General features: G+C 38.9%; 2 protein-coding genes across 3 annotated transcripts; both read left to right on the forward strand.

The window, feature by feature from the left end:
* The first annotated feature begins 5,530 nt into the window (after nucleotides 1–5,530).
* Nucleotides 5,531–53,441, forward strand: LOC149065321 (GTP-binding protein Di-Ras2-like). 2 transcript variants are annotated; one of them, XM_089254158.1, is made up of 4 exons: nucleotides 5,531–5,727; nucleotides 36,515–36,777; nucleotides 50,704–50,889; nucleotides 52,636–53,441. In XM_089254158.1, exons 2-4 carry the CDS (start codon nucleotides 36,640–36,642, stop codon nucleotides 52,906–52,908), a joined length of 597 nt encoding a protein of 198 aa, XP_089110284.1. In that variant the 5' UTR covers nucleotides 5,531–5,727; nucleotides 36,515–36,639; the 3' UTR covers nucleotides 52,909–53,441. The 2 variants fall into 2 exon arrangements, with proteins under 2 accessions (XP_089110284.1, XP_089110285.1); XM_089254159.1 differs by lacking the exon at nucleotides 5,531–5,727 and adding an exon at nucleotides 36,387–36,407 and having other exon boundaries at nucleotides 52,636–53,428.
* Nucleotides 9,826–13,465, forward strand: LOC149065322 (uncharacterized). Its single transcript, XM_089254138.1, has 2 exons — nucleotides 9,826–11,198; nucleotides 13,324–13,465. The coding sequence occupies exons 1-2, from the start codon at nucleotides 9,826–9,828 to the stop codon at nucleotides 13,463–13,465; spliced, it is 1,515 nt and encodes a 504-aa protein (XP_089110264.1).
* Nucleotides 53,442–61,838: the final 8,397 nt, after the last annotated feature.

Genomic DNA, 61,838 nt, shown 5'->3' on the forward strand with positions numbered 1-61,838 from the left:
AATTCAAGTAGTACGTAAGCAGATTTTCAGCCATTTTTGACCCCCCCCCCCCTGTCAACAGAAGTCAGCAAAACACTGACCCCCTTCCCCCCTGTCAGCAAAACTTCGTCAGCAGCTTAGAATATTTCATATCTTTAAAAAGGGGTGGTTGATGACGTAAGCAACCTTCAAACCCCCCTTCCCCCTTGTCATCTAAAGTCAGCAAATCCGAAACCCCCTCCAAGATGCTGATGTAATACTTGAATGACCCCAAGGAAACAAAATGACGATACATTTTCCAACGCATGAAATTAATACGATTTTTGTTCACTAGACGATCAGAAAACCAAATTTCTGATTACGTTTTTTCTCAGATATGTGATTTACTTTTTCTCAGATACCTATAATGCTTTCTTGTTTGCATCATTACTCTTATTGCTACGAAGCCATATTTAAGGGCTTTCAATTTTTTTCCCCGTCTTACCCGAAATGTTTTGCGATTGGTTCAGCGTGAAATTCTGACTTAGCATTGCACCTGCTACTATTACATCATTGCCCCGTGTTTTGTAGAGGAACGTCAGATTGAGACTGAGAAATCAGAATTAACCATTGAGGCACTTCAGACATCCACAATCTATTGCTTTAAACCAGTGATTCCCAAAGTAGGCGTTAATGCCCCCTAGGGGACGATGGAATGTTCGGGGGGAACGGTAGAATCTACGGGTATAACATAGGATCCTATGGGTTAGATTGCTTTGGTGGCGATGAGAGAAAAAAATTTCTGAAAAAGGGGGCGATGGGACAAAAAGATTGGGAAACTATGCTTTAAACCATTAGGATCTATATACTGCCCGTACAAAATCTTAAATTCTCTCGAAACAATAAGAGTCTAAATACTGTCACTTTTAAAATTCAAATAATCTCAAAACTTCTGATTTCTAAATGTGATGATAATAATCTTAAGTTGAAATATTATTGAAACATTTATTGCATATATTCTGACAAAGCTTGAATCAGAAACCAAACATTTAATGTCTAAATACTGCAAATGCGAAAATTTAAGTACTTTTAAACATTCAATGACTAATTACTGTCAACATTGAATTAAAATACTTTTATATATAAAGCTTTTAGAGTATACTACCAACAGTTAATTTAAAAACGAAACATTTTTAGTAATTAAATAATGTTAATACCTAAATTAGGACACTCTTGAAACATCTGGTGTCTAAATACTGCCAATATTTAGATTTTAATTCTAAGTATTCGGTGTCTAAATACTGTTATATAATACTTGAATTAAAATGCAGTACTCTCAAAACATTTAGTGTCGAAATGCTGTCAATATTTGTGATTTAATGCACTTTTGAAATATTTAGTATCTAAATACTGCCAATGCTTGAGTTAAACTGCTCTTGAAACATGCAGTTTACAAATACTGTAAACACTTAAAAATTAAAATTATCTTGACACATTTAATACTTGGAAACTGCCAATATTTTAATGAAAATCATGGACGGGAATACGGGGGCGGGGGGGGGCATGGGGAGTATTGCCCCCCCCCCCAGCATCAGAGGTGGAGTCGACTGATCTAATGTATATGTCTATACATGAATTGACACACACATCATCATCATCATCATGCCCCCCCCCCAGACTCTCAAATCTATCTCCACATATGATGCTATAAAATATAAAAATTTAATATATTTGAATATTGTTAAATTTGAAAATTCATCGCAAATTCTTCCAAACATATAAAATTATCAATAAATACCACAGAATAAATTACATGCTCATTTCATCATCCAGTATATACATAATCCATCTCATCAAATATTTGGCTTTTATGGCTATGAATGCGGCCCTTTATGGGATATTTCATGAGAAACGAGCCCAGACGTCATCTGATGAGTGATGGAGATTCATACAAAAGGGTCTCCATTTTTCCGGTGCGTAAGAAAGAAATGCATAATCAGCATGTAAAGTATTTAAATGTCTCATTGAAGCAAAAAAATATTATTAATGATACTAATGACCCAGATTTACATAAAAATCATTATAAAGATTTTTTTTTCGTATGCAAAGGACAGAACAATGTTTCATTACAATGTACTGGCAACGTAACAGAGAAGGATGCATTACTCCATGTTATTGTCGCTTAGACATTGAAGGAAAAGAAAAGAACATTAGGCACAGGGAATGTCTAAAACAATAACATCTACGGATGTATCGTGTCCTTCGGTGGAATAAATGATCACTGGAAATGCCTTTGTGTCGGATTATATTCTAGGCGCCATTATTTTAGACGTGGATTTTGTTTTGCTGTTTCCTGTTTCGTACTTTGTGGGTGGCGTTGATGGATTAGGGACATTTGGATCCGTCATTGTCTTTGAATCTGCAGATATTAGCATTTCTTTCCTTTCCTGTGATTCCTTGATACAATTCTCAGACCACGCGTCCATTATAACCATTACGCATGCTTTCTCATACTATTGTTAGTTTCATTATTTCTATTGCGTTTTCTGTACTATTATTACGTATTATTAAATACTAACGCTTAGAAATTCTAAGTTTTTATATTTAGCACATTATCAGCCAATCAGAACCAGACTACTGTGACGTTATAGAAACATCACCGTATGTGTAAAGTATACCTCCTGTTGTTACGTTTGGCGACTTATCGCCAAACACCAGCGTCTATTAACGATTTCGCTTTTATTTTGTCATTACGTCTCGTTTGCTCACACGATAATATTACAATGATATAATTTAACAATAATATAATATAACGATCATAATAATAATGACATATATAATAATAATTATATTGACATGCAATAAATACAGTGGCTTGCCGAAACGAGTTCTATGCTTGGTTTCCTAATGAATCTATTATCATTATGAACCAATAACAAAGGAATGGGTCGGCACTCTATGAATCAATAAATAATAGCAGGGCCGTTATTATTGTGAACTTGATGCAACTGAACCAATTTGGATTGAATCAGAAAAAAATGAAAACATTTTTAGTGACTCAATAAACGATAACTTATTATACGATGATGGTGGCCCCCACATTCCCCTGTATCGCCAAGTTTGCTGTTTTGGAACTCCCATTCCCGTGTATCTGACAACTGGTGTTGAATTATAATATAATAAATCATATTTATCCTGTGCAACGATTAAAAGAAATATAAAATGTAATAAGAAATTAAATTTTTCAAACGAAGATGTTTGGGAAAAAAAAATTGGATGGGTTCGAAGGGACTCGAACTCACAACCTTCATTGGAAGCGTCCCGTGAACTTCCCACTGTATCAATCCTGGTTGCCGAACTAAAGTTGAATTTAGTATATCCATTACTAAATGTCGCCAGGAAATATTGTGGCGCCAAATGGATCAAAAGTTGCGGTAGCCTCGCGGTCTACTGTGACGTTTCTATGACGTCACAGTTGCTTGACTCTGATTGGCTGGTAATGTGAAGAATGTCAGAATTTCTAAGCGCTACATTATTACAGCCCGTATACGGTAATTTTTACGTTATGCACAATGATGTGCAAACATGTTTTAGCGCAGAAAACACACTCTGCTTTCAAATAACAACCATTAAAATACACATTGAATCATGTTTTTTCCCCCTTTATCATTCACAATAATCCCGCGAGGCACGAAATGCACTTACATTCGAAAAGTAATAATAAGGAATAAAATAATAATGAATAAAAATAACCAGAAATAAAATAGTCACAGAAGGGAAAACACTTCGCATACGGAGTCAAGTTCAATATCGGAAGCAAATTTTGCGTAGGAGGCTCATAAAAGTTCTCATATGGCAGACATTTTGAATAGATTTTTTTTAAAATCGTGTTGTGCAAACTCGTAAAAATATTATCCAAAATAACATTCTTCGTTAAACACCTCTAAAGGTTTTATTCACGGATTGCTTGTATGCAAAAATGCAGCACTAAAGTGGATGTATTTTTGATTCTGAGCATCATATAATCCAAACAAGGCCTGTCTTGCAAATCACAAGGAAATGGGGCTTATCATGAAAAATAAAAAATCGATATTTTCTTCCAAAATGAGATTTTGAATGCAGTCAGGTGCCTTAAACGGCGACTTGCAAATCGGTGATTCTCCCATAGGAAAATCTTCCGCAAACACGGAATGTATCACCGCGGAGAGGGGGAAAGGGGTTGAAGTTTTTCGCCACTGGTCCCACGGACCACCACAATTTATCTCACAGATCAGCGGAACACCAATGATTTCCAACGTGTCACAATGCAAACCCTTAAAGCAGTCTTTCCCAACCGTTGTGCCCCGGCATTCTAGGGTGTCGTGATATGGGCGAAGGAGTTCCGCGAGATGTTATGCAGATAAATCAAAAAGATATTTAAGATCCACTTAAGGTCTTAAGTCGAATTAATTACTCTCATACATGGTAGACGTATCGCCATCTGGTCGCAGTTTTTGCCAATGTGGCCTGAGTTACGTCTGGTTATCATTTGATCATTTTTGTCGCATCACGGTCATTTTTTGCACACGAGGGCTAATTAGACCGGAACCTCAAATTTATTGAGGATTGCAAACGGCAGGCTTGTTTTTTTTTATACTCATCGAGAGGTTGGTGCACTAACCCCTCGATAGGGGACTCCCTGCGGTAACAATTTTTTCTGTGGTCATGTCCCAGTTTCTGTTGCACCCCTGCGTCAGGATAGTTTTTTTTGACAAGGACGACCCGGGTATCGAACTCGCGACACCTCTAAACATCCTTTGGTACTTTAGGCGAGTATCTTATCGACCTGGGCTACCGCGCGCCCGAGTTACGACTGGCTAGCCATGTGTGTCCCCGATCAGAGCACACGAGTTCTGAGGAGAGAGGATTCATTTTCTTTCTAGTTTAATGGTCTCGGGCGTTCACTCGGCAAGTGAGAGCACGTGGGTTCGATTTCCCGCAAGGTTAATTTTCTTCCTCGGGTTTATCTTCGTTCAGCCAGCTGTCGAAACTTTCGTAGTGATAGCGGAGAGTGACATCGCACACACACACACACACACACACACACACCTTCGGATAAGCCGAAAGACCTCTTTTGTCAACACTTGTCAAAATTGCAAGATGCAATAGACACGTACTTTCCATTTCTTTCCACTTAGAATTTCGACTGGGTTGTCTCACTATTTGGTTTCTCAGACAGTGCGGAGTGAATAGATTTCACTGCTTGCGAACGATATGGATTTATTTATCTTTGCGTGAATCCACACTCAAAGGTAAGTTCAGAAAGAGTGAATCAGGGGGGGGGGGCTGCTGTTTTGCTTGGACTGAGAGGAGCATTTTTAGTATCACGTGTTTCTACTCCACTTTCATTCATATCTTTCCACAATTGAACAAAAAAAAAAATCAATTCTCAACCAGTGAAGACTGGAGATAAACGGCCAATTTGGCGATCATACTATAAAAGTCGATTCTCCGTTGTTGTTTTTTGATGGAGACTCTATTGATTTGACTCCGCATACATAATTGAAACAGAGGCGCTGGGATCGTTACTCAAGACCTCTTGCGTGTACTTCTTCGTTGAGTGTACCCAAAGTTTGGAAACTTTCGCGGAAGGCAGTGGCGTAAACTCTTGTCTTCTCTCCTTAAGAAGAATTTTTTTTTTTCTTAAATCTCTTGAGAGAAGTAGCGCTTATAGTTCGTTTTTGGATTTCTTATCAGACGCTACTCAGGCAAGGAAATCTTAAGAGAAAGGTAAGAAGACGTTTGTTATAACAATCATAAGCCATTTTTCTGGTTCAAGGTTTCATGTATAGCTTTATGAATGAACTTATCGCCAAACCTGTATATCAATATTTTCCAAGTCGTTAATATTTATTAGAAGCATCATTTGATTGGCAAATTGAAACAAATTACAAGATCAGAATTCAAATATTGTAGTTAATAGTCGGAAACTACAACTAGCTCTATAAATATGTCATGAAATAGACGAGTTTAAATTAGTCCTCTTGGTTATGTAATGTCCGAGCCAGTTTCTCTCTTAGTATTGTTTGTAGTATTATTGGACCTTTAACCAGGGAACCATCGGCATTGGTTTCGAAGCTACATCATTTTCCCTGGTAATCAATATTTAATAAACGTGGAAGTCCTTTTACCTTTAAGATATAATCTACTGAAAACAGCGTAACAACTAAATAGTATTGTTATAAAGACGTCTTACTTTGCAGTATTAGGATTTATTGCTTTTTATAATGCAGTCAATGAACATCTTGTAACAGCTTTTATGTTGATTATTACAATAATCTATAACCATTTAAGTATAATGGATTATTTGACAGGTGTCTTTCTGTTTTTTCTGAATTTCATCACTAGAGACCCTGCAACTAACTTCACATGGCCAGGCTGACTCCATCTGATAATGCATTAGCATACATTGCAATGTGCTTTCCCACAATATGGCATAAGTCTTTCAATCCACATATATATACGGGACGTCCAGCAACCTAGTCCCCCCTCCCCCGTTTTTCAATTTTTCCCCCACTCATTTCAGTTGCGGGAATTGCTTTGTTCCCGTAGAAGTCAATTTGTATTCGCACTATAGAACGGGAACAGAATCTAATTTTTTCATCATATTTGCTACAAGTCATTTGATCATTTTTGTCGCACCACGGTCACGAGGGCTAATTAGACCGGGACCTACAATTTATTGCCGGTTCCGAACGCGCAGGCTTGTTTTTTATACTCGTCGAGGGGTTGGTGCTCTAACCCCTCGATGGGGGACTCCCTGCGGTAGCAATTTTTTCTGCGGTCACGTCGCCGTTTGTGTTGTACCTTTGCGTCAGGAAAGTTTTCTGACAAGGACGAACCGGGTATCGAACCATCACCACCTAGAGATAGAAGGCCTCTGCAGTGTTTGCCATAAACGTCATTCAGACTACCTAGCAAGTTTGCCACATTCTGAAACACAGCATCCTATTTCGTTTCTTCTTATTTTGGCGTAGAATATACCTGATTGACTCACCGAATAGTGTTTGGATGTGGGGCATAACAATCGCCAATTCTGAACCTGATCATTTCTTTTCCTCGCAACGATGATACTGGCACGAGCAGGGAATTTTTTTCCCCTGAATATTCAGAGGGAAAATGGACTACTTACTTGACGTCACAAGCAGAGTGCGAATGCCTTCTATCTCTAGGTGGTGATGATCGAACTCGCGACACCTCTAAACATCCTGTGCTACTTTAGGCTAGTATCTCATCGACCTGGGCTACCGCGCCCTTCGCTATAAGTGACATAAATGCATTCTTGAGAGCAATTTTCAACATTACCGGGTCTGTAGTGTGAAATTCTTGATCAGTACGTTGGGGATAATCTGCTCTTTGAGGAGATTTCTCTTCTCTATCACATAAAAAATTTTCATGTTACTGCCGTTTTTTAGATTTCATTTCGTGAGCCGTAATAGTTTCTTTTTTCAAGATTTCAATGACTCATAGAAACGCAGGGTACGTTTTTTACGAAAACCAAGAATGTACCTATGAATCGTTTTTTTACAGTCTTGACCAGACCAGAAAAATTTTACGCTGACATTACTATTGTTATGGAATAGATATAAGTCTACATACATTCAAGAACACTGGTAAATTAAGTAGTAGGCGTATTCTCTCAGTGATTGTCTACAGGTGATTCGAATAGGGTTTTAAGCGGATGGATCAAAGGTCGCGATAGCAAAAGTTTGAGATGATTATGCCATCACTATCCATCGATTGTTCCGCGAAATGGAAGCATGGTTAACCCTGATGTATTGGCCCCATGCTACATACGGCGCAAGACCATCACTAATGCTAAAACTTAGAACTCCAGAAAAGGAAAAAGTAGAGGGATTTTATATATATATATATATATCCCCTTTGGTATATATGCAAAATTTGGTGACAATCGATCTAAAATTGTAGATTTGTATAGAGAACATACACACACACAGACACGCAGATATATCTATATATATAAAATTGATTTTCTGTCTGTCTGTCTGTCTGTCTGTGTGTATGTATGTTCTCTATACAAATCTACAATTTTAGATGGATCGTCGCAAAATTTTGCATATATACCAAATGGGACCCGACTTAAACGATAGGCTACTTTAAATTTTTGTCAGAGCAGGGTAAGTGCCCCAAATGGGCAAAAAAAAGTAGGGCAACAATGGTTTTCGGGCCTCAACAATCATTTTCCGAACGTTTACTTTGGTTACCGAGGTTCCCTAGCAATGCGTTTCAGACGTGTATATGCCTTTACAACGGTTTGTCACTTCTTTAATCCTGTTAGTATATGTATAATAGTTTATGCCTTTATAATGGTTTGCCACTTTTTTCAATCCTTCCAGTAATGAGGCTTTTTAGATAGACGTCATAATCATCACCAATATAGCTTTGAGGGTCAGGAAAAGGGTGATCCTCATAGAAATCAGTGTTAAAATTGCCGATTTTAATGTAGAAAAGTTAAGTTTCAATAGTCAAGTCAAGTCAACTCATGTGTTGACATTTTGTTCTTGAGCGCTATAATTTTAATTAATTTATATACTTTTTGCTGTTGTTATTGTGGTTTCACGTTCGTTTTTTTTTTGAGTTTGGAAGTAAATTGTGATATACTTCGAACTAATACGGTCTTTTTTATTGCACGAACATATGATACTGGGAGCAAATTGTTCTGTTTTTATTTAAGCCTAGCTTGCAATTGCAGCGTAAAGTAGTGTTTAATATACAAATACTGGAATAGTTAGGGTTAAGATCGAGATGACAGACGAGTGCCCTTTGTCGCCTATTGGAAGCAAGGTCTTCAATGGTGAGTTCTACAAGCATTTGGATGAAATGACCCTCCTGTTCACAAGAGTCTGTGATGGGAAAAGGGCAGAGGCAGCCGAGAGAGACCGGTTTCTCGTGCTGAGGAATGAAATGATGAAGCTGTATGATGAAGTCCATGTCGTAGGAAATGAACGTTCTTTGTCGGAGGTTGCTATCACTGAGCCGCCGCCTAGTATCCATGAAACTGCTAATATTTCAGAGATTATTGAGATAAACTTTCAGAAGTTTGAGGAACGTTTTAGTAGACTAGAGAGCATTGCCCAGATCATTCCCGGAATGCAGTCAGAGATAGCTAACTTGTCAAATGCTATGCGCTCAAACGTGAACTCATCTGGAGCAAACAATTGTGAATCATTGCCAGAGCCTGTTGCTACCGCTTCGTATGCCCAAATATTGACTGATACTTTGAGGGGAAAGGAAAATTTGTCAAATAATAGCACGTTTCGGGCAGTCCACCCTCGCTTGAAAGTGGATGATATTAATCAAGTACCACCTGACCGTTTACAGCGATCCAACGTCGCAACTGGGACTGATCGGCGTAATGAATTCAGAGTGGGAATGTCTACGACGTCGCAGGTGCGTGTAGTGCCGACGGTTCGCAGACGTCGGTTGCTGGTGAACAGATTTGCTCCAGAGACATCTATCTCGGACGTGCGTCGCATACTGCAAGACACGCAACTCGAGTACGACTGCGTTAAGCTGAATACAAGGAACTCAAACAACTATGCATCTTTTGTACTAACCACTGTCGACAGTAATTGGGATTCATTGAGTGATCCATTCCACTGGCCATCTGGTATACACATCAGAGAGTTTTTTGGTATTCCCAGATATCTTCTGGAGGATCCGGCTGGAGATTGTACTATAACGGAAGCATTGCCCGGTCAGAGGGACACCTCTAATCAACAATGACTGTACGGACTAGAGTCATTGTCAATTACTTCAACAAATGAACACGCATCCGATTCTGAATCAAGAGTTACAGGTATATTCATGAACCCCAGAAGTATTGTGAATAAAATTGACGATTTGCGTTGCTGCATTCAGTCATACGAGGTCGACATTCTGTGTATAGCCGAGACTTGGTTACATCAGTCAGTTTCGTCTTCCTTGATATGTCTACCAGGATACGATATTTTCCGATACGACAGAGAAACTACTGCGGGAGGAGGCGTATGCATTATTATTCGAAGCAGCCTGAAACCTAAGCTGGTGAACGTGCATAATGGAAATCAAGATGTTGAGATAATATCGGTGGATATAAAAAGCGGAAATAGGAAGTGCAGGCTTATTACGGCGTACGTTCCACCAAATAAAGCATGTAATTTAGATCATTGGTGTGAGTTTTGGAGAGAACTAAGGCATTACTGCTCTGCGCGCTTTCCGGTGATTTTGGTCGGGGACTTCAACATGCGGGGAATCGATTGGATAAACGGGAGATTCTCGTCTGAATTGGAGTCACAGTTCATGTCAATATCAGCAGAACTAGGCCTTGTTCAGTTGGTCGATTTTCCCACGAAAGGGGAAAACTTCTTAGATCTTCTGTTTGCTACCGATCCTTCGGTGGTCTACGACGTATATGCACTTCCACCCTTCTGCAACAGCGATAATCCACCGCACTTGCCGATACACTTCTCATTGCATATTACAACAGGATTAGATTGCCGATCAACACTAAACTATCACAATGCAGATTATCCACGATTATCAGCTATTGCAAAAGATCTGCAGAACCAAGTACTGGCTAGAACTATCTCAGCTGCGGATGCTTTGCCAGCTCTATTTCTGCGGTCCCGTGAACATGTTCCCCGTCAAATGAGATTTAGAAAAAAAGATAAGGTTTTACGAATGCTAAACAATAGGAAATTGCATGCTTGGCGTCAATATAGATCAATACCTAGTCAAACCACTAAAGAACAATACAAGGTCATGGCTAGGAACTATGCAAATTACGTCCAAGAGAAAGAGAGTTTACATCTCCTCAACCTCTGTAAAAATCGTGATCGGAACTTTTTCCACCGAGATGTCCGCAGTAGACTTCGTGTATCCCGGGACATACCAACGCTAACTGTGAATGGCACCACGATAACGGAAGATTATGAGAAAGCAAACGTTTTTGCGGACATATTTTCTGGTTCATATAATTTCAGTTGTTCCGGTTACGACTATCGTTATCAAGGCCTTATGAAGGATCATCCCTTCTTTCGTGACATGTTCAGCACTCAGACGATAAAAGCCATTATTGCTACTCTTCCTGGTCGATCATCTCCGGGTCCTGACGGAATACCCAGTTGTTTCTACAAACGTCTTTCAGACCCGATATCTTCTCTGCTTAGCTCCATCTTCACATCCTTCTATGACTACGGGTCTATCCCATGCTCTTGGAAATCTGCAGTTATTAGTCCAATTTATAAGAATAAAGGCTCCAGGGCAGATCCGAATAATTATCGCCCGATATCGTTAACCGATATATCCTGCAAAATTTTCGAGAGATGCATCGTCAATCAGTTACTTCCGTTTGCCGACGATATGGGCTTAATCCCCTCAGTTCAGTTTGGCTTCATTCCTGGCCGCTCCTTACCAGTGCAACAGTTGATTTGTCATGATATATGGGAGAGTGCTATAGACTCTGGACAAGAGATTGATGTAATTTACGTCGATTTCCAAAAGGCATTTGATAAAGTAGACAGATTGCTACTACTGAGGAAGCTAGCTTGCATGGGGGTTCCGGATAAAGTTGTGAGGATAATTCAAGAACTGCTGTCAGACAGAGTTCATCAGGTTCGCGTAGCCAGCGTGATGTCTAGAGAATGTCAGGTGCCAAGCGGAGTTGTCCAGGGATCGGTGTTAGGCCCGATCTTATTTACTTTGTACACTTACGATATTACTCAGGCTGTGTCACCCATCTCTCTATTGCAATTCGCTGATGACGTGAAGTTATTCTCTCCAGTGGAAAACACTAGGGGCTTAAGAATTGCATGCCAACAACTTTTCCAGTGGAGTTGTCAGTATAAGCTACCTATTTCATCATCAAAAAGTGGATCAATGCATTTAGGTAGACGCACCGATCCTGAATATTACCAACTAGGTAATGAAACGTTACAGCAATTGGATACATGCGTGGATTTAGGTATTGCAATGAGCCGCATTCTGGATTTCACTGATCATTATCATGGCATAGTCTGCAAAGCTAATAGAATTTCATATATGTTACGTACGGCATACCGTAAGTGTGATGCGCATACGTTGTCATATGCTTTCTGTGTGTACGTTCGCCCGACCCTGGAGTTCTGTTCGCAAGTATGGAGCCCTTACAAAATCAAGGACATACAGCTCCTCGAAAAGCCACAGAGGTCGTTTACTAAACGAATACCTGGCATGAGCGGTCTATCTTATTGCCAGAGACTTCAATTTCTGGGTTTACACTCACTGGAATGGCGTAGAATCGCTGCAGATCTGAAGATGTGCTACAAACTAGTCCACCAAAATGTTTATCTACCATCGAGAGAGCCTTTCTTTGAGATCATAGACAGGCGAGTTAACCTACGTAGGCATCGCTTCCAAATAAGAATACCAACGGCTAGAAGGGATTGCTTTTTCCACGCATATAGATGCCGTGTGGCAAGAATATGGAACAGTCTTCCATCAGAACTTGTATGTGCCTCCTACGCAAGATTTGCTTCCACTATTGGGGATTTCGACCTGGCTCCGTATGCGAAGTGCTTCCCGTACTGACTATTATTATTTATTTTTTTTTTCTTCCAGTATAAGTGCATTTCATGCCTTCTGGGGTTATTGTAAATAAATAAATAAATAAATGCGGAAATTTGGTGGGATTTTCCGCCCCCATCAATAATTTTAAAAATTGTATTGAATTCTCGATTTTTGAAATATTCAGTTCGCTTAGAGATATACGAAGCCCAGGAGATTAAATACGAAGTAATTAGCCAAACCTATACTTTTGAGTTGGATATTCGAGCAATATCATTGGTTTCATTTATATCTTCTCAAGTATGAAAATTAATGTCTCCATATTGTCTCTTTTGATATTTATTTGCATGAATTCATGTGGGTTAGGATATTTTAAAATTAGTTATGAGCCCGTGAAAAGTGCATCGAAAAAATTCCACAGCTTTAACTAAGGATTTTTGGAAGCTGGAACAGACAGATGGATAACTTGAAGTTCAGGGGGGGGGGGATCGAAATACCTAGCGCCCCTTAAAAAAAGAAAAATATATATTCATTTCTACGTTTCTGTGTAAATCTATATTTGTTTATTTCATGAATCGCGCAGGTCGCCATATTGGTTAACTTGGACACGGTTTGTTATGTCCCTCAAGAAAAAGAGAGGGAGATATCACGTGATCCAAAAAAGCCTCATTGAAGAAAACCCGGGCAGCGCCGGGTATTATAGCTAGTATACATATATATAACTAAGAGTCCAGTTTTTTTTTTTGGCAAATATCAATTTATGTTCCTCTTGATGCCTAGTATCACCTCTTTGAGTTTGTCGCCACTTCAAGGCAACACCCCTGAGTATGCGCTTGTGTCACCAATAAGCCATTCTGAATCTAAAGAAAACATTTTCAACCATCACCTGTTGGCGGCAGGAACGCTCGAGCAATTTCAGTAATTTCGCTTCTACCATTAAATATCCTAAATCCTAAATATGACATAGTGGCCTGTGGGTTCCGACTGAAATTGGCAATCAGTGCATACCCCTGAGTCATTTCTTAGCCATCCTGGACTAGTAGTGCTATTTTCGCCATGGTTGTATATGTTTTATTTTTAAACTACTTAGAGTTTAATATTACCCATATTGGGTTATTATCTAGGGGGAAAAGAAAGCTTAAGTAGGCTGGAGGAGAAATAGAAAGCAGAAAGTGTCACTCAACAGGGCAGTGACAGAATGTCACTTCATCAGCCTGTTAGGACGTCATTAAGTTATAATTAATGCTATTCTTTTAACATTAATCATTCATCATAATGCATATATTACCTACTCTCATTTTTATGTTCAGCGTCAACTATAGATCATATTAATAAATGCGATTATATGTTATTAAATGCAGTTAATTATGATTATTTGATTAAATATATATTATCTACAAATTTGATATTTTGCAGTTGGTCTAATTATTTACACTATATATAGGTGCTTATATACACTTTTCACAATCCCGGTACCTCCGGTCTTTTCATAACCAGAAAGTTTTTGGGTCTGGAAAAAGCTGATATCTGATCTTTTGGGTAAGTGGATATTTCCCTAAGATGTTGGTATTCTGACTCTTCAAGAGTTTGGAAGAGATTATTAGTCAGCTTTTGAGCAAAGGCGTGTATGGTTGGCATTCCTATATCGTTTCTTATACTTCTATTCCTGATGAACCAATTGGCTCCCAGCATAGCTCTTATTGTTTTGTTTTGATATTGTTCTAATTTAACCATGTGTTGATTGCTCGAGTAGAGCCACACTGGTGCAGCATATAAAAGTATGGATCTGATAGCCATTTTGTATACATTTAATTTGTTCTTGATTGTCAATGTTGATCTGCTTGCAAGTATGCGTTTTAAAGTGTGTTTTGCTACGTCTGCTCTTCGTATTACATAATTGCGTTGTTGCACAAATGTCAATCGTTTGTCAATTATTATTCCCAGGTATTTAGTACTTATAACAGGTTCAATGAATTTCCCCCCAACCACTATTCCGGCATCTGGGGGTAGATCTAGTTTTCCTGTGATCCACATAAATACTGTCTTGTCTGCATTAAGTTTAACTCTGCTGTTTTCGCACCATGTTTCGACTTGATCAATTAATTCTTGTAAATTACTTAATGCCTTCTGTGGTTTTCTATCTGTACAAATTATCATTGAATCGTCTGCGTACAGCGCAGTAATACCCTTAATTGCCACTGGAAAATCATTCATGTGATAATTGTGGAGACAAGGTCCTATAACACTGCCTTGCACTATAGATGATCTAATTCGTCTAGTTGTAGATATTGTGTCATTGATTTTAACATAAAAAGTTCTTGCTGCAAGATAATGACGTACAATTTTAATTATGCTAAAGGGTAGGGCCATTCTAATCATTTTATAGAGCAACCCCTCATGCCACACTTTGTCAAATGACTTACTTAAATCCAACAGTGCAACTGCAGCTGTATCATGATAAATTCTAGCTTCTTGGAGTGTTTCTATAACTCTTAATAATTGTGTGGTTGTAGAATGACCGTCTCTAAATCCATGTTGTTCGGGCCCACCGGATCGCTCAAGTGTTCTGGACCTGTGTCACGGGTCACTTAAGTGACCGTGATGATGTCGTGACCGTGACTGCGAATGTGCACAGACCTACTTGAGTGATCTCAGAATGGGCCATGTGCCGCTTATACGCTCTAGAATTGTGCCACGGATCACTTAAGTGATCTTTAAATGTGCCGCTTAGTTCATTTTTACAAAACTAGGAGCGAGAGGCGGGCCACATTTGGTATTTTTTGAGTCCTTACCCTTCAAATAGCATGGAAATTAAAAGAATTTGATTATAATAACACATAAAGGTATTTTCTTAAGAAATTTGAATTTTTTTCAAAAAATTTATTTTGCATTAAATAAAATAAGTTTTTGATCGTTGGATCCCATGCACCCCGTACGTCCCTGATCCCTCCAATATGCATTCGGGGGAGTAGAGGCGACAAAATTTTGCTGACAAGGGAGGGGGAATGTCAAAATGACTAAAAATTTGCTGCCGTAATACTTTAACGTAAGATGGAAATTTACATGACGGAAATTCAGTTCCTGCACAATGCTTGTGAAGTATGCTTTGGTGATATAACTATCGATATCACCAAAGTATGATATAACTATATTTGTTTATAGTGACGGACTCGCGATGCGAGGATCCGGGTTCGAACCCCACAGTGGTGGTCGGCTGAAGTTGGTTTTCTGTGGTTCCCAACTTCAAGGTGCAAATGCGAGCCGATCTCCCCGTTAAAAAGTCTCGCCACAGAGAGCAACAGTCCTACAACGATAAATCATTCAATCATAACACTTCACTCATAGTTAGAAAAACTGGTGGCAGATGGCAGCACTACACATAACAAGCGAAATTAAAGCATTAAAGCGAAGCATTAAAGAGAAACAAAAAAATTTCACGTCAGGTTTCCCTACACGTACACGCACATTCCCGCATGTACCGATTCGTTGGGGGTTCCGCGAGGGGGAAGGGTGTAGGCGGGGTGCATGTGTGGTGTAGCAGTAGTAGGTAGGGCCTCCAAAAAATGGCTCGGGGATCCATGATGTTCTTAAGTCAGCCACCTCGTTGAGCAATTTGCCTTTTGTGGCGTTGTATTTGTATGTGTATATTTGTATTTGTATATAAGCAAAACAAAAAAGTAAATAATTAAATAAAAATCTTGAACAGTTCAAACTTCTGTGACGGACAGTGCCGTCTTAATGCATGGGATCGCCCTGGCACGGCCCGGGTGGCCTCAAAAGAATGGGACCTCACAAAAATAAGAACTGATTTAAATTTTCAAGAATTTTCCAGGCAGAGCCGCACAGATATCACTCGGCCCGAGGGCCCATGATGCTCTAGAGACTGCTTTGGATGATGGAGCTGATATTGAAATTAATTTGACTCCCTAAGAAAATCCCAACGCAATCAAATCATCAAGTTTAAGAAGGGAAATAAAAACAAAAAAGTAGCAAAATTAACTTTTGCACTCTAAAGGGCCGTTCAAGTATTACGTCATCATCGATGGGGGGGGGGGAGAGGTGGTTTCCGATCTGCTGACTCTTGATGACAAGGGGGGGGGAGGGGAGGGTTTGGATATTGCTTACGTAATCAACCACCCTTTATGAAAATATGCGTAGGATTCAGAGGGGCAATGAATGAATGAACGCCAGGGTCTCTGCCACCGGACTTATCCCGTTGCCGAGATCTCTTCCAGCCCAGCTTCGTGGCAGAGTCTGGAACAAAGTGAGTGTGCACACCTAACAGTCTGAGTGTGTAGCTAGTGTTGTGTATGATATTTCAGTGCTGCCATCTATACTTCAAATTGTGAGTGAAGTGTAATGATTGAATATTTGTAACGTTGTAGGCCTATTGCTGTCTGTGGCGAGACTTTTTAACGGGGAGATCGGCTCGCATTCGCGCCTTGAAGTTGGGAACCCCAGGGATTCAGAGGGGCAGAGTTGATGACGAAATTTTGCTGACAAGGGGGGCGAGGGGGTCAAAAATGGCTAAAAATTTGCTTACGTAATACTTGAACGGCCCCTAAAGTATCTTCAGGCTTCGCTCCACACATGTGTTGTGAAAGAGAACTAAAAGCAAATCCTAGAAGCAGAATATAGTAACAACATTTTCGTTGGTTATTGAATAAAATCCCTATCACTTACACGGTTTTCCCCCGATTTCTCAAAAGCTTGATTTTTTAAAATTATTCTCTTAAACCTGATGATTAATAATAATTAGTAATTAAAGTTTTATTATTCCATCAGTGAAATAGGGAAGTGTTAAATATGTTTTCGTAACCAAATAATAACGAATTACCATCAAAAATTTAATGGGGGTCGACTTCCAATTAAATCCTCCAATTTTCAATGGTTAGACAGGGATACATTATTTTCGTATTTTTCGAAGGAAAATAGCGCCATTTTATTTTACGTTCAATAATGATTATTTTAAAAATTGCGTTCAATGAAAGGAAAATGTCCTTCTTAAATGATCAATTAACGAATACCTATATGCATTCTCGTGCGTTGAAAAGAATTTCCTTAAGGACTTGGAGGTTGAAGAAAACTTTTCTCCGGCATAAGTGACGCCATTAAAGGAAAAAACTACGTTCCCAGGTAAAAATAAAACTGGAATTGCGCTTCTGGAATTCGAAATATGCTATTTTGTAACTTGAGAGGAGAAAAGGAGGAAAAACTGGGAGGAGAGAGACAAAAATATCTTTTTTCACTCTATTTTTCTCTTCCTGCTTTCTTATTTCCCATTTCTACCACAATATTTTTTATTGCTCCCTAGAAAATTCGTGGAGGAGTTTCTAAAAACGTCGACGTGCAAAAAATATAAAACGAAACAATTTATTGCTATTTTTAAACGATAGAATGGCAAGTCAGGAGTGCGTAAAATCTCTTTTTAACGGAAGTTGTTGTTCCTTTAAATATTGATTATAATAAAAGAAGAGATTTTGACATCAAAATAAATACGTGAGTGGTACGTTTATCTCAAAACAAATTTAAACAAAATAAATTCATAAATTTAGTTCAATGTGGATTCAGTCCGGGGAAATTTACAGTCGAATCCCGTTATAACGAACGAACTTCAAAAGACCGGAGAAATCATTTCGTTATAACGAAATTTCGTTACAAAGGAATTCGAAGTTTTTGCATTGTTCTTATGCAAACGTATCCGGGGGATTAGAAAAGTGATCGTTAAAACGAGATTTTCGCTATAACGCTATTCGACTGTATATTCTATGGTAACTTTTCGTAGTGACCTGTGATGCAGTCGAATCCCGTTTCAACGAATACTGTTATAGCGAAAATCTCGTTGTAGCGAACACTTTTCTAATCCCCCAAATAAGTTTGCGTAGGAGAAATGCAAATACACTCATGTCCATAAATTAAGGATAATTCAGAATCACACGGAAATCGAAATCTAAAGTAAAAATTTCACCTGTAGAATTATCACACACATCTGCAAGAATGATATGCAAATTTCAGGAAGCCACCAGATAATGCCGATAGTACGTCACAATGACGAGAGTGTAAGAGGGGGGTATATAAGGAATGGTGGCAAAGAAGTAAAATTGTTCACAAGAGTTCTGTAAGGCGCTCAGTGCCATAAGCGAATAGTTATGACACAGAGGACGCATGTGGAGGATTTTTTACGTGGTAGAATTATCGGACGCCTGGAATGTGGGCGTAATCAGGTGGAAGTATCCGAGGAACTTGGAATTGCCCAAAGTGTCATCTCTAGGCTTTGGCAACGATTCCAAGATAACGGAAATGTCAGTAGACGTTACAGTACAGGTCGCCCCCGAGTTACAACGCCGAATGAAGACCGGTATTTGGCAGTAACTGCCAAAAGAAGCAGACGGAGCACAGCATCCGACCTGTCTCGTCAGTTATCTGCAGCCACGGGTACCACAGTTTCAACGCAAACCGTGTGCAAACGTTTGGGAGATATTGGTCTATATGCTCGCAGGCCTGTCAGATGTATTCCGCTCACGGCAACTCACTGTCGGCAGCGATTAGCCTGGAGTAGAGAACATGCAATGTGGACATCGTCACAGTGGGCTTGTGTGATGTTTTCCGACGAGTCCAGGTTTAGCTTGCAGTCTGATTCACGTCGGACTTTCATATGGGGAACGCCAGGTACCCGTTACCACCAAGACAACATCGTTGAACGACACCGTTACGGTGGTGCAGCATTGCTCGTTTGGGGTGGAATTATACTGGGTTCCAGAACAGATCTGCATGTTCAAACCGGAACCATGAAAGCCCAAATTTATCGGGACATCATTCTGGAACAACATGTACGTTTGTTTAGGGGTGCCATGGACACAGAATTTATGTTTATGGATGACAACGCCCGTCCTCACCGAGCAAACATCGTAAACGAATGCCTTGAATCTGAGGATATAACCCGTATGGAATGGCCAGCATTCTCACCTGACTTGACTCCGAGAGAGCATGCGTGGGACATGCTTGGCCGACGAGTTGCAGCCCGTCAACCACCTCCTACATGTGTACCGGAACTTCGGAGAGCATTGCTTGCTGAGTGGAGTGATCTTCCCCAAGATCAGATCGATAATTTGATACTCAGCATGCCTAGGCGTTGTACGGACTGTATTTCATCGCACGGGAGACGTACAATGTATTAACCTTCATACCAACCATGTAATAGTAAGTTTTTGTAAAGGAGATATTTATTACAATTGCTCCAGGGAGCAAAAATCGTAGTTTTAATGAATGGTATCATCTATACACCATCGTTTTTGTTCTTTATCTTTTGTTTAATAAATGGGCTTTATGAATAAGTAACGTTTGTTTTGTTTCTGAACCTTTATTTGCCGGAGCTGGCATTATCCTCAATTTATGGGCATGAGTGTACTTCGAATTCCTTTATAACGGGATTTGACTGTAATTGGTTAATATTGTCATTGATTTTTCTTTTAGAATCAGACGATACAAGGGATTTCTAGTAGAACTTCTAATCTTTGAAATGCGATGACTTAAATAAATAGATAGATTAATGGGAAAGCCTGGAATTTCCAACATACGCCGTTTTGTGGAATTACCTAATGGATGACACCACAATCCTTTAAACTACGGCGTTGTCTTTTGCAAACATGGGTCAGGTCACATTGGGATGTATTCAAAACGGTCACCTTTCCTAACAATGGTATGGCGAAAGTGTGAAGAGTGAAGTCTGAAGCCACTTTCCTTGAAATGAGTACTTTGTTAAACGCACTGTCGTGTAATTTCAAATGCGGTGGTGTGAGAAATTATTTGCAGATTTTGCCGATATATGGCGCCACGGTTTCGTTAACGCGTCTTTTAAACAGTACGCGAAGTTTTCCTTCGCAAACATGGGTCAAATCACATTACGATGGTTTCGAAACGAGCGCATTGCCTCACAAGGGCATTGCAAAAGTGTAGTTTAAAGCCACTTTGTTGCAATGTACCTACCACTACTACTACTACTACTATTTAACCGCACAATCCACCTCGTGCACATTCCTTTGAGGAATTTCTAACGAATCGGTAAATGTAGGAATGTGTGTTATGAGTGTATGTGTAGCCCTAACGTATTTATGTTGTCTGAGTTGCGCTTGTTTTGCGTTCTACTGGTGCTGTCGTTTGTCTTCAATATTTCGGAGTGAAGATCTTAAATGCTCAATATTTCTTCTCACAGATGAGAGCAGATACAGCGTTTGAGGAATCTTACCTTAAACAATGACCTAATGACCTTCATACAAACCAACTCCCCCAATATGAAATTGACCTGGCGCCAACTATGAGTTAAAATATTACTAATACAATTTCGTCTTTCTATCTGTCACTTTATCCAAGTTATGTCATTTCAAAGTCAGGAAGACTTTTCTGAAACAAACAGAAAGGTAGCTTGTTCGTTATACCAATGCTCTGTAGTTGACTGGATGGCCACTGTGCGGTCGTGTGGGCATCGTGCTGGACTCTCGTGCTGGTCGGCTGAAGTTGGGTTTTCCAGCTTCGAGGCACGAATGTGTGCGTGTGCGTGTGTGTGTGTGTGTGTGTGTGTGTGTGTGTGTGTGTGTGTGTGTGTGTGTGTGTGTGTGTGTGTGAGCTGGTCTCCCATTTGAAAAAGTCTCTCCGACTCTCTTCGAGAGCAGGCAGGCCTACAGCACGATACTGACAAAACATGGAAATTCAAGCATTTCCATTCTTACTTCAGAAAAATAGACTGAGGCAGTAAGTTGGCAAATAATTAGTGAAACGCTTTTGAAGTAGAAGTAGGAAGTAATCGTAGAGCATGGGAGAATAAGTTTCGTGGGTTTAGCTTGATAAAAATTTTGATCATTTAGATTAAACTTTGCATGTTGAAAATCGCAACTGTCATGGCGGTCTGTTTGTCACGTACTTGATAATCAAATAACTGAGCAAAAAAAAGCGGTATTTGGAGTATCGCAAATAGTTTCATTGGATACAGGAATGTTTACCATTTGGTACTAATTTGGTGCAAATCGGATGAGTGGTTGATTTTTTGTATTTTAGAGTAATTCCCTCTGCTCGGAGAATGTTTTTTCCGCTGTTACGGTGACGTCACTAACCTGGGCTTACTAGATAGAATGTGGCGTGAGTTGCGCTGAATATACATGGGAACGGTACACAACAAATATAAATAAACACGAGCAACTTTTGACGTTATATTTTGGATATTAGTAGCAATGAGTTTTATTTTGGTGTTTTTAGTGAGGGCTCACATCAAAAAGAAACACGGTTTTTGTTTTTTGTAGTGGATAGGTACAGATGTATTGGACGAAGTTTGTGAATGCAGATATTTTTTATAGTAGTAGTCAAAATGTTAAGGACCAAACTATTGGTTTAACATAAAATTTAATTGTCAGTTATAGATTGAGAAATCGTGTTAAACGAGGATTAAGCAACTCCAATAGGGTAATTGAGAATATTGAAAGTGATCGACAAAATATTGACCCACTTAAAAGATTGAGTGTTGGAAATACTTTCAGGATATCTCTGTTTTGATAGGACAACATTGCTAAGGTGTGTAATATTACTGAACACAAATACATTCGGGTGACCCCCCCACCCATTCTGAAAACGTCTCCTTCGTAGTGCAATGATATCCAAGATCGCGAGTGAAGGAAATTCGCATCATCAAGATGGAGTGACTGACGTTGAAGAAACGAGTAAGAAGACATATCATTTCTACCGCTACGTACATGCTTTTGGATATACCAATATCAAGTGATTTCCAGTGCACCAGTACACGCGAGTGCTTATTGAATATTTAAAGTAGTGCACAGTGTTAGTGTGCGCAAGCGAGAGAGCAGATTTATAACACAGGAACAAATAAAAAAATGAAGGGTCATAACAGCTTACCTACGAACCCATTGGAAACGCCACGCTCGAGAACTGTGAATCCTTAATGAAAGACTCTATAATGGCGAGAATCGATAAAACAAAAGAGAATGTACACACAAGGAGGGTGACATTTTCAACAACTAAGCTCAGAAATTAGCTCAGGAAAGTGCAGCCCACCTGAATCGGCTTCGTTATCGGCTTGCTCCGAAGTAAGAGAGACCTCTCCGGGGTATGAAATACTTGGACTACTGAACGGGGACAGGTGTGCCGAAAACAAACTGGAAGGAGAAATGCGAAGTGATAAAACCCTATTGAAATGGAAGAGGAACAAGAGAACGACAAACCATTTGGTATAGATCCAGCTAATAATCTGTGGGAATTCCTTACAGAAACAACAGGTAACAAGCCCAAAGTCAAACCAAAGATCCCTAAAGAAACTCAAACCCTTGCAAAACAACTCGTCTTTGAAATTATAGACATGGTATCATAACATTCGAAGATGGAAAAACAACTCAACAACAAACAGATCACTCGAAGGAAACAAAGCTCAGAGCAGGCTGAAAAGATCATCTCAACGTAAAAAATTCGAGTATTACAAAGATGTTGACGTCCAAACGGAAGGAAATGAGGAAAAAAAGTGAAATAAATCTCCACAACAAACAGATAAGATAGAGGAAGGAAAAAAGACGAAAGCGACAAGAGGGACAGAAAAAGCAACCCAAACAGAAGAAGCGTAAAAAGAAAGATGCAGAAAAACACCATATAGATTAATAAGTGTAAAAAGAGAGGCAATACCAACTGTGGCAGAAAAACGGCAAAACAACGCCTACGAAGGGCAGCCCTTACCAAACAAGGAAAGAGAAAAGATGTCTATTATCAAAGAAAAAAACCAATAGTGGCAAAGTAACAGTAAGAGATAGAAAAAATAAACGAGAAAAGAATTTTGCCAAGAGGAAGCAGAGAATAACGTAAATGGTGACACAACAGAGGAAATAGCAGAGCAAGCGAACGTAAAGAAACAAAGAATAATTGCCAAAAACAAAGAAACAAGAGTTAATCTTTCAAATGGAACCTAGATGGAGGAGAGAGCGACCAACAGCATCGACAAGAAATAGTCAAAGGACAATGGTAGCCCCACAGAGTAGAGATGATCAACCTACAAAAATATCCCGCTCTTTTTCAGAAACTATGAAAGGGGGAATAATATTCATAGCGCTTCTATATCCCAGACAACAGGAAAACAAATACGCTGTTCCGGAAGATATCGAGTACAATAAAAATAAATTGCACTTAAAGGGTAAAATACTTCCAATACGTTCGATTCAAAAAGGACAAGCAGTGGACATGGACAAAGAATAAGATTCAAAAGCACTTATAGACAAAATAGACGAAATACCAGAACTGAACGAGACTTGCAGAACAACCGATTCCTGAACGACTGAAAGAAATAACAATGAATATATTCAGAGATAGGAAAGTGAAGATGAATTCGGACGAAGGACGAGTGTACAACGAACAAACAAAAGGCTGTCCACAAGGGTCGTGCTCGGGACTCTTTCTGTGGAATCTGGTGATGGATGAGCTCCTTAAACCATGGCCAACGGACGTGAGGGTCCAGGCCTACGCCGATGACATCATTGTGCAAATCTCACACCCCACAGTAGAAGGAGTAGCAAGAAGAGACGAGGAAGCATTAAAACTAATATACGAATGGCTAAGGAAACACAAACTGCGAATTTCGCTACCAAAAACGCGTTTTCTCTGGCTGTCACAAAAAAGACGTCCATCGATTCATCTGCTAAATGGTTTTATTAAAAGAACAACAGTCTTGACCTATGTCCTGACCTCGAAGCTGGGCTGGAAGAGATCTCGGCAACGGGATAAGTCCAGTGGCAAAGTTCTGGAGTTCAGTCATTCAGTCCTCACCTATGTATGGGTGCATATGGATGAAGACCTGAACTGGTGCAGCCATCTAGACAGACAAGTGAACAGAGTGCACAGATTGCAACACAACCTACAGAGATTGGCAGGTTCACGATGGGGACTGCAGCAAAAACGGAGAAGGTCACTTTACATCACAATAGCAGAACTTATTTACGGGTGTGGAACAGCCATATGGTATAAGAACCCAACAGAAACGCTGAAGAAAGAGGTGAATTCAGCTCAAAGAGGGATGTTAATCTATATCACCGGCGCATACAGAACCACCCCGACAAATGCTCTTTAGATTGTGACTAGATTGCTACCACTATCACTACGGCTAGAAGTGGAGGCAAAATCAACATTACTAACAAGAATGAGGCAATTAATACGAACTGGTGAAAACACATTACGACGAGGGGATTACCAGACCAAAGAGAAGGGATGGACATGTCATTTAGCAAAGCATCTGACAGAAAAGCAAATCGTGACCAAACAGATAGACCCTGAACACCATAGAATTTACACTGACGGTTCATGCACACTCGATGGGTCAGCAGCTGCACATGTAGAGGTCCAAGGGCATACTGTAATCAGCAAATGATCAGCCAAACTAAACAACAGCGTATTTCAAGCCAAACTCCTTGCAATAATGAAAGCGACGGAAGCAACAACACAAAGTAAGAAACCGACTATAATTTGCTCCGACAGCTTGTCCAGTCTTCAAGCCCTAAAAGATCCAATATCCTGTCACCAGATGGTGAGACCAACTAGAAGTCTCCTCCAAAAGAACCCGCAAGTAAGACTCATGTGGGCCAAAGCACATGCCGGAGTGTGGGGAAACGAACGAGCCGACAGGGAGGCAAAAAACGCAACAACGGAAGGAGAACTACTTGAACCACCTTTAGTTTCCCATCTCAGTTGCAAAAATCACACTGAAAAGGAATATGAATGTTAAATGGCAACGTAGATGGGTCGACGACAGAGAACCAGGCCGAGCAATACACGACCTCATCCCGACAGTTGACATGAGATGCAAAAACTGGCGCAGAACAACACTGGTGTTCATGTCAAACCACGGGCCGTTCCCAGCATACCTCCATCGCTTCAAGATTAGTAAAAACAACAAACGCACCTGCGGTGCAGTGGGAGATGCTATGCATTACGCAGTGCACTGCCCGGAAACTGCTCCCATGCATTTAGGAGGCTACACCGATCGAAGCCTGGTGCTGTGGAAGAAACAGTTGCTTCAAAACTGCCACGCAACCGGACGTTGTGTTCCACTTGTTGAGTTCGTGGAGAAGAATCTTCAATTTCTGCACAACAAATGCAAAGCAAGCGAGAAACAAGTAACAATGTCCGGCCAGTTGAACCAAGGTGATCAGAGAGACTGCGGCTGAAACAACAGTCAGCCTCACACGCTTAAGAAAGCAAAGGACTTTTTATTTATCAAAGTGTTTTTTTTTATTTTTGTTATGTAATATTTTGTTTTGTTTCTGATGTTGAGTGTGATAAACAATGACGAAAGAATTTCAATCTGTTTTTCTGTTTGAATTATTGTTTGAAAATGTGTTTTATTGTCATGTAAATAATGTATATTTTCTACGTAGATAATAAAGCACCCGACACTGTCCAGCCCCTTAACCGGAGCAATGGCTTAAGTTGGCATTTGTAGATAGAGCCTGGGCTGCGAACGGCCTAAAAGGAAAAACAAACACAGCCTGTTGTGTCGAACAAATCCTGCAATCATTTGTCTTTGTCTACTTTCTGTGCTACACGCAGGCTGTGTCGTAATCATGCTGTCAAATAAATGTTTTTTTATACTTATTGGCTTTCTTTGTCCCACTCGACGACACACCCTTCATAAGTATTTTCTTGCGATTTTCACCGACTAAACGTGGTTTGTGATACCGTGTTCTATGGCAATTTTTGTTCCTCTTGATGTCTAATATAACTGTTATATTTCTAAGCGTTTCTTTCTCCTTCTAGATGGCACCACACCCCCCTGGGTCTAGGGGTCTGGAGGTAGCGATTAGTTTTGGTTTTAAAACCGTTTTTTTATTGTTGTTGCTTGGCGACGAAAACGAAGCGGTCGCCCTTTTTTTCTCTTCTCCGGTTTTCGTTGCTGCAACTGTTTTGGAAAGCGGAAAAGGTGCTTTATATTTTTTGTGAACGTATATGTTATTATTTAGTGTCAAAGCATATTAAACGAGATATTTCAAGGAAGTATGAGTTCTCTTGATGAATCCTTTACTCAATAGAGTCAACTTCAGCTGGAGAAAAATGTCCTCTCTACTTTTTCTTTTTGTTCTGAAGGAGCACAACCGAGAAAATCTCAACAATCTTAAAAAATGGTTGTTTTTCTTAAGTTTATTAGTAAATTAATATCTCGCCCCAGACAGTCTCTGGCCTTACCGAGTTAATTTTATGTGGATTATCACATAAAAAACACCCTACTGAGTTTGTTGCCACTTCAAGGCAACACCCTGTATATTTCCGTTTTTTTCTCTCTCTATTCTCTGACAGGTTTTGCTCGTACTGTATAGGCGGAAGTTCATAGGGCTGAGTCAACACCTTCTACAGTAGAAAGCCTCCGCGCGAAACTCGTGATGTCACTGAAGTCGTCCATTTTACCTATACTCATTGAACATACTGCAAAAAAAAAGGTAAAGGTTTCGCATACGTCGCCTGCTGTATCCAATGGTTACAGGTGAAATGGATGACTTCAGTGTCGTTAAAGCTTCGCGCGTAGGCTTTCTGCTATAGAAGGTGTAGGCTGTGCAGTGATAATGTGTCTGGCTCCAATGACAGCATGTACGTGATTTTGTGTTCGAACCCAGATTTGCGTTTGAATTTTCAATCTGTGAGTTTGATTGCGATCTGTCTTTCACAAAATAAAACTGGAAAAAAAGGGAATTTGTTTTTACGCAGTAAGAGAAACATTTTTCCTACTATTTCCATAGCCAAAGAGTAATTAATGCTGAAGATTCCCTTCCGTAAATGAATAAGACTGATATACAAAGATAAAGCAACGTCGGTAGATCCAAAGATTGCTAGAGAACAGCTACACGCGTTTCGGCACTATATCAAGTTCCTTCTTCAGTAGCTAAGGAAAAAATAGAAGGATTTTTTCCCACTGATTCTCAAGAAGATGTTATCTGTGCCAAAGTTCAATCAAAAGTGATGTTATCGATATTATTTACCGTCACCGGCTAATTAACTCTCCAAACGGCCGTCTTCACCAACAAACTGCAATCGCAAGTGAAAGGATTGAAGATCGAAACGCATTGGTTAAATTAAGGATTTTAACCAATCTGTGTCGATCGGTCATCCTTTTACTTGCGATTGTAGTTTGAACTCTGTCGGTGAATACGGCCTTAAGCGGCACATCAGAAATTACTAAATTCTCTAAAAAATTCCATATATCTTATTCAATGAAGTAATTAGACTTTCTTTTCGATTTTCAGTAGGTGCAAAAGTCATTGAGACAGATCCGTGATCTGGTTATGAGGAGGAGTAGGTGCAAAGTAGGGGGAAAGGGGCATAGGTAAAAGTTTTACATTGAAAAATCAACTTTTCGAAATATCTTGCTTGCCGATGCCATAATAAGAGGCCTTTAAGGAGACGAGATATCTCGACGATACCGCTTAAAGTGTTTTTAAAAATACCAAATAGGAAAAGTTGGGATTGCGGTAAAACTTTCTTTTATAAGATGTGATTACCGTTGATGAATTCTTTGACGTACCAGCCTTGAAATCATGGACTAATGATTCGTGCATTTAAAAAGATGTTTTAAATTTAAATTGGTCATATATGGTTTGTATGTGTATCGCAATAAACTACTTAACCGCAAATACACCTCGTACACGTTCCTCTACGAAATTTCTAACGAATTGGTACACGCCGGAATGTGTGATCTGAGTGTGTGTGTGGCCATGTTGTCAGAGTTCTGCTTTTTTCGTGTTCTTGCTAGTGCTGGCATCTGTCTTCCATATTTTCAAGTGCAGATGGTGTAGAAATATAGTGTCATTTTAAAAGTGACTCCATCTTTCAAATGGTATTTATTGATCACCGATGACATAGCCTACTGTATGTCGCTACTAAAATATGCTATAATAATTTTGAATTACCCGCATAATTCAGTTCATACATCCTAGAAGACGAATTATTCTCTCTGAACATACGTTTATATTAAACCAGGGACGCACATACACCTGCTGTAATAAACGATTTGGAGGCATTCTGTTCGTCATTTGCGTATCTTTTCTTTGTTTGTGTTTGTCAGTGCCACCTATCGGCTGTTTTTTCGTTTTTTTTCCTGTATTAAAAAAAATTCTCGTGACCTAGCGATGCTAACCCAGCAAACCGTGTTTTATTTCGGTTATTCTTCCGCTTTTTTGTGAATTTTTAAAGTTTCTACGGACTTTTTGCCCACCCTGCATATATATATTTGGCCAACCTTACTTATTTAATAAAAATACGGGATATCACCAAAACAAGTTGCCAAGGCAAGTGAAGTTCCCATTTAAAGGCATAAAATTGTCAAAGGCGAGCAAAGTTGCAAATTGCATCCGAGAACTTGTCAAAGGCTAGTAAACTTGACTGCAACAGCCAACAAAAATTGTCAAACGTAAGTAAAGTTGCCAACTATCGCTGAAAAATCATCAATCGCAGAGAATGATGAGTACTGTAAGTCAAAATTCGATAAATAACGTACGCGTTTGACAAATATGCGAGATGAATGTATTTATATGGCAATAAATGTTCGTGATAATTAGAAGTACTAATTATCATAATATAATTTATAAGTCATGAAAATAATCTGAATTGTTGACTTCAAAAACTCAAGTAAGATTCCTTGAAAAAAAAAATAGGGAATAAACGGGACATTTTTCATAAAAAAATTTAAACGGCCAAAATTACGGGAATATCCCGTAAAAAACGGACATATAGTCACTCTTTATATACAAGTTTCTGGCTTCCGGGTGGTAGAAATGTTGCATATCTGGTCTGCGGATTGAAAAGGCTGTGTACCCCCCGTGTATTGCACTGTTATATTACATCATTTATATGTGTTCGCGGATGTATCAAGGTCATATTATAAGTAGGGTTCAGATTTTTATGGCGTAAAAACATGAAAATGTGACCTTATAATTTTCTCCATTGCATTAATTCTGCAGCTTCATCTTTTCTTATTGGTTTTTATAGTATTAAATTTAAAAAGAGAAACATATTATATTAGATGCATGAGTTTACCTGATTAAGAAGTTTGAACTTTTTTTAACTGGTAATTTTACCACACACCAACTCTGCTGGTCATATCGCCATACAGCAACATTCTACTAATAGATTTGGGTGGGAAATGAAAGAGCCATCTATCGGTGGTCTCCTCAAGCTCGATAGGTAAAAATAAAATTTGTTATCTCTATGATCTGCCCCCGGGGATCGAATCAATACTTTCCCGGACCATGACGTTAACCTTCATTGTGAAAGGCGAGCACCTTACCACAGCACACTACTCGGGAACAATTGTATTAACTCGATTTCTCTCACAACATTCAAATGAAAACCTCGCAACTTTATGTGATTACTCATGGCCTACCACACGGGTGGGACTGACAGAGCTCCAGCCCTGGAGCCCGGGGTGATTCTCATTATTTTTTTCGTTTTTCCCACGCTATAAATCCATTATAAAAGGGGTCCCATGAAAAGTCTTGTCGGGGGCCCGCCAAAGGTCTCAGCCTATGATCCCTGCTCCAGGATATATGCGGGGCCATGTAATTACTATCCTTCCAGAAGGTTTCAAAATTGCACCCAATTATAGGATTTTTTTTTTTCAAATGTTCAAAAACTGCTGTCATTTTGTTTCTTCGAAGAAAAATTTGAAGAAATCAATATTTTGGCAAAGATCTTTTAAAAATTTACAAAGAAGTAATATTTGAAAACGCCTTGTCAGAAAGCGGACGTCTGGTTTTATCACTGATTCTATTTCTTTAGCTGAACTGAAATGTTGTTGCACATCAAATCGCTTTTGTGCTGAAACTTCACATATTTTACAAAATAAAATACAAGTAAAATGCTTAAAACGATACTCAAGGAACCGGAGAAATGTATCTTTATAAAAGAGTTATCGTTATAGATAGAAAGTATTTACACTACTTCTGTCCAGGCTGCAGAACAAACTATTGGGCCCCTCAAATTCGAAAAAGTGTAAAGTGTTGAAGTTCTCAGAGAGCCCAGGACGCGCGCTGAATACTCAACTTTGGACAGAGCCTGAACTAGACAGGAAGACAAAGGGGACAATTGTTCCAGGCAGACTTTGAGAGGATGGCAAATTTTAGGAACAAGAATTGCTAAAAGATTTTCCTTCTAACCTAAAAACACTGGTATAGAGGTCTAAATTGATAGAGGCAGTAGCAAAACAAAGTTAGTTTGTTTTGACAAGAATCCTAGTTACGGTCCAGACTTTAGATACGATGAAAACGCATCGAGCTCAAAAATTTCCTTTATCCAAATGAAAGATATATTTTGCACATATTTGGCATGACATTCGTGGTTCCCTTTCAGAAAATATAGCAAGCGGCCATCCTCGGAAATAAAAAACAAGGTTACGGTGAGAAGCAAACTTTTTTCCTTCATTTTGCGCAAAATGAAAATAACAAATACAAATACAAGACCACAACAGGCAAAATGCCCTACGAGGTGGTTGAGAAAAAGATGATCATAACAAATATGGATGTCATATATTTCAAAAATACAGCAACCCAGATAAAAACTAAAATTGTAAACAATATATACACATGATAAAATATTATACAGTGCCCATAAAGAATACTTATGGTTGTCTAATTCTGAGAATGGATCGAGCTTTTCGATTTACCCCAACATGTTTACCGTACTTCTTTTTAAACGTGTCAATTGTGATACAATTTACTACCTCCGGGGGTAAGCTATTCCATTTGTTAACAACCCTATTTGAGAAAAATTCCCTGCGACACCATAGCCTTGCATTGTCCCTCACCAATCGATACTGGTGTCCCCTTGTAAAAGCAGTCGATTGGCGGTGTACTAAAAGTTCATGGTCCATCCTATCAATTCCATTGAAAATTTTGAACACTTCGATCATATCTCCTCGACACCTGCGTTCATCCAATGTAAACATGTTCAAAAAATGAAGTCTCTCTTCATAACTCAAGCCCTGTGTGCCAATAAGGACACGTGTAGCTCTTCTCTGCACCCTTTCAACCAAGTCTATGTCCCTCTGTAGGTATGGTCTCCAAAACCAGTCCAGGACGAACTAAGCCTCGAAAAAGCGGAGGAATGACTTTAGGAGAACGCGAAGAGACCTTTTTGAAAATAAAACCGAGCATTCTATTTGCTTTTTTGGACCACCGCTGAACAATGTTCAGGACGAACATTTGGTTTAGGTTTAAAAAACAAAAGAGTAAGGCAAATCCATTGTAGATACATAATGTGTCTCGGAAGAAAATGGCTGCAGATTCAGTTTCTTGGTGATAAATGACCGAAAAAATTGGCAAATTGCTTGAAAAATTCTTAAAATATGACCGATAGCTCAAATAAGCCTTAAATACGACTTGTTATAGAAAAGTATGGCATGTCATAAAAATCCGAGCCCTAATTATAAGGTTATTTATTACACGCTTAAAATCTTTCATAATAGCTTTTGAATCCACCACAAAATCCACTTTTTTGGAACTTCTTCTTGGATGTATTCTAAGTACATACTCCTCTCTGAACACAAGCTAAAGTATTTCATCATCATTCACCGAGGAAAAATAATTACGTCCTTTTTTATTTATATCCGAGCTTATTACACGCATATTGCGTCGGCCGTTATTCACAAATCCAATGAAGAAGCAGTTTACGTATCGCACTGGAAGTTCGAGCAGCTATAAAACCACGGATTGTTCGTTTCTGAAAGTGTGCTCTTCCGCTGCAGTTTCTGGAAAATTGATCTTTTCTGGATCCTAGAAAGAGACGGAGAGAGAATCTCCGGAAATTAGGTCATTTCACTCCGCGAATTTCACGGGTGAGGAGAATATTTCCGGGACAAGTATTCCATTTAGTATGATGATGAGTACATCGCGGTTTTCCGTTGAATGTTCGGTGCGGCGCAGTAATTGTATTTTGTGTGATGTTTCATTCATTCCCTTCCTATTCTTAGCAGAGTTCGTAATCGTGCGTAAAGAGTGTGAAGAAAATATTTGAAATGCGGTAAATAATACATTGCTCCGCAATGCTCTCGCGCGAGCGATAGTCATAAATAGGAGTTAGAAAATTCATAAAAGTTGAAGGAATCGGTACATTTGAATTCAGAGTTTGGGCGAAAAAATTATTTCCACGAAGAGGGATTTTTTTGGGACTAAAATCAGTTCCAATTTTCGTCGATACAGGGCGTTGCATGGAAGCAAATGAGATAATTCAGTTTCCGAAACGTTCGTAAAATTTCCGTCTTGATTCATTCGTGACTGACGTAAAAATACTTCACCGATAGTGCTTTATCCACCAATATCAGCATAACAATGAAAATCCTACGTAGGCGCCAAGTAACTGGGAAATTCAGAAAGGGGCTGTTAACCATTTTATACGATTCTAATTTGCACATTCCTAGAAACTTGATTTCGGTCGCGACCTCTGTAGAAATAAATTTGAATTAAACATTTTTTTCGTTACCAATAAAAAAAATCTTCGTGAGAATCACTTTTTCGCAAACTGCGTTCAAAAATATGTCAATTCCTTCTATTTTTCCTCTGAATTTTTGAACTATTTTCTAATTTATGGGACACACTGTATATCGCCTTCTGAATATTCAAGCGTTTGTTCAAAACCGAATGACACATGTTTTTTATTATTAATCATCTACTCTAAATCAAGGCTTACCCTTTCATTACGGAGTATATTCAATATTCCACAAGCTTTGTAAATCGCTTACGACATTGGATGTCTGTCTTAGGTTTCTTGTCATTCCATTTGTATAATACGCATGTAGTGTCCAACAGACCCCCATTTTCTATACATAATAAGGATTCAGGGTTCATCGTCTCGACTCCCGCACGTGAGCATCATTTCTTCAGCATCTGAGTTTAAAGAATGTATTATCTTCAATGTGCTGTTAAATAGCATGTCTGAGTTTATTGAGCAGCTGAGACTGAAAGTGGCTGAAAGTGCGCGAGTAACGAGCGACGTTTGAGAACGTTTATTCGAACATTAACAGGGAAGTGCATTATGCAATGAGAACTGTAGTAAAATATAAGAGAGCAGTGTTTTATATGAAGAAGTCGGTAGTGAGATTTTGATGTATTGATGCTCAATAAAATTCGCTCTTATCGTGAAAAACACCCGAAATACTGCCGCGGCCATCGCTGAAATGTAATACATGTACCTACTAACGATTCGTCTTTTGTAATGATTATTGTAGAAATACAGTCGGCCTCGCTTAATCAGGTCACAAATGAACGGATTCCCCCCTTAAATGGATAAAATTCTCTGGAACCACAATTTTTCAATTCCACAACTGAATAGAAATTTTTTTTCGGTGGTAAGAAAAATTCTTTTCAAACACATTCATTCGCAAAGAGTGAAGATGAGGTATAAAGTTCCGCGTTTAATACAATTATCCGATACACGCGCAACATTAAATATTTATGATCCATTATGTGCATCACACATGAAAATCTGTTGCCAGTTAAGACTGATGAAAAACCCGTGTCTAATCTCTGTCCCGAAAATCATTTGATAATTCATTTTCTTTTTTCAATTGATCTCCGTTCAATCCACATAAATAGAGCGCTAACTTTCTCAAACAAATTAAAAATTAGAAACGTTTACGAACGCTATATCGCTTTATGCAATGTATTCAAATTAAGTAGATGCAAAAAGAAAGGTTTTGAGTTTTTGCAACCAATTAAAAGTTTCGGGTGCAATAAAAAACAAGATAAACTAACGCAGAAATTTTCCAAGACTATAAGAATTTCTTTAGCTCAGCTGTCAAACATTAATAAATGTTATGGCGGAATATTGACGAAACAACGGAATCTTGGTCTGAGAACAGGAGAGAAAATCGTATTTCGTTGCTGTAGGCCAGTGATTCCCCAATGTGGGAGTTAACGCCCCCTCGGAGGGAATGGAATGTTTCAGGGGAGCGGTAGACGCTACGGGTATAACATAGGAGCCTATGGGTTAGTTTGCGTTGGGGGAAGGAGGGAGCGATGGGACAAACATGTTGGGAAACTCTTCTGCAGACCAGAGTTTCCCAAACATTTTGGTTCAATCACCATCGTAAATTTTTTCTCTTGTCACCCCCCCCCCCCCCAAGTGAACCTATAGGATCCTATGTTAAATCCGTAGCTTCTATCGCCAACCTAGACCATTCCATCGCCCACCGGGGGCGATACTGCCCACTTTGGGAAACACTGCTGTAGACCAAGCTGTATTAGTGATTGCATGCGAAAAGAACAAAAAATCATTAATCAACTGTGCCATGATTATGCAAAAAAAAAAGGAAAAATCGCTGAAATTTTCGAAAACTGTTAAAATTATTTATTTTTCCGCTTGAAAAAAATGGATTAGTTATTCCTATAGCAGTGAGAAGCATAACAGTTTGATGTTTAAAACATTCCATAGTCTATATATAAGACGTTTTATATACAAACTATATTAACGATGTGGAACGACAAAATTCTCTCAATTCTTACCGTGCATAATTGAATACCCCGCTTAATCAAACATTATGTGCCTGAACCGTTGATATTCGTTTGAGGCTGCGCACATACCGGGACGAAAAAGGAAAAAATCGCATAGGGGTGAGGGAAGAGATGTCTGCACATAGAAAGGAGGGGGGGGGGGATACATAAAATGACGGATGGGGTTCTAAAATGTAAGGGTGCGATGATGATGATGATCACTCTGCAGAAGCTCTTCTTTTGTTTAAGAGAAAAAGAAAGAGTATGGGGAAAACTGACCAATCATCAGATTGAGGTGAAAACAATTTTGTTTGCTCAAGTCCCGCAACTAGTGAAATTGCCTCTCTCTCTCTCCTTTGTCTCGCTACTCGAGTATGTGCGGTGTAGAAAAAACCAGAACAATACAACACTGTTTTCGTCGCTAATCTCTATTAATGCACTTCCCCGTACCTTTTGGTCGCCTCACTATGTGCGTGGACTAAGCGGGGCCGAATGTTATGAAAGTATCCCATTAAAAACACTTTCATAAAAGTACTCTCCGGAATTTCTGTGATAATGTAATTCCTATTCAGGTGCCAACTTTTCCCTTCCGAAATATATGGAATCAGGGGTCCCAAAAAGTGTTTAGTATCTCCAACTGGTGAACATATGGTAATGTATCAAACTAGCGCGTCATTGGTGAATCACGGAAGCATCTCACAAGCAATTACAGCAAACATTTAGCGATTCTTTTATCATTCAATTTTCATTGAACGTTTTTGGCTAGTTTCTGCGAATGTTTGGCGTGGAGCACCGGTAGAAAGTTTCGTGAACGGCATGTTTTGCAATCACCGTTTCATTGCAGTCGCTATAGTCGAGTTATTGCTGCGTATCGAGTCCGAGTCCGATGAGTCCGCATAGTTGTCTGCGGTAGAAGCCGTGGGTTTATAAATTCAAAATCCTAGTAACATTTAAATCTGGACGTTAATGGAATGCCGTTTTAAATGGTATCCCTGACAGCAAACGATAAGGATCGGCGCCATGCTTTCGGGAAATCTCTACGCAGTCGTCGAGAAATCTGCTCCATCCTCTATAACGTGGAATTTAATAAACCGGCAATAACAACTGCGACGGCCGCACAAGCGACACGATCGTCTTCGGATGTTTCGGTAGATGAGACATAACGATGCGATTCATTTAGCGACTAGTGTGTCTCAGCATGTATAGCCAGCCTACATACACAGATGACGGCGACGGATCTCCGCTTCTCGGATAAATTTCGGAGAGATTTTTCTTTTCGGTTTACGATTCGAATCGAAATCCTAGAGGGAGAAGAATGAGGACGTAACAAAAGAAAACATGTTCGATACGAAAACTATCGTTAATTTCGATTTTTTTTCGCTCCTCTCAAGACTTTCTTGGCATCCGATTTATTCTTTTGCTATCGGATTCCTTCCCCTTATTCTATCTAATTTTCTCTTTTATAGGTCGTTGAAGGAATTTCTCGGCGTCATTATGGGAACTAAGAATCAGGGCGACTGAGGGCTGAGAAAAAGAAGATCTGTGATTAGGCACCGGTTCCTCCTCCAGATATACTGCATTAGCTATAAAAATGCCAGCGCAGAGTAATGACTACAGGGTAGTCGTATTCGGAACCGGAGGCGTGGGAAAAAGCTCCTTGGTGTTGAGGTTCGTCAAGGGCACCTTCAGTGACACATACGTGCCTACGATAGAAGACACCTACAGACAGGTGAGCATCATTTATACAAGTTCTTAGAAACCCTTGAACCGTTGATCCTAGAGACGTAACTCTAACTAGGAAAAAGAATCAAAACTGCGTATGTGTCTTACAAGGCTGACCTACTAAGAGCTGTGCGAAAGGTAATTAACTACAGAACCCTCGTGCCCTTCATCATACAGTGAAACTGCGATTTTTACTCTGCCGACCAAGGAAAAAAATATCGTTGTAGAGGGATTATCGTTATATATATCGAGAGGCAGCAGTTTACCGTTAGAGTATAGACATTTCTGAACAAAACCTGAAAAAATATTATTGTAGTAGGATTTCATTTATCGCTTTATCGAATATCGTTGTAGTGAGTTTTCACTCTATTGCCGGAGGGCGGACTCCATAGACTTCGTCTTATTGGCACAAAGGGTCAGGGCAACGCAATAGGCTAAGGACTCCCTGTACTCAGAGAATCGTGTAAAAATTCAATTTTATTTCAGCGCATATATAAAGCCCGATTGATTATGCTTGTTTAGTGATACACGTTCTAATCAGAAAATATTCTCTAATATAACCACAGTTCAAAGGTTAAAGGTGTCTAAGAAAATTACTTTGCAATCTACAAATTTTATTCGTACGACAGTGTCGGTAGGTTATCAATATTGTGTTTGAAATTTTTTAGAATATAACTATTGTATTTATCAGGTAAAAAAAATATGTTTTTCTCAATCTTTTGATTGATAAATATTCCATTCCTATAACTGTAAGAGAAGTTATTGATAATTAATGGAATTTTGTAATAAATTTGCTCTAAAAATATAAGTGGGGTTGCACCTTTGCATTTTCATCAAGCTTTTGAATTCATATTTGTCTCTCCAGATTTTTCTGGTCAACATAAATGACACATTATCCGAAAACAGGCAAGATTCCGATAATCCACAATATTTTTACGGATGCTTATCCTACGGCACCAAGCGGCATCCTGGGCATCATACGTTGACGATGTTGTTAAAATTCCAAGAAAGCCGTTGAAGGTGCTAACATACAGGTGCTGATCAATTTTGAGAGATTGAACGTCGAAAAAAACGTTGCAGAACTTCCTGCCTACGGACCAAATGCGGCTCCCCAAGGGATTCAGTTCGGCCCGCAAAAGACGTTCCGAATCAAATATCAATATATAATACTCTCACACCAGCTGCTGAACTCAGAAATCGATTTGCCTGCGTCCGCACCTGAATAGACTAAAATGTAATTTAAAGGTTTTTTAACAGCTGGCTGTGCGAAGATACATTTTGGAAAAAGAGGAAATTCAACTGCCCCTGCGGGGAATCGAACCCACCTCCTTTCACTTTCCAGGTGAACTACAGAGGCAACGAATATCTCAATCTTTCCTTGGAGCTAGTGTACACTGAACGGGACCGTAACACCTTATCAATTTTTGGCTCACGAGTCGTGGTGGTGGTAATATTGCATATCTGACCGCTGTCTGAAGAGGTTTTATACAGATCGTCCCTGAACTCATGGGCCAAACTTTAAGGGAATGTAAAATACACAAAAAGATTGCATAGCAATGTGGGGGTCAGAAATGAAAAGTGTTGGCGGAAAAACACGAAATTGCGGAGGAAATTAAATTTCTTTTTTATTCGCATTAATAATCGTAGTAAGTGCTCAAATACCACTTACTCTTTTTTCCACCACCAACATCGATACAGACCTGGCAGCGTCTAGCAAGTGATTGGCGTACCCTTTCGAAGATGCCAGGTGTGCAGCTTTTTCCATTTCCGTAGCACATTTCGTGTTTTTCCGCCAACACTTCTCATTTCGGACCCCACATTGCTATACAGAAAATGCTTCTTTATGTGTACTTCACCTTCCCTTAAAGTTTGGCCCATGAGTTCACAGACACCCTGGATTGGATTTTCATTTTATTGGCGCAAGGAACAATTAGGTCAAGCTGCGCCAAAACAAATGACCATATAAAAATAAGATAAGACTTGTCCTTGCCGTGTCAAAAAAGCGTGTAAAAGTATGTATGATAAAAAAGCAATATTGCACGAAGCGTAAAACAGTGTCGTAGATTGTGAAAAATTATAATTTGTTGTATAAACCATTAGCAGGGACACCCTGTATAACAATGTGAAGTTGAATGCATGTGACTGCCTTTTCGTATTATAATACTGTATTTATCGTTTAACTAATATCGAAAGTGTACTACATTGATATCCAAAAGTAGGACATTTAATCCGATTACTTAAAGGAGTGTCTTCGAGAGCCGCAACGAGAAATTCCGGAGAATTGATGCGTTGATGGCCATTCAATTATCTGTTGAAAAGCTACTAAGTAGTGCTGAAAGGACTCGATTCATATTTCTGGCATTTGTTAGCTAAACATCCATTTTAAATGCACGCAGATAATCTGTAAAAATAATGTTGCGTTAGCTATGAGCAAAATGTTGACGAAAAGTGCTTTCATATCCAATTCTTAAATGTCTATCCAATGGATAGTATCCATGAAGCATCTCCGTTTCTAGTCGAGTGGATTGAATTAGGAGAAACCAAATTATCGGTGCTTATTGACTTTGAAAACCGGAGAAAGGAATTGAATGTCATCAGTAACTATACTTAAAGTCTCAAATAATCGTATTAAAATTTGACACGTGCCATGTATTTCTGATAATGAATCTTCTGATCAATATAAATGTAGACATTAGGGCTAAAATGTGTCATACTGCGGTATTTATATGCAAAAGGGGCTCCCAGAGTTGAACAGTGGGCTCTGTGATACTTGAGAATTTTATTTATTGTGAGATTCGATATGAATGTACGATTTCACTAAAATCATTTTCTCATTAAATATGAATTTTTACTAATTCTGTGAAATCAATTTATTTTATCAAATTTGAATTATAAGCAAATCGTTTTGTTATGACAAGTGTTGTGAATATTAATTATCATGTAATGAAAATTTCATTTTCATTATATGATAATGAAAATATTAGAATAATGAAAATTTCATTTTCATTACTAAAATTACATAAAATTATTTTTTCCCTAACTATAAATGTTTATTAGTTTTGATAATTTTTTTTCATTAAATATAGTAATGTATATATAATCTTCATTAATTATAAAATTATTTCTATCAATAATTTTGTAAATACTTCTCATTAATTTATTGGTATAATTTCTTTTTCTTAATCTCTTTATTGATATAATTTGTGATATCATTTATTTTTACATTATTTATAATTTATATTATGAAAATAATTTGTTTAATAATCCTGTAAGTATTTTCCATTAATTCTGAAATATTTTCTCAGTAATTATGAAATTATTTCTCACAATATCGGAATTATTTCTCTCATTATTTCTGAAATATTATCTAAAAGTAGTTTTGAAACTTCTTCTTACTCAAATTATGGGATACATTTTTTTATTTCATTGAGGTTTTTTTTTTACCATTTCAATAAATTCAAAAACTAGTAAAGCTTTTTTTTCGTCAGCAGGAAACTGCAAAAAGCTTCGAGAGCAACGTGTGGCCCGTGGGCCGCTCGTTGAAGAGCTTCTGTAATATATGCCATAGTGCTCTGACTCTCCAAAGACGTCGAAATTACGCCAAGAACAACATCCAAAGACGATTTGTAACTCTTACTACGTATATTCACATTTGATCAGATTGGCTCGAATCCAGAGGGTTGGGAGCTAATTGATAATCGATCCGCTAATATGGATTTCGCAAAAGCGGTGACACGTGTTCGACGTCGTTTTCGGTCAATGTACCAAACTCGGCATGTCACAGTCATCATCAGCATCACCACCACAAGACACGCCAGATGTCTCTGATATTACGGATAGAATGATACGAATTTCTCTTTATATTAACGTTATTTTGCGCACTCGATTGGTTGTTTTCCCCCCATGATAAAGATGGTATATAGACGCTGTTCGAGCTGCAACAGCTTGTACAATCTCGAACATACCTCCTCTCTCTCGCTCTCTATCCCTTTTCGCTGCATCTGTGCAATTTCCAGCGAAATGTCGAAATGGGCATGAATATATATTTTTCTCCCACGGCTCCCTCTTTGTACCATATTTTCTTCTCATGGCCTCGCTGTCATGATCCAGGTCCCGCTCTACCCTTATCCAGAAGCAACGGTGAATTTATGGTTTTGGCCACCCTACTCTTTTCCCGGTATAATTTCATTGACCTCTCATTCCCTGGAACTCACCACCCCGGGCTATAGCCCCCTCCGTAACCCCCCTCCCCCCAATTCCTTTGAATATACCCTTGTCCAGGGTATGATTCTTTCTACTTATTAGATTGCTTTTTTAAGTAAATTTATGGACAACAGAAATTTAATGAATAATGTTGATCTCCAGACCCCCGCGCTTCAACACGATTCAATCTGATGGAGGTTCTATGAAAACAAGCTTAATGTTTTGAGATTCCCATCACGAAGTGATGTTCTGGGGCACTTGGCTGGAAGAAACGCCTTACATAAATACGCATGTTTACTCTTGAAAATTACCGAAAAAAATCTCATCATGTAGGTCCTCTGTGAACATAAATTTCACGGGTCGTGTCCGGATGGGCCCCCATTCTTTAGAGGGAGTGGGACATGGTTTTATAGGCAGTTCCAATTAGATTCTGAAAGTAGTCACACTTTTTCCCACCACATTTCACTACTAAAAAGCCTGATTTTTCTTTACTCTCGAATTTATTTTTTCACAGCTCTCTCGGGCCCCTTTAACCAGCTGACACGACTTCCCTCCACTCGATTTCTTCTCGGGAGTCTCTAAAATAACTTGGGACCTAAAGGGGCCCATATGCCCCCCAGTCGACTAGAACCTTTGAGAAAGAAAGAGAGAGAGAGATCAGTGCCCTATACGTATATCCTTAGATGTCTTTAGAACATACTGAAAGAAAACACTGAAAATGTAACAGAATAGAACTCCATTAGCCTGTTTCCTCATCGGCATTTTTTACTCGATATATCCTGTTCTTTCTCCAGTAAATTTACTGTATTTTTCATCGTCATTTGCGCCTTCGCTCATGCTAATTGGTGGCGGCTACCAATTGCGAAAGTCCCTTTTCCTGTTCCCCTATTTACAGGAAATCAATTTTTTCAAAGCATTACTAGAAAAATTCCATTTTTCGAACCATTTCCTTAAGTATTTTAAAATAAGTATATTTTATGAGAGTAAATCCTGAAAGAAACAAATGAGATGTTCTTCACATTCGTTTCGTTTATGCTCCTCAGAAATGCACAATTATTATGGGTTTTTTTTTAAATCGTATTCTGCAATCAATGCGGAAATACAATTTATACTGTTATTTCTCCTTCGATTGCATTTTTTAAATAGCATTCTACGAATTCATTTTTCACCTGATGCTGAGGAGAGAAAATTTTAATCTACATGCACTACACACATCCAAGACCAAGAAAGAGATTTGTTCGGGATATTAATTCCTAGATGAGCTCGGAAAGAAGAGGAATCGAACCAGATTCTCTTAGAATAAAGCCAATTCCCCTATCCAATGAGACACGGAACTTTTCTATCTCTTACCACGTGAATTAGTGTGGTGTACTGAATGGAGACATTCTACTCTACCGCAGCGGGGAATTCGAAAGTTTGTTGTGTGGAAAAATTTATAGAGAATGAGCAAAACACCGCACGTATCTGCACTGAATATTAGTTACAATGGATTCTCTTTCGTAGCGAAGAAAGTTCGTAAATTGATCGACAGCTGGCGTTGAGGAACATTTTTATTGTACAAATATTAAGTCACTAACGTATTGCTATGTGGCCCTCATGCTTGTTTCATTTGTGAAAATTCTTGAATAACCGAGGCTCTTTTTTGATCACAAACTCGTTTTCGGTATAATATTCGCAGTTTATTCGCATGATAATCACTTTCCGACATCCTCTTTTGCTGGAATTTTTGTAACATAATTCGTTTAGCTTATCAGTTTTTCAAGTAATTACGACTTGTGGTACATCTGGAACATAATGATATCCTATTTCGATCAATGCTAAAACATATATTGCTCAGAAATGTTTTTTTTTTCCTTTTCGAAGCTTCGTCTTAGTGAAGAGTAAGAGTTGTACTTAAATCATATAAATTTTATACAAAGGATAAAAATTCTTCAAAATAAACTACGTTATTCGGACGGATATTCTAGTACAGGGGTGCCCGTCATCAGACACGCGGGTTAAATGCGCAAATACGAATGGCTTCTGTCCTGCCACTGAAGCTGAATTGGAATTTTCATGGTTGAAAATTACAATCATCACGTCACTTCGATAAATCCTGATGAATTTTCATATTCAAAAGAAATTTGAATATTGGGACCGTGGAAACACAACTATAGCCCTTTGCCCTCCTCTAAAAGGTGACAACTGCCCTAACCGGAAAATTCCAGAAAACAAATAGTGTTACAAAATCATCAAATATTGCAGTGGGAGCAAAATCCTGTTTGCCCACTTCCCTCCCACAAAAATTGAATTTACGGTCCCGGTTCAGGAGTATTAAATCAAATCGGACTTCACGAAATTCGTGTTACACATCCAAAAATATTTGTGCGTGAAAAACTCTTTGGTGAAACTGTCATCTAGTTTCTTATTTAGAAGCTTTGTTAACATTGTGTTTGCTCTGATGTGTATTTTTCATATATTAATGTGTCTCATTTCTGACCGAACTTCAAAAAAGTAAATATATTTGAAATTACTTTATGTGGGGCGATATTCTAGTAAAATTGTATACGTTACTTGTTTTGTAAGTAAATTAAAGATTAATTTAAAACCATCGCATATTTTAAGAGATCATCATTGTCTACCGAATCGACTAGTCGCAACGGTTTCTGCTCCGAGAATAGTGCTATTTCGCCTACTTAAAAAGTTACGAGATTTTGCGTATCGTCCCGGGTCAACGGTCTTGTTACTTCAACGGACAGCAGTTGTCTTGGAGTTTCCGAAACTTTTTCCCGTGGTTTGTTTTGGTCGTACGGTCTTGCCCAGTGTAAAGAACTGACAAATACAACGCCACAACAGACAAAATGCCCAACGAAGTGGCTGATAAAAAGATGCCCATAAAAATATGGATGTCACATATTTCAAAAATACAGCAACCCAATTAAAAATGCAATTAACACAAATTATAAACAATATATACACATATAGATAGCTTTTTTCTCAGCCAGGCTGAGAAAAAAGCCATCTATATCTCTCTAAACCGTCCCACCCGGGGGCCATTTCCTGAAGTTAAGAGAGGCTACTACTGCCTCTACTTCAGCGCCTCACGATACAGTGCGTGAAATTAGGAAGGCAGATTCATGTATCTCCAGTGGTGTAGATGGTAGCATGCTTGCCCGGTATGCAAGAGGGCCTGGGTTCGAGTCCTGGCGGAGACGTGATGACTTTTCTTTCCGAGCTCACCTCAGCATAATTTCCGGAAAATAACTGTTTCCTTAATATATACACATGATAAATATTATACAATGCCCATAAAGAATACTTATGGTTGTCTTATTCTAAGCTTCTCGATTTACCCCAACATTTTTATCGTATTTCTTTTTAAACGTGTCAATTGTGTTACAATTTACTACCTCCGGGGGGTAAGCTATTCCATTTATTAACAACCCTATTAGAGAAAAAGTCCCTGCGACACCATAACCTTGCATTGTCCCTCACCAATCGATACTGGTGTCCCCTTGTAAAAGCAGTCGATTGGCGGTGAACTAAAAGTTCATGGTCCATCCTATCCATCCCATTGAAAATTTTGAACACTTCGATCATATCTCCTCGACACCTGCGTTCATCCAATGTAAACATATTCAAAAAATGAAGTCTCTCTTCATAACTCAAGCCCTGTGTGCCAATAAGGACACGCGTAGCTCTTCTCTGCACCCCTTCAACCAAGTCTATGTCCCTCTGTAGGTATGGTCTCCAAAACCTTACAGCATACTCCAGTCCAGAACGAACTAAGCCTCGAAAAAGCGGAAGAATGACTTTAGGAGAACGCGAAGAGACCTTTTTGAAAATGAGAACAAAATTCCATTCGCTTTTTTGACCACCGCTGAACAATGTTCAGAAAACCTAAGCCGCTCGTCAATGAGAATTCCCAAATCGGTGACCCTAGTTGCATACGGGATAGTGACACCATTCAACTCGTAAGAGAACCGTGGGTTGTTTGAACCAAAATGAGCGACCATGCACTTATCAACGCTAAACGTCATGCTCCATTCATTTGCCCATGCTGCAATCCTGTTTAAGTTGGTCTGGAGCAACTCCCTATCGCTTTCATTCCCGATTACCCCCATTAGCTTCACATCATCTGCGAATTTGCTAGTAATCCCATCGATACCCTGATCAAGTTCGTCGATAAAAAGTGAAAAAAGTATGGGGCCAAGGACACTTCCCTGAGGAACTCCACTTGTGATGTCTGTCCAACCAGAGAATTCCCCGTTCACCATAACTCGTTGCGACCTATCTCTTAACCACGATTCTATCCAATTCAGCAATTTCCCCCCTATTCCAATAGATGAACCTGTCCCCTGACCATAGATGTAGCTCGTCAGGGGCAAGTTCTCGAATTTTTCAACTGCGTCATGCCACTCTGTTGTATCTATTCCAATCCCGTTGACAGGGCCCAAATTTTAGGGCTCGCAGAAAATGCTCACGATGACAAAGGGAGGGATCTCGAAACCTTTGCGGGAAGTTTCTTTCCCTGGATTCGAGCTCAATATGATGCAGGCAATGATGGTTTTGTGGCGGACTGTGAAGTAATTAGAGAGTTGCTGGATGTAATTTCAGTGTATGTCGAGCATCTGGTAGAGCCATCGAATGGTGAAATATGCCGTAAATTAATAATTGAAGCTGTCAGAGTTTTTAATAATTTGGATGGTTTCGATTGTGTACATAAACTGGCTAGTGATTTCAAAAAACGCTTTCGCTTTGAAACAGATGGTAAATTGCCTACAATTAGTAAAAAAAGGTACACATGAAGTAAAATGTGTTAAGGAAGGTCAAAATGTTTTGGATGAAAATAGTGTTTTCTTTTTACCAAATTTAAATAGTGATACTAATGGTTGCTATTTGGTGTGTCATGCTCAAACCTCAGTGGTTACTAACGGTTGTGCTTCTGTGGAGGGCACTAAATCTTTGGATAAACATGGTATTTCTTCTGTAAGTGACACCGATAAATATAGTGATGCCAATGATCGTCATTAGTGAGTAATGCTCATATCTCAGAAGGTATAATTAGTGATGACGCCACATTGAATATCACAAAATATTTTGAGGAAAATAGTGTGTCTATTGGTGATAATTCTGACATATATTGTGGCACAAATGATTATACTTTAATGTGTGATGCTCGAACTTTAGAAGATGTTCCTAATAGTAGTTTGCTACTCTGAGTGACAAAAAATTTTTGGATGTAAATTGTGTCTCTACAACTAATGGTACTGATATATATGGTTGCTCTACTGATTGTCTTTCAGAGTGCAATGCTCAAACCACTGAAATTATTCTTAATGGTGGTATCACTTCGCACGATAAAACTGATGTTGTAAATGATTCTTTGCATTCTAACAAAGATTTGTTGAAATATAATGCTTTTGCACATGTGTGTGTTGATAAACGTGCTACTGTGCACACTAATGCTCCACAGCACTGCGTTGCTAACGTTGGAGGTACTGATCATGCTAAAATTCATAAAAATTGTTCTCACATTGTTTGTAACTCCTAGGCTGAAATTATCACCGAATGTAATGTTCTTTTGGAAGGGAAAACTCGTGTTGACAGTATAAAATTGTCAGCTGACTCGGGAATTAGTGGCTATAACACAGTCACAAATGAGTCTGCCAAACTGTTTCTTGAACGAGAATACGTATGCTAATGACAGGTTAGCTACTGTGAAAGGGGTGACCACTCTGTCATGGACGTTCTCTAGGTATCTAATGACCTTAATGCTTCTGATTCCATGAGCAGTGATTGTGGTTTGTACTGTTTAAACTTTGGTATTAGAATTTCTATTGTTTATTCTAATACCAAAGTTTAAACAGTACAAACCACAATCACTGCTCAGGGAATCAGAAGCATTAAGGTCATTGGATACATTGAGAACATCCATGACAGAGTGGTCACCCCTTTTCACAGTAGCTAACCTGTCATTAGCATACGTATTCTCGTTCAAGAAACAGTTCTTGTACTTCTGATCCCAGTAGTACAGCAGCACTTCTGATGCCAGCAGCACTGATGCCAACAGCACTTCTACCCAGTAGTACTTCTGATCCCATGAATACTACAAAGAATGATGATGACATGGTGGACGCTCCTAAAACTTCTGATGCTAATGTCACTAATATCATAAGTGATGTTGAGTGTAAATCTGTGTGGCTCCTTATCTGAGATGCAAAACAGTGTGTTAAAAAATAAAATGAGTATAACTAGAAAAAAATAAGAAATCTAGGAAAAAGTCCTAATAATTATTGTGATGAAAATCTAGATAATGAATCTGTAATTGATTTTATGAACAGTGAAGATGTAAACGCTGACCTTGTTGGTGATAATGCGACATCCAAAGCTAATAAAAAGAAAAAAAAGGAAGAATAAAAAGAAAAAGATCCCTACTCATGATGCTGCGGCCCCTGGTACTAGTGGACTTTCAACAGCTGAGCTAAAAGCAGCAGAGAGGAAAGGACAGATGGAAGTTGTAAATTCTGAAAAAGATGACAATAAGAATAAACTGACAAGCTCAACCAGGCTCTCTCTCGGGTTAAGTCTTCCAAAAAACAGGTTGTGTCTGCGACCCATCAGCTTGACAAAGATAGAATACAGCTTGCTACCAAGGCTGCACTCATCAGCAAACCTGGTCCTCAAAGACCCCCCCCCCCAAGGATACTGGTGCCCCTGCGGATGCAGCTAAAGAGGATGGGGGAACTTTCTGACGAATCAGAGGTTGATAGTGACCACAACAATGATTACTTCACGCAAGTGAACCACAGAAGAAAGAAATCAGGTATTCCCCAAATAGTTATCACCGAATGGGGTGAAAACTGGATTAATGACTTCAAAGGAATTAGGGGATTGTGCGAATTCCTTCCGATAGCTAAACCAACATCGAGAAATATACTATTAAATGTCTTTTCTGAAAAAGATCATATAGAACGGCTACTAAGTATCTAATTGAAAAGAATATGGAATACCACACCCACTTACCAACTAGACAGTGAGAGATCTCTAAAGTTCGTCATCAGAGGCCTTCCGGCCTACACCAGCTTTGAGGACATTAAATCAGACTTGATCAACAAGGGTTTTGAGATAAAAAAAATCTTCAATATGAGAAATTATTCCTCTGAACGTATTCCACCACTGTTCTTGATACCTATCAGCAACAAAGAAATTACCAACTTAGTTGATATTCAAGACGTACCAATTGAAATAGACCGTTACAGAGGTAATAAATTCCTTCTACAGTGTAGAAATTGTTTATATATTGTTGGGACATTCATCATACTGCTGTTTTAATTTACTAAACTGCCTTTTGTGCCCTTGGACACAGCACCAGAGATTGTCCCTCAAAGGGGAATCAATCTAAAATGAAGTGTATTATGTGTGGTGGTCCACACACTGGAACTTTCACAGGCTGTCCACAAAGACCTTCCAGTAGAAGTGACGGGCCAAGAACTTATCTTCCTAAGATACCTCTTAGCGGAAGGGACTTTCCCTCCTTGGAGAAAAATTCTAACAAGTCTGAAACAAGTCAACCACTTCACATCTTCACTCCTTCGTCCACAAGTGGGCTACAGTCAAGACCTTGACTAAACCCTTGGAATATAGGGACTAACAACATTGACAAGCAGCCGACTCAAGATCAAGAACCCCTGTGGAAATAACAAGGAAAGGATTACACGTTTTGGGGGAAAGCAAGTCACAGTTCTCCATGGAAGAATTATCATTGTAGCTGCAGAACAAAATCTCAGAGGCAGAGCGTGAAAAACTAGTTGAAGTCAAAGCCAGCGAAAAAAGGAATGAGATATAAAGAAGTCTTAGAAGATATCATGACCCATCATGCTGTACAGGACAAACTCAAACAGGAGTTGGACGTGACGAATCAGGACAAGGGTGTGCCCTAAATAAACTTCTCCCTTCTACGGCCATTACTTTTCCGGAACTATGACGACAACAAATGTGATTAAACCTACATCATAGTTCAAAGTACAGAAGAGTATATAGACAGAGACTTACCAAATAATGGCAACTCACAAAATAAAGTTTTAGTCCATCCAACAGCAGCATGCTCAAAATATTGAACAATTCTTGAACCTCTTAGAACCTTTCTTGAGGGAACTGGGTCTATCCAGGGACAAAATTGAATTCATACTGCAGTTTTTGATAACTATAATCTCACACTCCAACAATTAGCACGCCAAAACTTGCCAGCAGCAAACCGCTGCATATTTTGGCATGGAATGCCACAAGTCTGAGAGAGTGGCACACCTTAGAGAGTTTGGGCAGGCACTCTACGACATGGAAATTGATGTAGCCCTCGTATGCGAAACATGATTGAAGCCTTCACACACCACTAACATATTTAACTACACCTGCCTCAGAAAAGATAGATTAAACAAAAGAGGAGGTGGAGTAGCATTCTTCATCTAAAATGATATACCATTTGAAGAACTTGATACACCAGACTCCGACTCCATGGAAAATCTAACAGTTACCATCTTTATTAACAGGCATTCAATATCTCTATGTGCAATATACAAGCTACCTAGAAATAGACTTGACCTGAATCTACTTAACTTTCTGATCAACACCAGCAATCAAATTCTACTGGCTAGGGACTGGAATTGCAAAAGTCCTGCCTTCTGCAGTAACAGATCAAATTCCTGTGGGAAAATTCTGGAAAGATGGTATAGAAACAAATGCCTACAAATACACTCCAGTTCCACACCAACCCACCACCCTGGAAGGCGGGGTACACCGGATGTACTTGACTATGGTCTACCTAAAAACTTTCGGAATAATGTTGACTTAGAATCGTTCACTGGCCTCAACTCAACACATAATCCAATCATATTCACGATTGATCTAACAAGGCCTCAAGATTTTCCTTTCTGCCTTGCCACTGACTGGAATAAATTTCTTTTCAAACGTATCAATTGTGTTACAATTCATGACCCCCCCCCCCCTCCCTGTTGTGTAACAATCAGACTAAATCTGCTTTCAACCCGTATAATCGATGCGATGAAGAGCTTCCAACAGCTCTGCGGCAGCCACTGTACGATGAGGTGTGGCGTTATCGTCCATGTAGAGGAACTGAGGACCCATAGCACCTCGAAAAAGACGCACGGCACGTAAAGAAAGAGAACCTCAGTACAATAGCGGCTACCAGTTACTGAACCACATTGAAAAATGTTCGGTACCAAGCATGAGAACTCCCCAAACGATAACTCCGCCCCCTTCCGATGATATTGGAGGGCCTATTGCGTGTTCCCTGCTCTCTCTCCAGATGTGTATTCTCCCAAACTCGCTAATCAGACTAAATCTGCTTTCACCCGCAAGCAGTACTCAACCTCAATTTTTCAGCTTCGTCCTTAATTTTTGCACACCAGTATATGATGCAACACAGAATATTGTTACATCGTAAATTAAATACTTCGACTAAGAGACATCATTATGGTTAGGTACAATTCCACGTTGTTGTGTCACGAGTAGTGTTTATTCTTAATAGGGTTGTAAATGCATAGAATAGCTTACCTTCTGTCGTTTGTACATTCCCTCCCTTTCCGATAGACACCAATAAGAAAATATGATAAGTATGATGGGTGGAATTGAGTTGTTTTTAGTTCTCAAGTATTTGATTAACTTTTCGGTCATGTTCTTATGAATATATTTTCTTATATTATCCCTTTCCACTGATACGTGTTTTGCGCAGGTGATAGCAAGCAACAGGAACATCTACACGTTGCAGATCACAGACACGGCAGGGAGCCACCACTTCCCGGCCATGCAACGCCTCAACATCAGCAAAGGCCACGCTTTTCTCTTGGTGTACGCGATAAGCAGCAAGCAAAGTTTACAAGACTTGGCTCCGATATACGCCCTCATACGCGAGGTCAAGGTCAGTTTTTGGATCTTTTTGGTACCTTAAATAGTAGTTAATATCTGAACTGCGTCGCTGCTACTCGGAATAGTCTTTTAGGCACAGAATAAGTTGCATAAACTACTTTTGTTTACAAAATAGAGATTTTTGTTGAAAATTCTGACGCAATTCGGGCTAAATCTTGTTCAGGTTATTTTCGAACCGTTCGATTTTATTTTAAACCGCTTCTTTGCCTTTTGCGGCGATGGGCAACCTCATGAGGCGTTGTAGACACGATATCATTGGTCATATCGGACGTTTCTAGTTAATCACATCAACACTATTATGCTATTTTCAAAGTGAGTTAAAAGTCGTGTACAATATGAACATTTTAGCCAGAAACACACGATTTTTTTCAAATCCGAGTCACCTGTATTAATATTGATAATTCTTCGATCCGATGTGTCTCCACGGCAACATGCTCGAACGACATTTTACCACTATAATACTACTATACAAGCTACTACAAAATTAGCTTGACTCACTAATTTTACTCAATTGAAACGGCAGAAATCATGGTTAGTTTCACCCTCTCTCCCCCATTAAAACCAATGTGTAACTGAACCTTTATATCCTCCTTTACGAACGTAATATATTTTAAAACATCTTTTAGCACATAGAAGATCTTGCGGTTTCTATCGTGACTTCCCCCGGCCCACTCTTCTTTCGCACCAGGAAACGACACAAGAGATATCTGATAAGTCAACATTTTAGTGAATAAACGGATTTTTTTTACATGAAATTTTGATATTTGTGCCCCCCCCCCCCGCCCACTTCTCTCGCGAAAAATTACTTATGCGTTCAAGATTAGGATTAGGAGCCCCCAATAAGCTACTCTATTGAATCCTGTGTGAGAGTGTCAATCCAAATATATGTTAAACTCCTCCCCCATTCTATTGCTACCAAGAAAAATTCAGTAAAATCCAAGTGAAGTCTTAAGTTGTATCCCCCCCTCCCCAAACCTTTACACACAAAACGAGCTTGCGCTATAAAGGGCGACCATAATCCCTGTATTTTATTAGACATTTTCGTAATTTTGGCAGTCCCAACTTATTTTTTATAAAATGTCCCGTTTTTGCCCTTATTTTCTGCGCGGCATACTTGAATTTTTGAAATCAGGAATTAGGATTATTTTTCATGCATTATAATATTATCATAACTATCATGTAACTACGTAATTACAGTCAAACAAATATATTCATCTCATATATTTCCCAAACATATACGTTTTTTGGTGAACTAAATTTTTTTTCAACTTCAACTAACTCTCTATTCCCGTCATTGGTGGTTTTTCAGCAATTTTAGTAACGATGAGCTACTTTACTTGCATATGACAATTTTTTTAATGATATTTTCATGATAATTGATGAAATCCATATACATCCCGATGTCCCGTATTTTTAAGAAGGAAATAAGGCCAGCCTGGACATTTATCGTATTGTGTATATTGATACGTTTCTATCAGAATACCTTTTTGGGCCGGATATAACTCACTGTTGGGCCGCATGTGTCCCTTGGGCCCGAGATTGTTCATCTTAGTTATAAACAAATTGCCATGATAAAATCCCATTCTGAGGATAGTTTGTGGAATGCAACATTACCCTAGTTCATGCTTCATCTCAAGAGACAAATTGTGCCTGCACAATGTTATCTAATGCTGATAACTAATTTTAAAAGCAAAAGCTTGTCGTAATTACTGGCTAATTATCTGTAATGTCGTTCAAGGAATCCCTCGAAGGAGTTCCGCTGATGCTGGTCGGAAACAAATCGGACGAAGACGATCACAGGGAAGTCAGCAACCAGGAAGGAACCGACCAGGCTGGTCGGTGGAACTGCGCCTATATCGAGACATCCGCCAAGAACAACGTCAACGTCAAGGAGATGTTCCAGGAACTGCTGAACATGGAGAAATCCAGAAACGTCAGCATGCAGCCCGAAAGGCGGACTCTGTCCCAACTGAGGAAAGACAAGCTGAAGGGAAAATGCAATATGATGTAGATAAGTCTCTCGCGAGACTAGCCGCACGTATATGTAATATAAATACGCAGCAACGAAATACACACACGCATACCTGAATTGTATTTACTACGTATTTTATGCAGAGAAATTAGATCAATTTTTAGAGCCGCAAATTTTCGTCAGATTTATAAATATAATAATATATCCGCCTCCGATAATCCATTTCTAATCATATCCGATTACTACCCAGATATTTTTCTTTCACTTCGATTACTCAACGTCACCGTGTGTCACGGACTACATTTTGAGAAACTACTTTGTAGTTATATTGCGTATAGCCTTACGTTTTTCCAAGTGAAGTGCCAGAAAATGTGCCGTAATAATTTTTCGAAAATATTGCTTATAGAACTATATTATAACAGCTTCACCAGTTACGTGTTGTATAAAGATGTGTGTGAATTGTGCATGTCTGTATTAATTCCGCCATCGTGATGTAAATTGTTTTGAATAAAGAGGACATATCGTTGTCATAAGATTATTCATCACCATAGTTTAATAAAGATTGTTGATTTAAAAAGACGTATCCATATTGTTCTTGGAAATATTGTTTTTTAATTAAGGGTGGTATTAATCGACATAAATTAAACTATAGTCACAATTTTTGAGTGAGAGATCGACACGGTTTGCTTAAATTCAGGTTTTTAACCAATCGTAGTCGATCTCCTATCGAAAAATTTTGACTATAGTTTAAACCCTGTCGGTAAATGTCACCCTAAGTTATTTGAAATTGTTTTTTTTCATATTTGCAAACACGAACCGTAGAATAACTGCAATAACAAATTTTTCAAATCACATATGATTTCTTAAAATATCTAATTTTTCTCGAGGATTCATATTCGTAAAAATTAAACGAATAAACTTTCTATACAAACCCCGTGTAGTTAAAATTGTTTCGAAAAATGTACAAAACACTCGGTGAAATTATTTACAAAACAATACATACTTTTGAATGTAATATACACCGAGAAAATAAACATTCAAATCACCATGTTTTGTGATTTATCACTTTTTTGGCAAGTTTGTATATCGGCTAGAAAATCTATGTTTTTAGTGGTCATACGCAGATGGAATAAAAATTATGTGTTTCAGTTTTTATTTTACTAAGGTTACAGCCCAACTCGGTGACTATAACGTTAATTGGCAGATGATTTCCCATAATGTTATAGAACCTTGCTTATAACGTCGAAGGAAACGCAACAGCAGTGGATATAGCGACACATTTTTCGCATTTGCATCTTTGCATCCATTTTTCGCATTTGCGCCTTTGCATCCATTTTTATGGTGTTTTCCTATGAAATCGTAGTATAAATTGGGTGACTATAATTAATGTTCGTTTTTGAAAACGCTGTAAAAAGAGAACCATTCATCAGAATGGCCAGCATATACATGAAGCAATGAGATTTTGTTTGGCAAAAAAAGAAGTTCAAAAATTGACTCGTCATAAGATGAAAATTAAAAGATGTGACCGTAAGAAAAAATCGTAGAAAAGCAAATAGTGATGAAACCATCACGAAAAGGATGTGGTAAATTAGCTGCTACTCAAGACATGTTGAATATGCTGTCCACCGTTTTCTCCTATGAGCCGAAAGCGCACAACAGATCGAAGTGTATCAGGGGTGATGTTGCGAATGTGTTGCGCAATGCGGTTTTTCAACTCAGCTAAGTTCGCAATCGGGCCACTGTACACAACATTTTTTAGATGACCCCACAACCAGAAGTTCCAAGGGTTCAGGTCAGGGGATCGTGGCGGCCAAACTGTTGCAAAATGGCGACTGATAACTCTGTCGTTGCCAAAATGGAATTAAACAGTTGCTTCACTGGTGTTGCAATATGCGGAGGAGCGCCATCGTGCATGAAAATTGTGCTACCCACACATCCGTCCTGTTGCAGTGCCGGAATGAGCTGGGTGCGCAAAAGAGATTCATATCGTGTCCCATTGACGGTACAGGTTACAGGACCCGAAGGACCTATCTCCTCGTAAAAGAACGGGCCAACGATAAGAGATACTAACCCCCGGCCCGGCAAACATAGTTCAAGGGCCAACGATAAACGTTACCCTAAATCCGCACCACACAGTGAGCTTTGGAGAATGAAGAGGCAATGGTTGCATTTGGAACGGATTGTCTTTTGCCCATATCCTGCAATTTTGCGTGGTAGGTAGGTAATTTTGCATGAGGTAGTTTCCTACCGAATGAAATGTGCCGGTAGTGTGTATGGATGGATATCTGGTGTCCTGAGTGCTGTCATCTACTTTGCAAACTATAAGTGAAGTTTAATGATTGAATATTTTTATCGTTTTAGGGTTGTTCCTCTCTGCGGTGAGACTGTTAAACGGGGAGATTGGCTCGCATTCACGCCTGGAAGTAGGGAACCACCTCTGCAACGCAGGAACACAATAGATAAATTAAAAAAAAACTTTTTCCACCTATATATTTCTTCAGAAATAAATATATATTTTCAACAATGGCAAAATGAATCAAAAATCTGGCTCCTACATGTTAATCTGCCAATCGGTGTCACTTCAATTTAAAAACAACAAAAAATTTCGAGTAAAAAAAATTTTTCTGCTTGTCCAAGTATCTTGCCGCCATCTGTTAGTCAAAACAACAGGTACATTTCTTACGCCTATTTTTTCTAAATGGGCCTATATTTTTGTGAGAAAAAAATTGTTACACGCGATAACACAAAAAAAAACAATTTCCGTAGTATAATTCGAACGAACATATTCTAATGAAATACACTGCTCAAAACAATTAGGGGAGCAAGCAAAAAAGTGAAGAAAACCGTGCGAGACAGCCACGTATTGGCATACAATGGATAGTACACGTGTATCAATGCGCAATACAGAGAAAAGACGTAAAAAAAATTGGAATTAAGCTTTAACTCTTTGAAAATATGGAAAAAACATGAAAAGATGATTTAGGGCAACAATTCGGTTACATGTAAACGATAAAAAAAAAGTACTGTTTAGACATGAGGCATGAGTTTTAATAGGGCGTGTGGTCTCCTCGAACAGCTAAGACTGCTGCACACCTGTTTGCCATGGATGCGATGAGGTTATCGATCAGACTTTGGGGAATACTGTTCCACTCCTCAAGAAGTGCAATCTGCAAGTCTCGGACAGTTCATTTCAATGAATGAAATGAAAAAAAAAATCGTTGTTAAAAGTCTCTTTGGACACGGGTTCAAACCCCACTGCTGCCACAGCGGTCGGCTGCTAAAGGTTGTCTTCTGTGGTTCCAAACTTCGAGACGCAAATGCGCACCGATCTCCCTTTTAAAAAGTCTCGCCACTGAGAGCAACAAGCCCACACTGGTACAATTATTCGCTCATAGTTTGAAAACGAGTACACATAGCAAAGAATTACACAGAAACGAGGTTCACAACACATACGTACACAGCTTAAACATGGCCCAGGTCATCTTCGACCGCTGCTGAATTCACTTCATTGAGACATAGATGCTGGCCATGATATGGTTAGGAGGAGGTCAATGAAAGCGGGGAGACATTTTTACTATAAAAATCATATATTCATGGTTTAGTTAGTTATTTATACAAATACAAGGCCACAGCAGGCAAAATGCTCAGTGAGGTGGCTGGGAAAAAGATACCCATAACAAATATGGATGTCATATGTTTCTAAAATACAGCTACCCAATTAAAAATGCAGTTACAAACAATATATATATATATATTACAGGATGAAATATTATATATACAATGCCCATAAAAATAATACTTATTAAGACTTATACTATAATACTATATTATACTTTAGACTGGTTCTTATTCAAAGTATAGAGAGCTACTCGATTTACCCCAACATGTTTATGGTATTTCTTTTTAAACGTGTCAATTGTGTTAGGATTTACTACTCCCGGGTAAAGTTCTACATCATCATGGAAGTTTTGAAGAATAATAATACACATTTACTTATCGCCATCACCACGGGGTCATCTTCATACTTTGCAATGAGGACCCGTTCATCATAAGTTCGGGCCCTGTGGTCTAACAAATATTTCAGGGCCCTCCCTCTTACATAGGTTCTTCGAGGTTAGGTTGTCAGAGTTATTAATGAGTGTTTTCTATGAGTGCTGCCATCTGTCTCTCATATTTTGAAGTTAAAATAGCTTGACATCATACAACAATTCCCTCATGTAGTATACTGTGACATTAGCTCACTTTGCCCTTTTATCAAAGTATGCGATTTTGCATTTGAAAATTCAACAAGGTGAGGGAACTAAATGTGCAGGAAAAACATAATTTTTTGGACTTTAAAAATGAACGTGATGAGAATATAAAAAAAACTATACATAAAAATGCAGTGAGGATATATTTCACTACAACTATATAGTAATGAATATCTATCATTGAACTATATCCGGAGTTCTTAACCTATGGGTCGTGACCCGAACTTGAGTCGCAGGAGGCTTCTGAAATGGGTCGTTCGAACCCATTAACAGCCAAGGGCTCTTGAGCTAAAATATAGCTACCCAATTAAAAATGCAGTTACAAACAATATATATATATATTACAGGATGAAATATTATATATACAATGCCCATAAAAAGAATACTTATTAAGACTTATACTATAATACTATATTATACTTTAGACTGGTTCTTATTCAAAGTATAGAGAGCTTCTCCCCCATGTTTCACAGGCACTACCGAGAATCTAGCTATAGACAAAGGGTTTTGAGCCACGGGTCAAAACAACACTTAATTGACAAGGTTTCCAAGATGGGTCGTACAAAACTATTTACATCCAGTGACTCTTGACCTATCGGTTATGACCCAAACTTGATTCACTGGCGAGTGTGAGATGGGTCGTACAAATCCACATAAAGCCATGATACCATGCGCCGGAATGAGTCCAGTGGCAAAGTTCTGGCGTTCATTCATTCTCAGTCTGCAGTAGGTCGGCAGATAAATACCGTAATGCAGAGGTCTTCAACCTTTTTTTAGTCGCGAGCACCCTTACGCGGCAAGTTTGGCATACGAATGCACGAAATCAGGCGGATTTCAGTCCTTCAATGCAGTTTGTGCAAGGTGTTTCATTGGAACGTTAAACAAGTGCCCGCGAGCACTCTGGATGCTTCAGGGAGCACCGCGGTGCTCGCGATCAACGGGTTGAAGATGTCTGCCAAAATTTTTGCACTGCTATAAAAACTTGTTTTAGGCTGTCAGTAAAATATTTGGTGTTCATGTTTAATCACACAGGCATGTATGATTTCAAGATGAAAGGTAACTATTTGTTTCACGTTCTCTGAAGGATTTGGCAAACTTGTTTGCAACGTAAGGCGTTTTTTTTCGCTTTTTGTCGATAAACTCGATGAGGGTATCGATGGCATTGCTAGCAAATTCGCAGATGACGTGAAGCTTATGGGAGGGTAATCGAGAATCAAAGCGATAGGGAGTTGCTCCAGACCAACTTAAACAGGATTGCAGCATGGGCAAATGAAAGAGTGTTTAGCGTTGATAAGTGCACGGTCGCTCATTTTGGTTCGAACAACCCACTGTTCTCTTACCAGTTGAATGGTGTGACTATCCCGGATGCAACTAGGGTCACCGATTTGGGAATTCTCATTGACGAGTGAGTGGCTTAGGTTTTCTTTAGGTGACCACCGCTGAACATGGTGGTCAAAAAAGGGTATAGAATGCTTGATTTCATTTTCAAAATAGTCTCTTACGTCATTCTTCCGAAGCTTAGTTCGTCCTGGACTGGAGTATGCTGTAAGGTTTTGGAGACCATACCTACAGAGGGACATAGACTTGGTTGAAGGGTGCAGAGAAGAGCTACGCATGTCCTTATTGGCACACGTTGCTTGAGTTATGAAGAGAGACTTCATTTTTTGAATATGTTTACATTGGATGAACGTAGGTGTCGAGGAGATATGATCGAAGTGTTCAAAATTTTCAATGGGATGGATAGGATGGACCATGAACTTTTAGTACACTGCCAATCGACTGCTTTTACAAGGGGACACCAGTATCGATTGGTGAGGGACAATGCAAGGTTATGGTGTCGCAGGGAATTTTTCTCTAATAGGGTTGTCAATAAATGGAATAGCTTACCCCCGGAGGTAGTAAATTGTATCACAATTGACACGTTTAAAAAGAAGTACGATAAACATGTTGGGGTAAATCGAGAAGCTCGATCCATACTTAGAATAAGACAACCATAAGTATTCTTTATGGGTATTGTATAATATTTTATCACGTGTATATATTGTTTAATTGAATTTTTAATTGGGTTGCTGTACTTTGGAAATATATGACATCCAGATTTGTTGTGAGCATCTTTTTCTCAGCCACCTCATTGGGCATTTTGGCTGTTGTTGCGTTGTATTTGTATTTGCAAGCACTCTATTGGCTGCAGTTAGCCTTCTAGAAAGCGAGAGAGGACTAGGGTATCGGGTCGAAATCTCTGGACAATGTCCCTACCTAAGGGCTTCGGATATGACTAATAAATACTGTAGTTCTTTTTCTCAGCAACTTTCCGTCTACTTCTGGAGTCAAACATATTAACACATAATACATAATCAAACATACATATAACACAGATTCATATTCCACCGCAAGGACCTTTTCACACCCAGTAATTTGTTGCTCAATGGGCTCAAAAAAAGCCCGTGCACCATTTATTTGCTTTCTTTCTTTCAAACCAAGCACAACTCCGGTCTATCGCCACGGACTATTTACTACCGACAAACTCAGAGTGTTGTTGGTAGGCATTAAGAGGAACATTGTGTCGCAAACCACGTTGAGAGGGTGAAAATCGCGAAAAACGCATGCAGGTTTCGACGTCACGCTGGAACGACAAAAAAGTACAATAATAACTACAAAAAGATTTATTTGATTAATTGTTACAAGAGTTGTTAGACGTGGTCACCACTGACGTCATTGCACTACCTACAACGACATAATAATGATTGCCGGACGCGCCCAAAAATACCAGGTATTCTTTTATACAGATGATACTCTTGTAGCAGTTAGTTGTCAGTTTCAATGAGTATTCAATGTGTTCAGTAATTTTATTACGTGATTTCAATAAATAATAAAGATTCTGGTATGCTTCGTTGAAAACCGAGTGAGGGAGTGAGTCCGACCTATTCCGCCTAACGAAAAGGGGGTGGGTGATAGACGAGCCCAAGTGGATCATGACAAACCGTTTTCGAGCTATGGTGAATAACCGTTTAGTGATAAAATATGTGTAAAGTCTAGAAAAAAAACATGCTTTTGTGACGTTTTACGAGACCTACATGCAAACTAAGCTATATTTGGAAATGACGGAAAAAATCCTATAAGGTGGCATTATTTTTGTCAAAATATCTGGATTTATTGGCGAGCTGCAAGCGCTGAAAGATTAGCGGAGTTAAAAATCGAATTGTCGCCAAAATTTTTCATCGCCAATTCTGTAAACACCCTTCTAGTTATAATATCGGTCGAATTCGCCAATAACTTTTCCATCGCACCAGATTTCGAAAGAGCCTGCAATAAACAATATCGGTTTTCTGGTTCAGAAGAAATTTAGCCTTTTGTTATTCCTAATACATCACTGAAATCAATGATCGTCGTAGTAGATATTCAACGAAAATTCGCAATTGGCGGTCCCAGATTTTGGAGACAGTTTGATTTTGCAGAAAAAAATAATATAAGGTGACATTACAGGATCATCGACATCTGTAGGATAATTGCATTTAATGGTGAGCTTCAATCGCTGAGTGATTGGTGAATTGAAAAAAATCGAATTGTCACCGAAAACAACCTACTATAATTACTTCGACGAGCGTAGATTTCAGTGATGGATTGTGAACAAAGGGCTGAATTTCTCCTGAACCAGAACACCGATATGGTTCGTCGTAGGCTCTTTCGAATGCTAAGAGCAATCCGCACAAGGTTTTTTTTACAAATTGCGTAATTGGAGATGAAAAGTTTTCGTGGCAATTCGATTTTGAGCTTTGTCAATCTTTCAGCTCGCCAATAAACCCACATGTTTTGATGAAAATGGTCCTAACTCTCTCTTATACGGTTTTTTCCGTTCTTCTGAGCACAAATATGTGCACAAAATCGAATTGCCATGCAAACTGAGCACAAATATGTGCTCAGTTTGCATGTAGTTTTCTTAGAAACTTCACAAATGCAGGTTATTTTAGACGTACAAGATTCATTGAAAGACTGGTTATTTGTGGAGATGAATATTACAAGGAAGAAAATTCATCACTGCCCCACGGGGACTCGAACACAGGTCTCTCGTTTGCCGGACGAATGCTCTACCATCTAAGCTATGGAAGCGGATATTTGAGCAGTGATGACTTTTCTTCCTTGTAATCTTAATCTCCACAAATAACCAGTCTTTTTCAATGAATCTTGTATTGAATCTTGTATTGTATTGACAAGTGGAGAGGACTTTTCTACAATGCATATTTTAGACGTTACACATATGTATTTTTCCCATAAATGATTATCCACTATAATTCGAAAACGGTTGGAAATAGGACAGGGTTGGTGGGGGTGTTTCATATTCCACTTAGGCTCGTTTATCACCCCACCCCTCTTTCGTTTGGCAGAATAGCGTATTCCCCCTGTTTATACGAGAAAAACAGGAGATTTTTCCATAAAAGAAAAAATCTTGAAATGCAATTTTTATGCACAATAACCAATTAGAATCCTGTTATTATGCATGAAAACCAATTTATCATTTTTATTTTTACCTTACAAATATACGGGAATATACCGGAAATTGAAGGTTATATTATTCCCTCCTACTTGGCTGACCATGTTTACTTGAGAAAAATATGGGAGAATATGGGACATAGACAATCATCGCCAAAAATGTAAGTAAGCAAAGTCGTCAGGTCAGGCTAAAATTACAGAAAAGTTGCCGATCGCGGGAATTTGAAGCAC

The sequence above is a fragment of the Pholcus phalangioides genome, unplaced genomic scaffold (genome assembly GCF_987345545.1).
Source record: "Pholcus phalangioides strain wild (caught in Gottingen) unplaced genomic scaffold, Ppha-v1.0 ptg000040l_1, whole genome shotgun sequence".
NCBI classification, from domain to species: Eukaryota; Metazoa; Arthropoda; class Arachnida; order Araneae; family Pholcidae; genus Pholcus; species Pholcus phalangioides.

Coding starts and splice junctions, on each gene's coding strand:
- LOC149065321 (XM_089254158.1), top strand. CDS start 36,640: ATGCCAGCGCAGAGTAATGACTACAGGGTAGTCGTATTCGGAACCGGA. Junction 36,778..50,703: donor TAGAAGACACCTACAGACAG/GTGAGCATCATT, acceptor TGTTTTGCGCAG/GTGATAGCAAGCAACAGGAA. Junction 50,890..52,635: donor CCCTCATACGCGAGGTCAAG/GTCAGTTTTTGG, acceptor ATGTCGTTCAAG/GAATCCCTCGAAGGAGTTCC.
- LOC149065322 (XM_089254138.1), top strand. CDS start 9,826: ATGAACCCCAGAAGTATTGTGAATAAAATTGACGATTTGCGTTGCTGC. Junction 11,199..13,323: donor ACATCCTTCTATGACTACGG/GTCTATCCCATG, acceptor CTTGATGCCTAG/TATCACCTCTTTGAGTTTGT.